At 57.5% G+C, this 68,213-nt stretch overlaps 4 protein-coding genes and 1 non-coding gene across 7 annotated transcripts in view; 2 read left to right on the top strand and 3 right to left on the bottom strand.

The window, feature by feature from the left end:
- Positions 1 to 1,788, bottom strand: part of RTN4R (reticulon 4 receptor) — a 23,559-nt gene extending 21,771 nt beyond the window's left edge. The window contains exon 1 of the mRNA XM_008142590.3: positions 1,759 to 1,788. Coding sequence (XP_008140812.2) covers positions 1,759 to 1,780 — 22 coding nt within the window. The 5' untranslated portion in view covers positions 1,781 to 1,788. The remainder of the gene's footprint in view (positions 1 to 1,758) is intronic.
- A 24,894-nt stretch (positions 1,789 to 26,682) lies between these two features.
- PRODH (proline dehydrogenase 1) lies at positions 26,683 to 46,098 on the top strand. 2 transcript variants are annotated; one of them, XM_054712831.1, is made up of 15 exons: positions 26,683 to 27,071; positions 31,991 to 32,199; positions 36,031 to 36,065; positions 36,460 to 36,609; positions 37,666 to 37,730; positions 37,933 to 38,049; positions 38,475 to 38,554; positions 39,146 to 39,208; positions 39,399 to 39,480; positions 41,209 to 41,301; positions 41,392 to 41,538; positions 42,285 to 42,460; positions 43,789 to 43,887; positions 45,519 to 45,607; positions 45,682 to 46,098. In XM_054712831.1, exons 1-15 carry the CDS (start codon positions 26,796 to 26,798, stop codon positions 45,867 to 45,869), a joined length of 1,869 nt encoding a protein of 622 aa, XP_054568806.1. In that variant the 5' UTR covers positions 26,683 to 26,795; the 3' UTR covers positions 45,870 to 46,098. The 2 variants fall into 2 exon arrangements, with proteins under 2 accessions (XP_054568806.1, XP_008140811.2); XM_008142589.3 differs by lacking the exon at positions 39,146 to 39,208 and having other exon boundaries at positions 26,685 to 27,071.
- An 837-nt stretch (positions 46,099 to 46,935) lies between these two features.
- LOC103286958 (DiGeorge syndrome critical region gene 6 like) lies at positions 46,936 to 53,619 on the bottom strand. Of its 2 annotated transcripts, none has more exons than XM_008142588.3 (5): positions 53,444 to 53,617; positions 53,210 to 53,370; positions 48,548 to 48,648; positions 47,588 to 47,728; positions 46,936 to 47,185 (listed from the first exon to the last, which is right to left on the bottom strand). In XM_008142588.3, the coding sequence occupies exons 1-5, from the start codon at positions 53,551 to 53,553 to the stop codon at positions 47,102 to 47,104; spliced, it is 597 nt and encodes a 198-aa protein (XP_008140810.1). In that variant the 5' UTR covers positions 53,554 to 53,617; the 3' UTR covers positions 46,936 to 47,101. The 2 variants fall into 2 exon arrangements, with proteins under 2 accessions (XP_008140810.1, XP_054568459.1); XM_054712484.1 differs by having other exon boundaries at positions 47,099 to 47,185; positions 53,205 to 53,370; positions 53,444 to 53,619.
- Positions 50,301 to 50,402, top strand: LOC114231961 (U6 spliceosomal RNA). Its single transcript, XR_003617996.2, has one exon. It is a non-coding gene; the product is annotated as a U6 spliceosomal RNA (small nuclear RNA).
- Positions 53,620 to 62,269: 8,650 nt separating the features above from the next.
- On the bottom strand, positions 62,270 to 63,202 carry LOC103286956 (olfactory receptor 8B4). The gene has a single exon (XM_008142587.3). It carries the CDS (start codon positions 63,197 to 63,199, stop codon positions 62,270 to 62,272), a length of 930 nt encoding a protein of 309 aa, XP_008140809.2. The 5' UTR covers positions 63,200 to 63,202.
- Between the last annotated feature and the right edge of the window lie 5,011 nt (positions 63,203 to 68,213).

The raw sequence follows: 68,213 nt of genomic DNA on the forward strand, positions 1-68,213 counted from the left end.
TGTGCCTCTGCCTCTCGGGGCCCCGGCCTGGAGTCCTCCTTACCACAGCGAGAGGGAGTCACCAACACCCTTCTCTCAGAGCCCCACACCATACCCGAGGTAGGTGACACATCATGGAACCCCTCACCCTGGAGAGACTAAGGCACTGGGGGCAAAGGCTTCCTAAGGTCACCCTGGGTCAGCCATGGGGAGGGCACACTGTACCTGCACCCCGCTGAGCTGAGCAGCAGTCACTGCTGAGCATGCCGGGGCGTCTGGCCAATTTGTCCCTGTGTTGACCTCCAGATTTGAAATGGGCCTTCCCTGCCCAGGTGGGTCCCAGCCCCCATCGGCCACCACTGCCCTGCCATGGGGGAAAAGGAGGAGAGTCCGGGAGCCCTTTCACCTCACACCCTGGGCTGGGGCACTGAACTAGCCCCCAGCACCCATTCCCAAGGCCTCTGCTGCAGACTTGGGCAGAACCCGGCCACAGCCCACCCAGGCACACAGGGGCGCCTACACCCGGAAGGAAAAAAGGCACATGCTGAGGTGTCCACAGGCACATACGGTCATGCGTGCAGACACACATGTTCACACGCATACCAAGTTACACATACGCAATCAGGCCTGAGGGGCTGTGGAGGGGAGACACCCAGGACATGGGGGCTGGCGGACAGAGTGGGACCAGGATCCTGTAGACGGTTTCTCGCCTCCTCTATCTGTGAGCTCCAGCTGCCCAGAGCCTCCCCCTTAACACGTGCATGTAGGCACAGGAGTGGGTCCTGCTGAGGGGCACCAGCATGTGCTAAGCATGGAGATCACAGCAAGCGTGCTATGTACGTGTGTGTGTGTGGCCATGGGCATGCAGCCGGGGGCGATGATGCGGGTGTGCATCCATAGCATGTGTGCACGTGCACACTGGGGCAGCCTGGCATGTGTGTGCACACGCGGTATGCAAGGGTGCAGCCCTTGTAGACACGCGCACGTGTAAGAAAACGTGTGTGCAGCCTGCGGCATTGTGGACATCAGCAGGGCAGCCCGTGGGGGTGCCAGGGGAGCACTCTTCAGGCAGAGCATGCAGTCGGGTCCCCAGCCCCCACTCTCAGGACTTCATACCAGGTAGGGGGAGGGGTCCCATGAGGGCTTCCAGGGATGAGGCACTGTGAGCCCTTCAGCCCAACCCGCAGGGGCCCTTAGGCTGCGGATATGGGGGCTTGGGTGCCTCCTCTCATTACCGGCCCCCTGGAGGGGCAGCGCTAACCCCGCACCCCATCCCTCTGCTGTTGCCAACGCCCCCATTCATTCCGCTGCGGCCTGACCCCAGAGACAGGAGAGGTCCTGAGTTGAGTCCAGCGGGGCAAGGGTGGAGGAGGTTGATGTCCCCACCCCTGCTAGGCACCACGTTTCTGCACACATGGTCATTAACCCCTTCGTGGCCGGGATGCTCCAAGGCTAGACCGCGCCCTTCCAGTCGGCAGCCTCCACCCCGGGCCCCGGCCCCGGCTTCAGGGGCCACCCCGATCCGCCGCCTCTGCCTCCGCCGTCGCCTCCAACTTTCCCGGGAAGCGGCAACTTTTCCTGCCGCCGCGGGCTCCGCCCTCCCGGGGCCGGGCACCCGCGGCCCCAGTCGGTGCACCACTGCGGTGGCCCTCACCGCCGCCTGTGACCCCGCCGCTTTGCCTGGACCGCCGGGACCGGCCCTGCAGCTCTGGGACCCCCCCCACTCCCCGCACCCAGCGCCCCACCCAGCGGCCGGCTCGGGCGCGGCGCAGCACTCACCTCCGCCAGGCGCCTTCTTCATCGTCGGGGTCGGGCGGGGCGCGTCGGGGACCGAAAGTCGCTGCGGGGCCGGCGCCCGTCTCCCCGCGGCCGGGTCCGCATCCAGGCGCCGCCGCTCCGGCCCGGCCCCGGCCCGGCCGCGGGACGAGGCTGGGCGCGCTCCGCTCCGCCAGTCAGAGGAACTGGCGGGGCCGCGGAGCGGAGGGCGAGGGCGGCGGCGGCGGCGGCGCGGATCCGGAGCGGATGAATGTTTTATGGGATCATGTGGTCTGACGCGCGAGGAACCCACCCGGTACCCACGCCGGCCCGGCCGGGGCGGGGCCTCGCGGCGGGCGGGGCGCTCACCTGGGCGCGGGCCGGGGCGGGGCAGGGGCGCGGGCGGCGCGGGGCTGGAGGGCGGACGACGCCAAGACGAGGGGCGCAGGCTGGGCCGCAGGAGGCGCTCCGCACGCCCGGTGCACCGGCGCCGCGCGGCCCCAGACAAAGGCGGCGCATTTCTGAAGAGGCGGCGGCCCCTACAGGCGGCCGCGGGGATGGCGGCCTCGGCCGGAGCGCGCTGGGGGCGCGGGCCCGAGGGCGTGGCGGCCCGGGTTGGCCAGGGTGTGCGGGTCCCCAAAAGTGGCCAGCCACCGAGTAGGGCTTTGCCTGGAGGCCTGAAGATGGGGGTGGGAGGAGAGGCGCCTCTGCCTGGCCCACTCCCTTTCTCGCCTCACTGAATTCTGGAGCCCCAGAGCCCAGCAGCCCTTTGCTGGAGTGGGACTGCTCTACTTTCCGGGTCAAACACAGGCTCCAAGCTCCAGAGACGTTTGAAGCCCCTCACCCAGATGTTCCCGGGCTTGGGACCTGGGTCTCCCAGCTGCCACAGGTCTGTGTGTGGGAATCAGACACTGCGGGCTGTGGGACAGGTGTCCTTTGCCCCTTAATCAGCACCTTGGCCAGCGCCCTCCTCACTGGAAGCCCATTGGATGACTCCCGGATGTTGTCTGTAGGCGTTGGCTGGGGTAGGTAGGTGGGGGCCTGCCCTGAGGCGGGGCTCATGCCAGGCAGAGGGGGAGCTGAGCAGGGCTGGGTGACAGGCCAGTCTGCCTCCAGCAGGACATGGCTCACTGCTCAGGCTGAAGTCGTGGGGAGGGTTCAGTAAGGCACATCTACGGGGTGTGGGCAGGTGCGGGACAGCATGAGGGACAGTGTCCTCCCTGGGTGGGCAGCTAGGGAAGGCATATGACAGCTGCTGAGGAACCGGTGGGGATGGCTGGACAGAGGCTGCAGCCTTTAGTCAAGGGGCACAGCCAGTCCTAGGGATCAAGCCCAGAGAGATCCCGTGGGAAGAGTCTGGTGGGACAGTGCCCCTGTCATGTAGTCCACACCCATCAGTCCCTGGGAGGCCCTGCCTGGGGGCGGAGATGACAGACCATTTGGGCCTCATGGATCTGTGTTCCCCAGGCTTTCTGGACACATGCCCTTGAGGCCCAGGAGCAGGCATGGGCTGGAGACTGCTCTCTAGGCTGATCCTTATCACTCGTTTCCTGCTCTGGGCTTCTGCCTGCATTGCCCCCTCTCAGACCCATTACACACGAGACACAACCTCCTATAAGCTTGCCCACCCCTCCTATGGGGTCTGGCACTGCCTCATTCCCACCCTCTGGTCCCCAGGGCCACTCTCCATGATAGCATGTCAGGCCTCGAAGGGCCCTCCCAGCTGTGTGACCTCAGCTCACCACCTTGGTCTCTCCGAGCTCAGAGCAGCGTGTGGATGAAGCAGACACGAATGCCTCCTGGGAGAGGTCAGCTGGTCAATGTCCCTCATTTGTCCACCTCTCCTGTCCCCTGAGAGGACCATGCAGGGCCCTGCAGGGAGAGTTTGAGATGTTCCCTCAAACTCATAGAATCCAGCTAGGACGGGGGGATCCTTCTGCTGTGGCCAGTCCTGAGCTGGGGCCTAGGGACGCAGCTTGACTTCCTTGGAAGGTCACTGCTTCCATGGGCTCCTTGTTTCCATCCTGGAGAGACTGGCCTGTGATGGCGTTGCTCCAGCAGCCCGCTGGGGTCCCTGGGCCAGCCAGTTTCTCAGCGCCCTCCCAGGGAGGAGTGCCCCAGGATGGTGCAAGGAGAGGCCCAGACGGAAGCTCAAAGGTCATACAGCAAACCCGTGCCTGCTGCCCAGGTGCTGCTCCCATGTAATCTTTCCCAGCACTTTTGAGGGGGCAGATGGGAATGTGGTCCCAGTGCCAGGGAGCTGGGGGGTGCATCAGCTGCCATCTGCTCTTACCACGGAGGGTGGCTGCCTGCCTGAGGCCCGAGAAAACTCTGTAGCAAGCCTGCTAAGTGCATGGACCTATCCTGTCCTGCCGTGTAGATACCACAACCCATTTTACAGACAAGAAAATTGAGGTCAAGGGAGCTTAGGTAGACCCACACATCCTGGCGCCCCTCCCAGGACTTTATTTGCTCGTAGCCACCGCTTCCTCCAGAAGCCCCCCCACCACTCCAACCTCGGCCCAGCATGGGGAAGGGGCCAACAGCCCGACCCCTGGCAGCATCCCCAAGAATTCCACTGGGCCTGCCCATCTCTGTAAGCCTCCAGCCTCCACACCAAGCAGGGGCCTCCTCCCGAATGATGGCGTCCTAGAGTCTGCCGTGTTGGGCAGGCCCCCAGCCTGGCCACGTGCACTTCCCACCTCTGAGGGGCTGCTGGGGGTTGTTGATGGGGCATGTGCATTGCACCGTGGTGGCCCTCACCACACGCACCTTCTGGGCCTGGAGCCCTCGTGTTCGGCCACCAGGAGGAGGAGACCCGGGCTGTGTGGACATGCAGTGTTGGCACCTGGCTCTTAGGGCTGGACCTGCCCCTTCTTCTCGCTTCCAGAGGGAGGGGTGAGAGTCTAGGGCTCCCTAGTGATCACCGGCAGGTGGGCCCAGGTTGCTCTCCTAGAGGGGGCAGCCCGTTTGGTCGCTTCTGTCTGGGCACAAGCCTGGGCCAGGGATGAGTAGGAGGCTTCTGGTCCCTCAGGGCCCCAAGTTTGGTGCAGGGGCAGATCTCAGGAAAGTGGGGTCCCCAGGCTGTGCCCAAGGCTTCAGCCCTTGATTCATTCCCCTCCCCCACCCCTGCAAGAAATGCAGATCCTTCGAGAGCCACCCACCCGGCAGTGACAGCTAAATTGGGAGCCACTCTTTATCCCAGGAGCCCAGCCGGCAGTGAAAACCAGGGACCTGCTTGCACCCAGTGGGCCGGGGAAGGCAGGCCGAGGCATGGCCACAGCTGCAGCTGGAGTGGACACCTGCGGCTGCAGGGAGGGGGCTCTTGCTGAGCTAATTCAGACCTAGTGCCAAGCCTTGCTCTCTCCAGAGCCCCTCAGCCCCCTGAGCCCCTTTCTGAGCCGCCACGATCCACGGGGCACGCAGATTTGCTCCATTTCCTAGATGGAGAGGCCAAGGGCTCATCCCAGATTGCCTGGTGAGGGCAGAGAAGGACTGCGAAGCTCAGAAACCCTACTCCAAGGGCACCATGCAGGAGCCCCTGGCCTTCCTCCCTTTAATGCCTCCGTCTGCTTGTTTAGGCATGTAGTCACTCAACAACACCCCGGGAGGCTGATTTCAGGGACCCTCATACTTCTCTGCTTGACTCCCACTTCCCTTACCTCCACAGGTTACAGGTGGAGAGAATGAGCCCCAGGGAGGATGGCCTTGTCTTGAGTCACTCAGCTAATGAGCCCCAAACAAAGGGTGTGTCTTTGCCACATGGTCACCCAGAAGCCCCACAGGGACTGACTCACCAATGGTGCAGACAATGAGAGCCCTCCTGCTGCCTCAGATTCTTCTGGGTTGGCTCAGCCCAAGCCCCCAGCAAGTGGCTCTACAGCCTGAGAGCCACAGAACAGAGTCAGGTGTGTGTGTGTGGTGTGGGGGGGGGGGGGGGGCTGGCAGAGCCTTCATCCTATTCTGAGCTTATCCTAGACTGATCCTTGCTCTGACCCCTGCCCAGGGTCACAGGTAATGAGCAGGGCAGGGGCCAGACCTGGCCTTGAGGTGAGACAGGAGACTCTGTGGCTGGTCCTGGACATTGGGGCCCTGGGCTGGGACTTCATGGGTGCAGGGCCCGAGTTTTCTCATCCATCCAATGGGCCTATTGCTGGCCTCTTGCATGAAGGTTGAAGGGCACATTTGCGTGCCTGGTGTAAGGACAGGGCTCTGAGGCCTCTGAGCGTGGGATATTTTTAGCCAGGATTTCTGCTGACAGTCCAGCCTGGCTGAGGTTTGCTGCCAGCCTCAGAGGCACTTCTCTTAGCCTGTGAGGAGTCTGGGGTCTGCCCACCCCACCCCAGCCCCCGCTTGGTGCCCTCACTCTACCAGCCCAGCCAGCTGCAGCCCCTCAACTAGGTGGCTGGCTCTTCCCAGGTGAGGCTCGCCTAGGTGGGTCGAGCTTGGGTCCTGGGGGTGAAGGAGAGGGAATACCTGAGCACAGAGCCTTGGGCTGCCTGTGCCAGATTCCAGGCTCTCAGCTGCCACTCTTAACTGGCTGGCCTGAGGGTCAGGTTTCTGGGAGGTTTCGATCGATGCTCAGGCTCCAGGCTCTGGCTTGCGCGTGCACAAGTTCAGCTTGAAGGATGACTGGCTGCTGCCTCCCACCTGCCTGCAAACCTCCTCTGGAATGAGTGGTCAGCAGAGTGGCCATAGCTGCCCATCCTGAACCCAGCTCCTCTCCCGGGCACCTGTGCTCAGTGCTGCCTATCTGCTCTGGCCACTGGGCCTCTCCAGCCCGTTCTACACCGCCAGGCAGACGCCACCCAGGAGTATGTGAGCAGAAAGGCCCATACTTGGGCCTGCAGAACCTCACAGCTAGGCCAGGATCATCTCCCTTCCCATATGCAAATGATGATACCTAGAGGGAAGGTCCTCCACCTTGGCCACTCCCTTGGGACACCTCCCCCCACCCTCTACCCCCACCCCCGCTCCAAGGAAAGCCTGGGGCAGACAGAGCCCAGCACCCTGGACAGCACTGCACCTGTGTATTCCATCCGCAGGGCGTGGCCGGATGGAGCGTGAAGCCCATGGGCAGCCACCAATGAGGTGAACCCTGCGCTGGGTCCCAGGTACATGTTCTGAAGTTCTGACTCTGGATAAATCAGGAGGCCCAGCCCTACCAATTCTGAAGTCCACATGAAAGAATAAGCGAGCAAAAACAAACAAAAAACAAAACAAGGAAAATTTTAAAACGAAGCATACTGAAGGAGGTCGGCTGTGTGGCATCCTAAAATATATTCTAAAACCACAATAATTAATGCAGCCCCTGGAAAGTCAGATGATGGGAAAGAAAGTCCAGAAAGAGACTCCTAGGTAAATATGAGAAGGAAAAACTGGATTATTCAATAAATATTTTAAAATATACAACAAATACAGTCTTAGGACAACTAAACAGACATTTGGGGAAAACTTTTAAAAAAATATTTGTATTGATTTCAGAGAGGAAGGGAGAGGGAGAGAGAGATAGACACATCAATGATGAAAGAGAATCATTGATTGGCTGCCTCCTGCACGCCCTCCTACTGGGCATCGAGCCTGCAATCCGGGCATGTGCCCTGACTGGGAATTGAACCATGACCTCCTGGTTCATAGGTTGGTGCTCAACCACTGAGCCACGCTGGCTGGGCTGGGGGAAACTGTTGGACCACTCCCTCACTCCTTGACACTAAAATAAGTTCCAAATGAACGAAAGCTTAAAAAGAAAAAAAGAAAAAAAGCATCAAACTACTGGAAGAATAAAAAAATAATCTATAACCTTGAATTATTCTAAGAATTATACAAAACCCAGAAGCTACTAAATAAAAGATGGATATAGTCAACCTCGTAACAATAAAAGACAGATGCATGGGTGGTGAACCAAATAAAAAGATAACAAACTGTGGGAATATCAGCAATTCATCTTGCAAAGGGCTGTTCCTTGTTATATATATGAGTTCTTACAAATTAGTACAACAAAGGCCAACAACCCAGGATAAAGATGGGCCAAGACATGAAATGAACCTACCCAGGCAGGCTCCACTTCACTCAAAATGAGAAAGACGCAAATTTAAATTACAGCGAGAGTTTATCAGGGTGGAGGGTTCGCTCTGGCGGGGTAGGGGACACCCACAGGAGCTGCTGGGGGGTGAGAGGGGGGCCACCAATATGTATGGCTGGGGACGAGGGAGGGGGCACCTGCAGGCACAGCTGGGGATGTCAGGCGGCTGGAGATGGGGTGGGAGGGAAACTTTCCTTGTGCCCCTTTATTCCACATCACCGTCCAGGAGATCCAGTCTAGATTAAAAAAAAGAAAGCATCCTATCTAATAAAAGAGTAATATGCAAATTAACCATCACCCCCTCTACACCCACAAGTCACGCCCGCAAGCCAATCAGGAGCGAGTATGCAAATTAACCCAACCAAGATGGCCACGGAGAGAGCAGGAAGGAGGCTTGGGTTTCCCCAGGAGGTCCCAGATTGGAGAGGGTGCAGGCTGGGCTGAGGGACACCCCCCCCCATGTATGAATTTCACGCACCGGGCCTCTAGTTCTTTTAAAATAAAACAAATGACACAATCCTCTCCTGGCTGCCACCGCCCACAGGACGCTGGCAGAGGTTCTCCTGGGCGTCCCACCTGCGCGGAGCTGCAGCCGTGAGCACCTAGTCCCCTTCATCTTCACTGGAGCTGGGCTGGCAGGGCCAGCTTTCATTACCCTCTTGTCCTGCTTCTCAGGAGCAGGGCCACAGTGTACGGGGCGCAGGAGGCACTCCTGGGCTCCCAGCCCTCGGTGCAGGCCCTGACCAAGGGCTCCGCTACCCTTCTCATCAGGGCAAGCGCTTCACCCACATTGCTCTTCACACCCCAGCTGTCCCGATGTGTCACAGGCGGCCAGCAAATCCTGGACCTCCCACGGACTGGCCCGTGTCCCTGGGATGTCCCCTCCCCTCCCAACCCCAGTTTCCCTGATGGTGAAATGGAGTGAGGCCCACTTTACAAGAGGAAGAAGGAACAGAAATGGGAGAGCAGGAAGGGGGACGGGTGGGGGGACAGAAAGGGGGCATGGGGGAGCAGGAAGAAGGGACGCGGGGGGAGCAACGTCCAAGGGGTCCCAGAGTGGCTCCTTGAGTTTGCAGGGCCTGCCTTGGGACATCCGTCTGGGAGATTCAGAGACATCAACTGCTCGGAAAAGAGGAGGGGGTGATCCAGGAGGGCTGCCTGAAGGAGTCTAGTTGCTGGTCCCTGCGGTCCAGGCAGAGGTGGTCAAGGCCAGGTGCCCACTCTGCAGGACCCCACCTGCCTCCCCCTCACCTGGCCACCCCGAGGAGGGGTGCTGGACAGGCCTGAGCTCTGCGCAGCCCCAGTGCTGAGCTTCAGGAAGCACAGTGAGCAGGAGCCGTTCTCACCAAGCGGAGCACTTGGGTCTCCCCTGCCCCAGAGCGATGGGGAATACGGGATGGGGGCGGGGCTTAGCTCTGTTAATGGGCTGCTGCGTACCAGGCCCCAGGACTGACCAGGCCAGAGACTCCCACAGCCAGTCCCAGCCTCCTCCCTTCCAGACACGCCCTGGGCTGGGGCAGGCCCACTGGAGGCTCATGCAATGGAGAAGAGGCATGGAGCCTCGCAGTCCGTTTGGGGCGCTTTAACGCAATCCCACAGGCTGGTGGCTTATAAACAGCGCAGCTGCGTTGCTCACAGTTCTGGAGGCTGGAAGTCAGACCAGGTGCCAGCAGGGACTGGTCACAGATACCTTGTACCCACCCCCTGCAGAAGGGACGAGATTGCTGTCTGGAGCTTCATATATAAGGGCACTCACCCTGCTCACGAAGGCTTAAGCACCTCCCACAAGCCCCACCTCCTAATACCATCACTTAGGGGGTTAGGATATGAATTCTGGGGGGACACATTCAGACCATAGTGGAGCCTGATGGGCAGGGGTTCTATGCAAGGAAGGCCCCGGCCTTGGCCTCACACTGGGGAGCAGGCGGTTAACATACACTCTTTCTCCTTGCACAGCCCGAAGGACTCACCCGGGGCCCTCCTGGGAACCCGGAGCCCTGACCCAGCCCCAAGGCACACAGGTCCAAGATGCTAGAGGGCGTGGCCTAGAGGTGGGTGTGGTCCCCTCTCTGCTAGAATTGGGCCCAGCTGAGTCATTGGACACCTTGAACTTGCGTTTAAGAGCGTCTCGTTGGGGTGCCACGGTGCTGCCTGGTCATGGAGGAACCTCGCTATTGAAAAGGATGCCAGGCCATGCCCAGCATCCTTCCAAAAGGCGGAGCCTGCTCCTGGGAGGGTGACACCTAGAGAAGCCCCTTGGCTCCTGCTGGACCCTGCCGCATGGCTGTGGCCTGCACAGTCTCCGTGTCCAAGCCCCATGCCTACTCCCGGGACCAGGACCATGATGCCATCTGTGCAGCCGGTGAGGGTAAGGGCTTCCCTGGGTCAAGCTGCTCAGGGGGATGGGGGTCCAGGCCAGGGAAAGTGGGTACAGAGCCCGGGCTTCTCGGTGCAACCTGCTCTGCTGCTTCTCCCCGATTGGCCCAGCCTGCTTGGGGGTCAGTGGGAGGGTCTGTGATTGGCTGCCCTCACCAGAGATCCTGGACCGGAGCAAGAAAGGCAGGGTCTCTCCCAAAGGAATGGGGTGACCTGTTCCTGGGCCCTGCATGGAACCCAGTCCCCCTCCCCCCAGATGTCTGTGGACATTTGTTAGAGGGTGGACAGCTACCTTCATTATGCAGGAGAGGAAACTGAGGCTTGAAGTGGTACCAGACCTGCCCAAGAGCCACAATAAGTGGGTGATGGGTCCCAAACGGCCATCGCTCCCCCAGCCACGCCAGGGTGGGTGAGAGGGAAGTGGCTGCAACCAGAAAATCCTGCCACCGGTTTTTCTAGTTGCATGAGTCAGAGGAGATGATTAAAGGGTGGATTACAGAGAGATAAAAAGTGTGAGTGGAGCACAGGACGTAGAAAAAGCACAGGAGCCTCAAAGACCCCGCTGCACGCTCAGTGGGGCGACTCAGACACAGACTCCACGCGGCGAACACGGAGGCACGGAGGGGACGGGCTGGGTCCTGGGTCCGGAGCCCTGTGTAGCCCACTGTGCCGGCTGGTCCTGGGCTGTCAGTGCTGGGGGCATGGAGCAGGGGACAGCATCCCCCCAGGCCTGTGTCCCGGAGCCTCAGGGACCCTGTGGGTGCCCAGGCAAAAACAGCCCCCCTGGACGGATGGTGAATTTGGCTGGAGGGCAGGGAGGGCACGTCCAGAGTCACTCGCTGCCTCGTGGCACACCGCACCCTTCAAATGCCAAGCACCAGGCTGGGCTGCAGAAAGAGCCAGGGGAGCGAGCTCTCCCTAGGGACCAGGGTGCCTGCGTTTCCTCATTATATCCAACTTTGAAGACGGTTCCTGTAAAGGCACGCCTGTTGCCAGGTAGGCCCAGAGTCCGACCACACCAGGGTGAGAGGTAGTGGGTGCCCTGCCCTGGCAGGGCCGGGTGTCTAGCTGGACAGGGAGGAGGTGGCCCTGGCCGGGCTGGGGCAACCATCCTCGCTACCCCCACCCTGGCCCGCCAGGAGAGGAGGGAAGCCTTGAAGTGCCAGGCCTTTGAATCGCTGTCTCCATGACAACGCGTGGGCACAAAGGGCCGGGTGGTGAGCAGGCTGTGGCTATGCAAGGCTGAAAGGAGGAAGGGAATCTTTTATTTATGGGGAAGGAGTGTTGGGGATCTGGGCTGCACCCACGCCCATGACCAGATGGAGGTCTTCAGGCTGTGACTGCACCCCTGAGCCAGCACACCTGCGACACCTGAGAGGGTGGAGCGTGAGCAAATGGAGGCCAGGGCTGGGGCGAGCGTCCAGCATGTATCCGGTCTGAGACATGTCCCCAGGGGTCCCCCCGGGAGTGAGGGAGCCTCCCTCCACTGCATTCCAGTCTCTATAGGGCTTACTTTCTAGGACAGGTGCATGCCAGGTGCTAGGGCAGGTGCAGGCAGCGAGGAAATGCGACCAAACCAGGTGCTGCAGAAACAGCACTCAGGTGGGGGTTGCTTGAGTGGGTACTAAAGAAGGTGTCGGACTTGGGCAGAAAGAACCACCCGTGCAAAGGCCCTGGGGCAGCACAGAGCTGAGAGTGTCTGAGGACAGGCAGGGGAGCCAGGAGTGAGAGGTAGGGGCAGACCTGCCACCTCTCCTTTCCCCCACACCTGGCCACAGGCTCCGGGCCTCGGACGTGGGGTGCGGCCGCCACCCAATCCTAGCTTCCAGCCGCCAGCCCCACCTTCCCCTGAGCCCCCAAAGGCAGAAAATTGCACCCAGGGTGCCACAAGGAAGAATTCTGACCGAAGAGACCGGGGAGCAGTGTAGAAACCACCGTGGTGAAGCAGACATTTTATTTCACTTATTAAAATATTTGAGAGATTGAAGAGAGAGACGGAGGTGATGTCATAGCCCTGTGGCTGCTGGCCGCAGACTCACCCCCCCGATAGCCCCTTGTTCTGCCCATCCCCTCCCTCCCCCCCCCCCCGCAGCACGCCCCGCCTCCTTTCCTTGTCAATGTCTAGATTGGGGCAATATTTTGTGAGATTGGGAGGACTGCACTGGAAATTCAGAACCAACACGGGCCATGATCCGCTCACACAGTTTCTAGTTTGAGCTGAGGGAGGGGTGCCTGAGGACGCGCACCCCCACAGTTCTCAGGCTTTAGTGAGAAAACAACTCACAGGGGTGGAGAGGGGCTTGTGGGAAACCCCCTATCCCTTCCAACTGGGGTCTGGCTGAGTGGGCCTGGGAGGCTGTAAGCCCTTTGAGGAGCCTGGAGCCAGAGACCCCCGTGGCCTGCCTGAGCTTTTGTCCCCTCCACGGCGGGGAACCCCAGCTCCTGGCCCCCGGGGCGCCGGCCTCAAGGCAATTTAGGTCATTGGGCTGTTTCCTCCCCTTGCATTGCAGGCAACACCCCCCTGACTCCCACCTCTGCCCCAGCCAGACGGCCTCCCTCCCGTGGCGTCGGTAAGTCAAGTTTGGTTCCCACATGCTCCGCTTCGGGGTCTGAGCCCAAGGTGGGGGCGGGAGGGCTCCAGGGGACCAGGCAGGACTGAGGGGGTGGGGAGGGAAGAGACTGGCAGACAGGCCAGAGGGAAGGGCTCCGGCAGTGCAGAGCAGGAGAAAGGTGGCCGAAGTGGGGTGCGCAGCCGGCTTCACCCACCCCATAGGTACTGGGTCTGGAACGGTCCCAGACCCCTTCGGTCCAAAGAGGGAACCCTCCAGCCCAGAGAGCCAGATGATGTTCCCCAAACCACCCCCCCCCCCTCCCAGGCCACATTGTCAGTAGCAACAAATGGGGCATTCCAGCTGCAGCCACTGCACAGCACTGCGGGGCTCCCGGCCGACTAGCCCAGTTCCTCCTGCTGCTCAGAGAGACAGGCCCGTGGCTGCCACGTGCTTCCGCTGGTGTCTGTTGGCCCTTCTCCCCCCCCTCCCGCCCCCCCACGAGGGCTTTCTCTTGCCAGCCGGGTCTCATGCTCTCATTTCATCCCACATCAGCTCCATTGTAGAGATGAGAAAACGGAGTCAACGGCAGGAAAATTAGGTCTGGGGTCAAATAGCTGGAGGGGAGGTGCTGTGGGGTGGGGGTGGGGGTGGGGGTGAGGGGGCGGAGACAGAGCTTAGGGCAGGCCGGGCTGACTGTGGAGCCTTCATGGGACCCCTGATGAGGCCGGGACCTGCCTGCCCACAGATATGGTCGGGGAGGGGGGCGGAGGGCACCCTCAAGGCCTGGGCTGGAGAGAGGACCGTGGCCTCTCTAGTGACAGCAGAGGGTCCGAGTTACAGCCAAGACACTGGACACAGTCACCAGAGAAAGAAGGTGGATGGTGAAGGAAGCGGCCAAGGACCAGGAAGTGTGGGGCCGGCAGAGGGGTTGGGGAGCAGGAGGGCGTAAGGGTCTTGATGACAAATTCGGAACACACTCCTGGGGCTGAGGGAGCTGAAGAGCTGAGCCTGGCTGACGGGAAAGAGCCAGGGAAGGTCCTGGAACGAGCAGCCCCGAACATAAAGGACACAGAGGGACTGACCATTGGCTGAGGGGACGAGGCTCTGTGCCCCTCGGGATGCTGGGCACGAGGGAGCCTCACAGGGGCCTCGTGGGTGATGACCTCTGTCGGGACCCCCTGGGGGACGCTGGCCCCTGAGGGCGCTTGGCCAAGCCCTGGAGGCTGAGTCTCTCTGTGGAAGTTGCTCCCTCACCTGTGGAGGGGGGAGGGGGGGGGGGCTCACCCAGAAGGGCCACGCATCATGTGTCCACAAATGCCACGGATGGCCACGCCAGCCTGCCTGCCAAGCGGGGGTCTCCACGCTGCTGGGAGGTACATTCTTGGGGACATGTGATGTAGCAGTGCCTTCATCATGAGGGCCACACAGAATGTTCTGGAGCCTCATCCCATCCTCGGGGGCCTGGGAATGAGAAAGGGAGACCCTGTGCTGGGCTCTGGGATGAACCAGGACAGTGTTCAGGAGGGCGACTCATGTGTGTGTGTAGCGGGGGGTAGGGGAGCAGTGGAGGGAAGGAGATATGGGGGACAGTGCAGGGAGGGTGCTGAGAATTCTGTGCTGGGGGCAGGCAGCGGGAGACAGGTTTGAAGGGAGGTGGCCTCCTGGCCAGCAGCTGGACTGTGGGGGGAGCGGGACTGTGAGAGGGTGGGACTGTGGGGGGAGCGGGAGTGTGGGGGGAGTGGGATTGTGGGGGAGTGGGAAGGGTGAGGCCTGACCTCCCCCTGCAGCCGTGGGTCAGGGTCCTGGGTCCTGGAGGTGGGACAAGGCCGCAGGGGCCAGGGGACTCATCCGGGGCAGCTCTATGGCCCTTTGCTGCCCTCTGCTGACCAGCTTTGTCACTACAGCCCCAGCCCTTCTGGACCTTGTCTTCCTCCACCTCCTGGACCTTCCAAGCCCAGGCCAGGAGGTGCCAGGAGCAAGCATGGGGTTGAATTGCTGAGATGTGAGGGGGCTGGGAGCCTTGCCAACCCCTGTGCCCAGGTTTATCCCAACCAGAAGCTCCGGGTGGCCACTCTCTGGTGGCCCCGGTGGCTGGGCTGCCACCCAAGGTCTCAGCACAGCATGCACTGACCTGGCATGTGTCTCCTGAGGGGTCTACTGTAGAGTGGCCTTGCGTGTGGGTTGAGGGCAATGAATCTGTGCACTGACACACGCAATATGTGTATACATGTGTGTGTCACGCCTACAGAGAAAAGAGAGAGATACACCCACATTTCAGCGCTGGCTTCCCACGCTGGGTGCTGAGATTTCAGATGACACTGCTCTGCCCATCGCCCTTCCTTGTATTTCTCCCTGTGTTGTCTACAAACTGCACATACTGGCTTCATAATCAAAAAGGAAAGGGGCCCTGGCTGGTTTGCTCAGTGGTTAGAGCGTCAGCCCACAGACCAAAGGGTCACGGGTTCAATTCCCAGTCAAAGGCATGTACCTCAGTTGCAGGTTTAATCCTCAGCCCTGGTCTGGTGTGAGTGAGAGGCAACCAATCCGTGTGTCTCTCTCACGTCAATGTTTCTCTCTCCCCCTCCCTTGTTTCCACTCTCTCTAAAAATCAATGGAAAAAAATATACTCACTCCTCAGGGGAGGATTAAAAAAAAAAAAGGAAAAGAGCTTTTTCAAAACATCAGGTGGTGTCCAAAGCATGCAAAGGCCTCTGAGCCTGAGCCTGTGGCCTGGGTGGTCCAGAGCAAGGTTCCTGGAAACTGGGAGGGGGCCGAGGAGGAAGCAGAGGTGACAACAGGGCTCGGGGACCCCACAGGGCTCTGCTTTAGAACCTGGTGCTTGCATGTTATATTTCCCCATAGCCTCCCCATAGCCTCCCATAGCCTCCCCATAGCCTCCCATAGCCTCCCATAGCCTCCCATAGCCTCCCTATAGCCTCCTCATTGCCTCCCCATAGCCTCCCATAGTCTCTCATAGCCTCCCATAGCCTCCCCATAGCCTCCCATAGCCTTCCCATAGCCTCCCCATAGCCTCCCATAGCCTCCCCATAGCCTCCTCATTGCCTCCCCATAGCCTCCCATAGCCTCCCTATAGCCTCCCATAGCCTCCCCATAGTCTCCCATAGCCTCCCCATAGCCTCCTCATTGCCTCCCCATAGCCTCCCATAGCCTCCCTATAGCCTCCCATAGCCTCCCATAGTCTCCCCATAGCCTCCCATAGCCTCCCCATAGCCTCCCCATAGCCTCCCATAGCCTCCCCATAGCCACCCATAGCCTCCCCATAGCCTCCCATAGCCTCCCCATAGCCTCCCATAGCCTCCCATAGCCTCCCCATAGCCTCCCATAGTCTCCCATAACCTCCCATAGCCTCCCCATATCCTCCCCATAGCCTCCCATAGCCTCCCCATAGCCTCCCATAGCCTCCTCATATCCTCCCCATAGCCTCCCCATAGCCTCCCATAGCCTCCCCATAGCCTCCCATAGCCTCCCATAGCCTCCCCATAGCCTCCCATAGTCTCCCATAACCTCCCATAGCCTCCCCATATCCTACCCATAGCCTCCCCATAGCCTCCCCATAGCCTCCCATAGCCTCCCCATAGCCTCCCATAGCCTCCCATAGCCTCCCCATAGCCTCCCATAGTCTCCCATAACCTCCCATAGCCTCCCCATATCCTCCCCATAGCCTCCCATAGCCTCCCCATAGCCTCCCATAGCCTCCTCATATCCTCCCCATAGCCTCCCCATAGCCTCCCATAGCCTCCCCATAGCCTCCCATAGCCTCCCTATAGCCTCCCATAGCCTCCCATAGTCTCCCCATAGCCTCCCATAGCCTCCCCATAGCCTCCCCATAGCCTCCCATAGCCTCCCCATAGCCACCCATAGCCTCCCCATAGCCTCCCATAGCCTCCCCATAGCCTCCCATAGCCTCCCATAGCCTCCCCATAGCCTCCCATAGTCTCCCATAACCTCCCATAGCCTCCCCATATCCTCCCCATAGCCTCCCATAGCCTCCCCATAGCCTCCCATAGCCTCCTCATATCCTCCCCATAGCCTCCCCATAGCCTCCCACAGCCTCCCCATAGCCTCCCATAGCCTCCCATAGCCTCCCCATAGCCTCCCATAGCCTCCCATAGCCTCCCCATAGCCTCCCATAGTCTCCCATAACCTCCCATAGCCTCCCCGTATCCTACCCATAGCCTCCCCATAGCCTCCCCATAGCCTCCCATAGCCTCCCCATAGCCTCCCATAGCCTCCCATAGCCTCCCCATAGCCTCCCATAGTCTCCCATAACCTCCCATAGCCTCCCCATATCCTCCCCATAGCCTCCCATAGCCTCCCCCTAGCCTCCCATAGCCTCCTCATATCCTCCCCATAGCCTCCCCATAGCCTCCCATAGCCTCCCCATAGCCTCCCATAGCCTCCCCATAGCCTCCTCATATCCTCCCATAACCTCCCATAGCCTCCCCATATCCTCCCCATAGCCTCCCCATAGCCTCCCCATAGCCTCCCCATAGCCTCCCATATCCTCCCCATAGCCTCCCATAGCCCCCCATAGCCTCCCCATAGCCTCCCACAACCTCCCACAGCCTCCCACAGCCTCCCCATAGCCTCCCATAGCCTCCCATAGCCTCCCCATATCCTCCTCATTGCCTCCCCATAGCCTCCCCATATCCTCCTCATTGCCTCCCCATAGCCTCCCCATAGCCTCCCATAGCCTCCCCATAGCCTCCCCATAGCCTCCCCATAGCCTCCCATAGCCTCCCCATAGCCTCCCATAGCCTCCCATAGCCTCCCCATAGCCTCCCACAACCTCCCACAGCCTCCCACAGCCTCCCCATAGCCTCCCATAGCCTCCCATAGCCTCCCATAGCCTCCCCATATCCTCCTCATTGCCTCCCCATAGCCTCCCCATATCTTCCTCATTGCCTCCCCATAGCCTCCCCATAGCCTCCCATAGCCTCCCCATAGCCTCCCCATATCCTCCTCATTGCCTCCCCATAGCCTCCCCATAGCCTCCCATAGCCTCCCCATAGCCTCCCCATAGCCTCCCCATAGCCTCCCATAGCCTCCCCATAGCCTCCCATAGCCTCCCATAGCCTCCCCATAGCCTCCCACAACCTCCCACAGCCTCCCACAGCCTCCCCATAGCCTCCCATAGCCTCCCATAGCCTCCCCATATCCTCCTCATTGCCTCCCCATAGCCTCCCCATATCCTCCTCATTGCCTCCCCATAGCCTCCCCATAGCCTCCCATAGCCTCCCCATAGCCTCCCCATAGCCTCCCCATAGCCTCCCATAGCCTCCCCATAGCCTCCCATAGCCTCCCATAGCCTCCCATAGCCTCCCCATATCCTCCTCATTGCCTCCCCATAGCCTCCCCATATCCTCCTCATTGCCTCCCCATAGCCTCCCCATAGCCTCCCATAGCCTCCCCATAGCCTCCCATAGCCTCCCATAGTCTCCCATAGCCTCCCCATAGCCTCCTCATTGCCTCCCCATAGCCTCCCCATATCCTCCTCATTGCCTCCCCATAGCCTCCCCATAGCCTCCCATAGCCTCCCCATAGCCTCTGGGCAGCCCCAGGCTCCCTCCTGCTGACATCCTCATGGCCTAGAGGTGGGGCCATCCCATTGCGCCCCATGCTGGCCCTGCTCTGCTCTCTGGCACCCACCTCAGTCTCTCCAGACTCTCCCCTAGTCCCTGGGGAACTCGCTGGGGTTCACCTGGAGTGGGCACCCTGACTCTACAGGCTCAGCCCCCAGAGAAGGCATGGGATCCCCAACATCCTGCTTCCCCTTGAGCCCCGCCAGCTGGCAGCTGGAAACAGCTCTCTCCCCACCCCCCGACACACTTAAACCTTAATCAGAGGAGGGCCCCTCAGTGCTGCTGCCTGTGCTAACAGGTCTGTCACAGCCTGAAGTCCTTCCTTAGCCACCCGAGTGGCAGCCCCTCAAGGCCTGCAGGCCCGTGTGGCTGTGCAGGAATGGCCATGGGACTGGGTCATTTGTGCCTTGGTGCGTGGTGGCCTCTCCAGGAGGGTGGCAAAATGCCCAGGAGCCCTAGGCAGTTTGGCTCAGTGGATAGAGCGTCAGCCCATGGGTCCTGGGTTCGGTTCTGGTCAAGGGCACGTACCTCGGTTGCAGGTTCCATCCCTGGCCCTAGTTGGGGCCTGGGCGGGAGGCAACCAATCAATGTGTCTCTCTCACATGGATGTTTCTCTCTCTCTCTCTCTCCCCCTCCCTTCTACTCTCTCTAAAAATCAATGGGAAAACATCCTCAGGTGAGGATTAACAACAACACAAAGGACAGGAGGACTTCAGCCGTGTGCTTTGCAGGGGGCAGGGAGGCCAAGGTCAGCATCGCGCAGCGCCCGGAGGTACACAGAGTCCCAACATCAAAGCCTGGCCGCCCGGTGCTGAGGGAAAATCGATGTTGGGGTGAGGGATGAATGCAGACGAGCTGGGGTGGGGACAGGACGATGTTGGGGGGGTGCCAGGCCCGCACACCCTGAGCACCTTCCACCTGCGTCAGATTGTGCTGCAGGGCGGCCAGGCGAGCAGCTCCATCCATCTGGCCCTGGACGTCCCCAGTGGGGCAGCTGGGCTTCTTGCCCGACTTCGGCAGAACTGCTGACTGTGCACTGGGCGGTGCCCACAGAGGAGCCAAAGGCCTTGGACAGCCAGCCAGAGGCTCCATCGCTGATAAGTCCCCAGAGCCTGGGCTGAAGGGTGTCTATGGGGGGGCTTGCTGGGGGCCCACATCTCTACCTGGCCCCGATGATCACACGTGACAAAGTAAGCCACAGGGTTATTTCGTTATTTAGGCAAAACATGATGGAGACAAAGAGCCATTGGTACAAAAATGTCACTATGAAAACAAGAGTTATTCAACCCCTGACCCCCTTCCCATAGCCTTTCGGGGCAGGCAGCTTCCCTGCAGGCGCTGCCTTCCTGTGTGTCCGGGACACGTGTCCCTGTGGCTAACACCTCAGTAGACACTCCATCCTCTCAATGTGTGGGTGCCCCACGGTGCTCCCAGCCCATCGACCCCTGTGGCGACATTAAAGATGTCCCGAAGAGACCTCAGCCCAAGACCCTGCCATGGAGAGACCCAGCCTGGCCCGACTGGTGTGGCTCAGTGGTTGAGTGTCGACAAATGAACCAAGAGGTCACGGATTCGATTCCCTGTCAGGGCACATGCCCAGGTTGTGGGCTCAATCCCCAGAAGGGGGCGTGTAGGAAGCAACCGATGGATGTTTCTATCTCTCTGTCCCTCTCCCTTCCCCTCTCTCTTAAAAATCAATAAAGAACATGTTAGCTTTTCATTTTTTATTTTAAAGAATGTTTTAGGGAAATATACATTTTCAACAATAAAGTTGTTTTGTGTTTTTTTTTTTAAAGAATGTTTAAGAGAGAGAGACGGAGAGAGAGAGAGAGAGAGAGAGAGAGAGAGACAGAGAGAGAGAGAGAGAGAGACCCAGCTTGCCAGGCCTGCCCTGCCCCAGTCACCAAGCAACTCCCAGGAGACTTGGGGCTGAAATGCCTGCCAGGAAGCCCAAGGAGATGGCCTTGCACGAAGCCTAAAGCCCTGCCCCTCCCCTGAGCTGCTGGGGCAGGAGGGACTGGAGCCTTGAGAGGTTATGTGTGCAGCCCCTTCTGTCCCTGTCTCCCACCCAAGGGGACCCAACTTGGTGACCCCAGTGGAAGTTCTGACGTATATGTAGGGGCAGGGCAGGAAGGGGGAGGCAGCCCGCACCTCCCCCATGCCCCAAACCCCAGGAGAGGCTGTGGCACTCCCAATGTGGGAGCTGGGACTGATGGGAGCTCACAGGGTGTGGGGGCTGGGGGGTGGAGGGGGCAGGCCCATCTGAGAAGTCAGAGGTGGGGCTGGGAGCTGCCCCGGACACTGCTGGCTGGAGTGGCAGGCTCGGGGTACAGCCAGCTGGTACAGCTGGGGTGCCAGCCTCCCCATCTCCAGCCAAGTCTCATGTGACCCCTGAGGCCCCAGCTCTCCCCCACCAAGCCTGGTCCTCCTTGTTCTCGCTCAGGTGTTACCTCCTCCGGGAAGGCCCGGGTCCCTGAGCAGGTGGCCAGAGGGCACAGTCATCCCTGCCCACAGGGCCTCCCACCTGGGGCAGAGTGCGGGGGATAGAGCGCTGTGCAGGCCTCACCTGTGCGAGGCCCTAGCAGGGCGGGGCCACTTCTCATTCCCACAAAGGCCCGGCCACAGAGTCCTGACTCAAGCCAGCCCCTCAGGAGCGTTGAGCCAGAAGCCACGGCTTTGCCCTTTCTTTTTACGGCTACTATTTAAGCACTTAGACAATATTTATTTATCACCCAAGTCACCCATGATTGTTGGGATAAAGAGCCCAATGTAGCACATACAAAAGTTTGTAAAGTAACAAGTGACTGTATCTGTCCCACCACACTCCTCCCGGGGCACCTGCTGGGCCCGGGCACGCGCAGAGGCCGCCAGAGCAGCCTATCAGAGGCCTCGTTCTGTGTCCCACCTGAGGCCAGGTGAGCTCTCTGGAGGAGCCGTGGGAAGTCCCCGCCCAAGTCGGGGTGTCATCATCACTCTGCTGGAGCAGAGAGGGTGGCCCCGTATCACCAAGAGTCCTGGCTCCTGGTCAACCCCACAGGAGCCAGGTGGCACGTCTCTAACATCATGCTCAGGCCTAAGGGTGGCAGCCCCCCCAGGTTCATAGGGTGTCGGGGGGCCCAGGGAACCTCAAGGAGATCAAAGCTGTAGCTTCCTAGGATGGCCCTGCCTCTGAGGCTTGGCCTAGGACATGTCAGCCCTCCACAAGGTCCGGGTCCCCAGGACCAATGCCAGCAGGACGTGCCCCGTAACCTGCTCATTTTCAAGCAAGGGTCCTGGTCTCCCAATGCCCTAGGCCAGTGGTCGGCAAACTCATCTGTCAACAGAGCCAAATATCAACAGGACAACGATTGAAATTTCCTTTGAGAGCCAAATTTTTTAAACTTAAACTTCTTCTAACGCCACTTCTTCAAAATAGACTCACCCAGGCCGTGGTGTTTTGTGGAAGAGCCACACTCAAGGGGCCAAAGAGCCGCATGTGGCTCGCGAGCCGCAGTTTGCCGACCACTGCCCTAGGCTTGAACCTGGCTTGTCAGGTTCTTAGTGGATGCAGGGCTTGTGCTAAGCACCCTCAGGTCAAACTGGGCCACAACCCATGCAGAGGGTGGGGATGTGGGGTGTGTGTGTGGGGGGGTCTTGTTATTATTCTCATTTCCCTGGGGAAGAAATCCCACACTCTCTTTAGTTCCAAGCTCCCACCTGTGGCCTGGCTCTGCAGTGTGGGAGTTCCAGGTGTGTGGCTGTCCCGGGACATAACTGTGTTACTGGAAAGGGGACCTGGTCCTGGGTGGGTCTGCCCAGGGCCGGCCGGGAGTGAGTGGGTTCCCGACCTTGTGCAGGAAACACTTCACAACGTGGGTCCAGGTGCCTATGAGGGAACGTTTATGAAAGCTGGGGATGTAAAACAAGAAAGGGCTGCGCATCGAAAAGGCCACAGGAGCCCTGACCGGTTTGGCTCAGTGGATGGAGCATCGGCCTGCGGACTGAAGGGTCCCAGGTTCGATTCCAGGTCAAGGGCATGTACCTTGGTTTCGGGCACATCCCCAGTTAGGGGGTGTGCAGGAGGCAGCTGATCGATGTTTCTAACTCTCTCTCCCTCTCCCGTCCTCTCTGTAAAAAAATCAATAAAATATATATTTAAAAAAAAAAAAAAGATGCCAAAACCGGTTTGGCTCAGTGGATAGAGCGTCAGCCTTCGGACTGAAAGGTCCCAGGTTCGATTCCGGTCAAGGGCACGTACCTTGGTTGTGGGCACATCCCCCAGTGGGGGGCGTGCAGGAGGCAGCTGATCGATGTTTCTCTCTCATCGATGTTTCTAACTCTCTGTCCCTCTCCCTTCCTCTCTGTAAAAAATCAATAAAATATATTTAAAAAATAAAAAATAAATAAAATCAATCAATACATTTAAAAAAAAAAAAAGAAAGAAAAGGCAACAGGAGAGCCGAGGCTGGGCTGCCCTAGCTCGCTGGGAAGTCAGGGGCTAGCCTTGGAGGAGCTGCTGCTGCCCATTGCTCCCCCGGTTGCACACCTTCTGGGGTCCTTTAGGGTTTAGGAGATGCATGCGTGTGGGAAGGAGAGGGGAAGGGGAAGGTGGGGCTGCTCCCTAGAGGAAGAGCAGGAGCTGGGCCCCTTGTCCTGTGGCTTTCTCTCCTCCCCCCAGGCAGGAATCTCAGGGGAGCTCTCAGGGGAGGGTTTCAGTAGAATAGTCATCGGTTCTCTAGCTGTGCTCCCCCAGGGCTGCTGTCTCCACGGACTGGTCAGTGTCAGGGCAGGGAATCATTAGTCATTACAGCTGGTCTTGGTGTGGCCCACCTGGTTTTGCTGCTTTTCTGGGCCTGGAGCTGAAATACAACCGAGGCCTAGATGTCATTTCTAGGGCGGTGACCTTCTGCACCTGCTGTACATTGCCCTGCAGTTTGTTCAGCTGTCTCAGCTCCCCTATTTCACTTGCCCTGACTTCCTGGCCCCTCTCCACAGGAGTTGGGGTCGACGCTGCTGTTGTCATGCTATTCTGGTCGTCGTGCAGCACGTGCCTGCTCGGTCCTGCTGAAGGCTCGGGAGCCCTGAGCCAGCCGCCTGCGTCACAAGAAGTTGCCAGTACATTGGCCCCAAAGATGCACGTTTATCCCGCCTCAACCTCACCATCGTTCTTTCTCTTCTGTCGCCGGGGGCCTCAGGTCCTCTGGCTTGGCTCCCTTTCAAGGCTTGTGTCCTTATTGGGCTCCCTGGTCTGTGGGCTCCCAAGATTCCTCCTGCCAGGGCTCACCTGGTGCCGGCACTGACCTAACCGTTGGAAAAGGCGGAAGAAGCAACCTGGGGACAGCAACTCTGCTCCAGACCCCGCTGTGGGCCCCAGGGCCTGGTGCTCCTCCTCTCTGGGCCTCAGTTCACTGCCTAAAAGGGGGCAGTAATCATAGCTCCTAGCTGGGGGAGATAGTGATTGCCACACTGGTCAGCATTTAGGGTGCACCCGATTTTACAGGGAAAGAATGGGGGGATCTAAATGCCTTCCTTCCACGTGCGTTGTAAGTGACCATCCCAAGTGGCCGGCGTGGCGAAGCGTGACCGCGTTCACGTAAGCATAACAGTGTGTTCTGGGATCTAGCAGACAATCCCGGCGTCAGGAAACGCAATCATGTTTCACCGGCTCTGAGAAAAATGAACACAATTCCACGGCTGAAGAGAGCTCGAGCAGAATCTGCGAACATGGCGTGGATCAGGGATAACATGCCGACGGGGGAGTTTACGCGCCAGGAGAGCAAACACCAGCCTGTGTTTGGTGCAGCCCGATAACAGGAAGACAAACCCCAAATTAAACAAATATGAATGAGTTTCTCTGCGTGTCGTCGGAGCAAATATATCAGTGAAAAATGGGGTAGAGCAAGCGGCAAGTGGTAATAAATCCAAATGAACTCTGATGCCGAAGTAAAAACAAATAGTTCACTGAGTACCAGTACAAGATGGGACACGGGAGGAATACAGAGAGAGGACTGTCTGGAAGAAGCACACACGACATAGTCACATGACGGTGGCAGAAAGGGGTCGGTAAGTGTCCTGAGGGGCCCAGGCTGGCCTCCCATTAAGGTCTGTGTCTTGCATGCTTCCTCTCAGGAGCTCCTGGCCCTGCTGACTGGTCCAACATCGGGGGGAGGGGAGGGCGGGGGATTACAGCCACATGACCAAGTCCTTTGAGGCCCTCTCAGGTCAGCCTGTCTCCTGAGCTGGAGGACTGGACCCAGCTCTTTGCCCTATGCCCCCAACTTACCCCCACTTGGCTGACCTCCTGGAGAACCCCCACACAATCTCCCACCAGGACCTCTGGCCCTGGGTACTGTCCCTCCTTCAAAACGTGCCAGGAGCTATTCGCAGCCGAACTGGCTTCTTGATGTTGACGGAGCATCTGTGCAACTTAGTTTTTTTTCTCATATTTGTTGGCATCTTTCAGGCCAGCCTTATCTCCACGGCACATTGACAGGTAGGTCACCCTCCCAAGGGACCTTGGGCACCCAGACACTCATACCCCTCTGGCCTCAACCTGGAGGTGAGTGGATGGGCTCAGGGAAAACCGTGAGCCCTGCTCCTGTGTCCTCTCTCTGCAGCCCCAAACCATTCCGCTCGCCATCGCCCCCATGTCCAGGCCACAGGCTTCCTTGAAGCAAATGCTGTAACTGTGATCCTTGGCTTTTTATTTATTTATTTTTATCACAACAGCTTTATTGAGAGAGAATTCACATACCACACAACTCACCCATTTCCAGGGTACAACTGTATGTTTTTTAAAATAGTCACAACGTTAAGCAAACATCACCACTCTCCAGTTCCAAAACATTTTCATACCCAAACTCCACACGCATTAGCAGTCACTCCCATTCCTCCAAGAAACCACTAATCTACTTTCTGTTTCTATTCTGGACACTTCCCAGAAATAATATCCTGTAACACGTGGTCTTTTGTGTCTGGCTCCTTTCACTTAGCATATTGTTTTCTAGGTTCGTCTGTGTGGTAGCTCGATGCATCAGTATTCTAGTCCTTTTTATTGAAGAATAATATTCCACTGTGAGTGTACTAGACAGTTTGTTCCTCCATCCATCCATCGGTGGGCGCTTTTGGCTATTGTGAATAGAGCTGCCATGAGAAAGGATCACTTGCCACTATCCTCATAGTTGCTTGCCCCTGGGTTGAGGAATGGGGGATGGTGGCTGATCTGTTAAAGGTGGATAGTGACTGAAATGAACTCAGATTTATCAGCCTCTTCATCAAGCTGTTGCCTGGAGGCTGCAAGCGGTCAACAGGGCTGAACAGATCAGGGTGTCCAATTCACTAATATGCACGGAGCACCTGGTGAACCAGGTAGGCCAGGTGGGCAAGGCGGGTGAGGTGGGGAGTGAGGCTGCCACCCACAGTCAGACCCAGCTGTGGGGTACAAACATGTCTTCAGGAGCTACAGGAGGGGCCCAGGAGCGAGTGATGGGGAGGGGGTGCTATAGTGGGCAGTCAGGCAGGTCCCTCCCAGAAGGTGTTATCTCCCCCGGCAGGCTCCTGGATGTGATGTTGGAAGGAAGGGCATCCTAGGCCCAGAGTGGGAAGTCCATAGGAGTAAAGGGAGGCCTGAGGGAGGTGGCAAAGCAGGTGGCTTTGCTGCCAGCTCCAAGGGTGGCACTGAGGGCCTGCAGAGGAGGATGGGGAGGGGACTGAAACCAGGGGGACCACATGGGTTCCAAAGGAGCCTGTAGGTTCCGGGCCGTCCATTGGGTGGGCGGTGGGACTGGGAAGACAGGAGGGAAGCAGAGTTGGGAAAGTTCCTAAGGGGCTCTGGGAAGAGGACCCATGGCTCCCCAAACGCCCCTTTACAGCGCAGGAGAAGTGGGCCGCCTTCTCCCTGCAGGCCCGGCCTCAGCTGTGAGTCCATGCGGCTCAGCGATCAGGGAGGAGCCCAGGTGCGCAGGTGAGCCACGGCGCTGACTGGCGGCTCAGGCTCCGCCTGACCCTGGGCGACTTGGGAAACCCTATAAGAATTCGCACACCTGGTAGCGGGCCAGAGGCGCGGAGTCTACAGCGGGGAAGGCGGAGTTGGGGGTGGGTGGCCAGGGAGACAGGGTCCCGTTTGGGGGGTGGTGGCCACGGACTGAAAAAACGGGTTTCAGGCGTAAGTGGGGCCGCCCCGTGCGCAGGACCTGCCACGGGACACACACCGTCCCGGAACGCTCGTGGGGCTGGGCGTTCCCAGGAGCCGGCGCGCCCGCTGGGCGGGGCGGGGCGGGGCGGGGCGGGGCGGGGCTTCCGGAGGGAGCGCGCGACCGAGCGCAGGGCGGGGCTTCCCTGGAGGGGGCGCAGGTCCTGGGGCCCCGCGGGGCCTCGGGATAAGCGGGCGCGGCTGGGCGCGGGGCGGGGCCAGCGGGGCGCCGCGGCGGCGGGTACTTAAGCAACTCCCGCGCACGCCGGGGCCTGGCCATGGCTCTGAGGCGCATCCTCGCCGCGGCGTGGTCCCGCGCTCTCCGCCTCGCCCCGCTGTCCACGGCGGCGCCGAAGACCCGCGAGCAGCCCGCCGCAGGCCGGGGGGCCGTGCGCGGACGCGGGGCGGCCGAGGCCGGGCGGCCGCCGGTGCCCACCGTGGACTTCGACAACGCGCAGGAGGCGTACCGCAGCCGGCGCAGCTGGGAGCTGGCGCGCAGCCTGTTGGTGCTGCGCCTGTGCGCCTCGCCCGCGCTGCTGGCGCACCACGAGCAGGTGCGAGCGGGCCGGTGGGCGTGCGAGCGGGCCGGTGGGCGGGCGGGCGGGCGGGCGGGCGGTTACGCAGGCCCCCGGGTTCCTCTGCGCTCGTCCTGGGATTCGTTATGACGTTTCAGCGTGTAAAGAAGGGGCTCATTGGGCATCACCTGTAGCGAGGGAAGTCGGGGAGGGAGGTGTTTCCTGCATTCCTTTGGTCCCGGAATTTTGCTCCATCCGAGTCCTACCAACTGAAAACAAAGAACAGTTCAATGTTGAGCTCAGTTCCGCTTGCAGTCATACAAAGTTGTGATCTGAAATTTAAAACGGAGTGTCCTCCGTGCTGCCCAAAGCCAAGTCTGGTGGAATTGAAGGGTTCCTAGTCTGGGTCCCCAGAGTTCTCCGGGATCCAGGGACTTCCCAGACACAGCCGCTGGGAACAGGTGGTGTTGGGAGAGGACATGGGAAGCCGCTCAAACACCAAACTTTTAAACTTTGCACATGGCAACTTGGAAAAGTGTGAGGGCTTTGGGCAGGGGAGAAGCGGGACACGGCCTTAGCCACTGGCGCTCTGGGCAGAGATGCAGTTTTTTTCAAAGGGATCCTGGGAACAGTGTGCAAGGCTCCAGTCGGTACCAAGGGTCTGGAAGGTTCTTCTTGCGGTTGGCCGTGGTTTCTCAGGTGAAACTGCTGAAGGCATTGTGCTGCCTCCCTCCGCCCCTGGGGGAGGCTGGACCAAGGAGCATTGAGCCACATCCCAGGCTTAGGTGAAGGCCGGGCCACGGCAGGTGGGAGGTGAGGGCTCAGGTCCAGCAAGTCAGAGTCCGGTGGCTCTGAAGGGACTGTGAGGCCACTGGAGGTGTTGGCCTGGATCCTTCCAGAAGCTGCACGGTCAGATGTGGAGTCTAGGACTGATGGGAGGAGGGAGGCAGCGGGGAAGTCCTGAGGTTAAAGCGGTGGCCCTGGCCAACTGAGGGAGGAGGGCGAGAAGGGGCTGAGGGAAGTGATGACGCGTTGGGGAGCACCCACATCTGAGGGGAAGCCAGAAAGGAGCAGCGAGCACAGGGGGTGCAGCATTCAGGAGGGAGGAGGCAGCTGGGGGCGGGAAGACTTAGGGAGGCATGGAGTGGTTGTCTGTGGGGTCCCCCGGGGCCTGCCAGGCGGAACTGGGATGAGAGGTGCAGAAGCTGTGCCCCTGGTGTGGGTGGAAGGGAGAGAGGGAGGGAGCTTGGAACCAGCGAGGCCAAATTTTGTCTGGGCACAGCACTGGATTTTCTTCCCCGGGTTCAAAACCAGCAGTGAGGCCAGCGTAGCTGGCGGCCCTTGGTTAGGGGAGGGGGTGGGCGCTTTCTGTGATGCCTGCAAGGGGCAAGTGCTGGGATGCAGGGACCGAGCTGTGGGTGCCTGGAAGAGGCTGGAGGCCCCTCCTAGGCTCCCTCAAGTCCAGCCTGTGCCCTGGGGATGCCCTCAAGGAGCCCACTGTCGGTGGGAGGTGCTCTGCATGCCCCCCCCCCCACCCCAATGGGGCCTGTTCTACCGTTGTCATTGCTGGTGGTCCCATTAGTGCGGGTGGTCTCGGTGCCTGGGACTGGAGGAAATGAGGCCGAGGCCAGACAGGCTGCACGGAGTTGTGGCCCTTCCCTGTCCTCTGCCCTGCGGTAAAAATGCTTCCTGTTGAGAATTACTCCTGCTCAGTGGTGCTGGTCTCTGCAATGCCTGCTGGGGCGCTGCGGGGTCATGAAATCTGCTCCCAGGGAGAGGGGCAGCCTGCGGGGCCCGGTTTGAGCTGTTGCATTGGCTCCGGACTCAGTGGGGGCCACACCGAGATGGTTTAGGAAATCCAGCTCTTCCGTGACAGAGGCTTCCGTGCTTGGGTGTGAGCCGGTGCAGAAGCTGGTGGAAGGGGACACTGTGGGTTATGACAGTGGCCCTGCCAGAGGCAGGGAGAGAGGGCCCACCAAAGCCGTGCGCAGCACGCATCCATGTTTTTACATGAGAACCGGAGTGTGTGTGTGACCGGTGCGAGAGTCTAAATCCACGAAGGACGCCCCCTCCTGGAGAGAAGGTGGGGCTGCCCTCCTGTCAGGCCGCGCTGCCCAGATGGTTGCAAAGCGGCCACTTGTTCTGGAGTTGGATTTGAAACCGTCAGCCCTGCCCTGTGCGCGTCCACAGCTCTGCCCTGGGACAGGTCGGCCTCCCCTTTGCCAGGGTGAGAGGGTGAGGGACAGGCCCCGTGACCTGGGTGGGTGGCCGTGCCCTCTGAGCCCCGCCTGCCCTTGGAGCAGAGAAGGTCAGCGCAGAGCGCAGTGCAGGGTGTGTGGGAGGGCACCAGCGCAGAGTCCCCGATCCCAGCCTTCCTGTCTTTGTCACTAACGCGTCAGCTCTGCTCTGGCTCCTTCCATTAGTGGTGGTGGTGCTTGTTTTTGGACTGTGCTGGCCGAGTTCAATAGTGATGACAGAGGCAGTTTGGCCCGCAAAGCCTCAATAAATTATTTACCATGTGGCCCTGGATGGGGACGTTGGCAGGCCTGGGAGGAGACAGCCCCACACGTGGTGCCGGATCTGGTGCGCACCCTGTCACGGGTTCCTTCCAGAGCCGGGGGATGGTCACTCCGCCCTGCCCGCCGCTGGGATGGTCTTTGATATGTTTATGACAAGTTTTTGCCTGGCCCGTGTGGCTCCGTGGTTGAGCATCCACCCATGAACCAAGAGGTCACTGGTTTGATTGCCGGTCAGGGCCCATGCCCGGGTTGCAGGCTTGATCCCTAGCAGGGGGGTGTGCAGGAGGCAGCCGATCCATGATGTTTCTCTCTCATCGATGTTTCTATCTATCCTTCTCTCTTCCTCTCTCTCTAAAAATCAATAATAATGATGGCAATGATAATAATAATAAAAGACCTGCTTTTCCCCCTGCGAGGCTGCTTTGGCCCTGGCTCCGTGTTAGGCTGCGGGGAGAGAGGGAGGCCTGCCCTGTCCTCCCTGTTGGCACTTGCATTTTCCATTTCTAGTCCTCTTTATAAAAACAATGAGATGCAATAGAATCGGACACAGGCCGCAGCGAGACAGGTGATGGCTGGAGAACCTCGTCCTTGGGATGCCCTGCGCCGCTCCCAGGTGGCCTTGAGGCATCTCCCCGGAGCGCCATCCCACACTCCGGGCCTGCCTGCCTGTGGGCCCATGTGGGCTGCTTGAGGCTGGTTCGGGATGAAGATGTTTGACTTGCTCATGCTTTTGCTTAGAGTGGAGGTTGTTCCTTGAAACCCTGATCCCAACAGATCTTCCCCACCATAAAGGGGGTTCTGTTATTCGAGAACCCCCAGGCTTTTCCTGTCTGTAGCTGGGATAGGGGCAGAAGACCCAGGCATCCCCAGCAGCCGTCCCCCGGAGGTCCCTCCCACGCTGGCTGTCCCCTTTGCAGCAGCTGTGTCACCCCCTCACCTTGGCCAGCCCCCCTCTCTGCATGTACGTTAGCAAACACTTCCCTCCCTGTTCTAAGTCATCCCCTGGAGCGACCTTGCTCCTCCCTTCTTCGGAGTCTCTCCCCAGTGGCATATGAGTTCCCCTGTTCTGTGCAGCCCAGAATTGTACTGGCAGGAAGCAGCTGCTCAGGACATTTGAGTGAATGATGGCAGAGATTTGGGATGCGATTGGAGGGGAAAGCTGGGTAGTTTTGGGGCAGCCGCCTTCCTCAGGGGGCACATCAGTCTGAGCTGCCGTGGCCCCGTCGGTCCCAGGCTGGGCTCTCGTCTCACAGAACTCTGCAGATGGTCACCTGGCTTATTGCCACCTGCCCCCCACCCCAGATTCATTCTGCACGTGTTGGTTTGTTCTACAACTATTGAAGACCTGGCCCCTTGCCAGGCACTGTATTAGGAACTTGGACTAAGCCGTGAACAAACATTGAAAAATCTAGGCACTCGCCTCCTAGAAAGCCGTACCCAATCCTCCTCTTCCCCAGCGTAGCCTCTGAGGTGTGGCTATAGGGAATGTTGTGAACATGCCCATTGCCCCTCCCGGAGACCTGCTGTTGACTTCTTTATCCACCCAGCTGTGGCCAGGCACCTGCTGAGAGCCGCTCGGATCATCTGTGAGCATGCAGGGCAAGGGGGAGTGGCCACAGGGGTGGCTCTCGGGACCCACCCTGCAGGAGGAATGGTGATGGACAGTTGCTGCAGGCACACTAACCAGCTGCTTTGGGTGGTCTCCACTCTAAAATTGAGGCCCTGGGGCCCTAGCCAGTTTTGTTCAGTGGTTAGAGCATTGGCCCGCGGAATGAAGGGTCATGGGTTCAAATCTGGTCAAGGGCACATACTTTGGTTGCAGGCTGGATCCCCGGCCTTGGTCAGGGTGTGTGTGGGATGCAATTAATTGATGTGTCTCTCTCACATCGATGTCTCTCTCTCTGTCTTCCCCCTACCTTCCACGCTCTCTAAAAATCAATGGAAAGAAATATCCTTGAGTGAAGATTAACAAAAATCCTATATAATAAAAGCCTAATATGCTAAGTGCCTGGTCGACCCGTCGGCCGTTCAACCAATCAAAGCATAATATGTTAATGATATGCTAAGGCCGCTCAACAGCTTGCTATGACGTGCACTGACCACCAGGGGGCAGATGCTCTGACTAGTAGGTTAGCTTGCTGCTCCAGCCCGGATACTCCCTGGAGCCCTCCCACTATCCCTCCTAGGCTGGCCAACCTCCGGCATCTCTCCCCGGCCCTGATGGTGCACCGGTGGGGTCCCTTGGCCTGGCCTGCACCCTCTCGCAATCCAGGACCCCTCGGGGGATGTTGGAGAGCTGGTTTTGACCAGATACCACAGCGGGGGCGCTGCTCAGCCAGAAGCCTTATGCTTGGAGTGAAGGGGTCAGGGAAGCAGGGTGTCCTGCTGGGGACAGGGGAGGCTGCTGGCCCGAGACCGCTTCTTCCCTTTGCCTTTCAGCTGCTCCATTTCACCAGGAGGCTCCTAGGACAACGGCTGTTCGACAAGCTGATGAAGATGACGTTTTACGGGCAGTTTGTGGCCGGCGAGGACCAGGAGTCCATCCAGCCCCTCATCCGGCATAACAGGGCCTTTGGTGTGGGCTCCATCCTGGACTACGGAGTGGAGGAGGACCTGAGCCAAGAGGAGGCGGAGCGCCAGGAGATGGAGTAAGGCCTGCCTGGCATCTGGTGGGAACCCCAAAGCGCCCCAGGGCAGCCGGGGGCTGGGCCGAGGTCCAGGCTGGGCGGAGGCCGGGGCGAGGAGGGCTTGGTCAGCCCGATTCCCGGAAGCCCTCCTGCTTCCCGGGACCTCCGTCTGGGGTTCTTGCATTTTTGCCTCGTGAGGATCACGGCCCTGGGCTGTCGTGGGAGGCTGTGTGTGCACGAGGCCGGGGGAACATCGAGAATAGGCGTCAGCACGCTGTGACCACAGCCGATCCCACCCACCGCCCGGCTTTGTACCGTCTGCAAGCTGAGGATGGCTTTTGCGCTTTTAAGTGGTTGAAACAAATCAAAGCAAGAATAGTATTTTGTGACGTGTGAAAATTGCACGAAATTCACATCGCTGTCGCCCTCCGAGGGCAGAGCTGAGCAGCCGTGGCACACACACTGAGCGGCTCGCATGGCGGCGGAGAACTGGGCTGCCCCGTTTGTTACACACGATGTGCCTGCCCTGGTGTGGAGGCTTCCTGCTCTGCCCAGGCCTCTCCTCTGGGAGGACCCCACCCTTGCCTGGCCCCTGAGGTGGTTTTCCGATAGGCAGGTGGGCTCTGCCTGGTGGGTTCGCAGCCTGCCCGGGCATCAGTGGGGAAGGGATTGTGCAGCCAGGAAGGGTGGACCAGCTGCCCGGGTTCCTCCCGAGGCCACCAACTTGCTGCAGGGTTTGTTCCCTGGGCAGTGAGCGTGGAAACATGGGCACGTCCCTGAGCCACCCTGCTGAGTCAGAATTAGGTCACCCTCGGCTTCCTGGAGTAGTGTCCTTAGGGGAAGTACAGGCAAGACCTGCCCTTCCCCTTTGCAAAACGCCCGGTGTCCCTGCACCCATCCGGGCCGGGCCCTCATGTGCATCTGGAGTCCCAAGTGCTGACAGCAGTTGTGCCCGACTGACCCGAGGCTTGGGCCGGGCCTGCTGAATAACCGGCCCGTGCCAGGCTGTGGTGTTTGCCCTGGCGGGCGGGGCGGGGGGAGGGGTGGGCAGGGGAGAGGAGGGAAAGGAGTCACATGAGGCTCCTGCCCTGGGAACAGAATGTCCAAGCCTCACAGCCAATTGGCCCGGGGAGCCCAGCCCCTGCCCAGTGATTCGCTGTCTTGAAGGCGGGGTTCTCCCCGCTGAGCACCCGCTCTGTTTCCAGTGGGGGCTGGGGCTGCCTGTTGACTAACGAATGGGCTCTGTGTCCCGCTGGGTCAGGGTGAGGGCTGGATGGTTTCACCGTGAGATTTTTCTCTCTCTGGTATGAAAAGACTCCTTTCCCCGGTGGCCTGCCGGGCTTCCTCCCGGCCCTGCCATTGGCTGAGGGGCTGTGCCCTTGGACTGCCCCGCTGTGAGCCGCCTTGTCCTGCAGAGCACCGCTTGGTGGGCTCTGGGACGTGAGGGGTGGTCCCTCCCCATCCTGACAGGGTGACTGCCAGCCACGCCAGTGGCATGTGCCAAGGACTTGTGCCCGGCTCTGCTGCCAGAGGCCCCCGTGCCCGCGGAGGGGCCTGGGCTGAGGTGGGCACCGTCAGGGTGCCTGCCTGGCTGACGGGATGGTCCCAGCTAGGAGGGGCTCTGAACCTGCCCGTGGACCGTGGCGTGAGGCGGAGGCCACCGCCCCAAAGGAAGGCTGCAGGCGGGGATTGCCGGGCCTGCCTTGGGCATAACTGTTCAAGGCACAGGAAGTGCGGAGGCATCTGCAGGGCAGGAAGCAGGAGGTGGGAGACAGAAGCCATCTGGGGAGGGTGTGGGGTGGTGTTTGCCAGAGCACTTGTTGGAAGGCAGAGGCCAGGGCCCCGACTCTAGGAGAGGACCCCCAGAGGGTCTCCCCAGCAGGCAGAAGCCATGGAGGAGGGGAAAGGGGCCAGGGCGTCCACCTGGCGGTCGGCTGTGATAAGGACACCCGGGGACAGTGTGACGTCAGGCGTGTCTGCCCTGTTTGTGCACACCCAGGGCTGGCTGGAGGCTTTCTGCGCTTTGGTCCCCAGAGTGGTGGCAGCTCCCGGGATAAGTGTGCACAGCGTGTCTCGGGGGTGGAAATAACCATGACCTCCGAGGCTTTCCTGCCGCTGAGCATGCTGGGAGTGAGAAAGGGGGAGTCCTCCGAGGTAACGGTTCCCATCGATGGAAGGCCGTCTGCCCAGTAGACAGGTTACCGTGGTTAGCGCTCACCTTCTCTGAGCCGTGGGCTGTGGTTACAGAGCAGGCCTGCGCCCGCCAGCTGCTGCCCTCGCTGACCAGGCCCCTGCCTCGGGGCACGCCGTGGGCTCCCATGTCGTACCTCCCTTGAATGGACGGCTTCTGCCTGGTTGTACCTGGGCCACGCCTGGGAGGGCCTGGGGCTGGTCCTGGCGGTGCCCTTGCCCAGGGGCCTCAGGTTGGGGGTCTGGGTGGGAGCTCCTTGTTCCCGCAGGGATGTCGTATGTGGGGCCGACTTGGTCACATAGCTCACCCTCTTCCTTCTGTTACATGAAGCACTTGCTTCCGGTGGGCATGGGGTGGCCGGAGCAGTGGCTGCAGGGGTAGCTCCCATTCTTGTCCCCAGGCTGTGGCCTCGTGGGTCCTGCCCTCGGCATCTGTCCCAGGGTCCCAGATTCAGGCCCTGGGGACTTGCTCGGGGGCAGTGAGGTAAATGCCACAGCCTCTTAGCACATGTGAGGCCATCGCCGCAGGTGCAGGCCCCTGTCCGCAGCTTCCCCGTGGCCCAGAGTGCCCCCCCGGGGGGAGTCCCTGCCCCTTCCCTGTGGGTGTGAGCAGAGCTGCGGGTCTGAGGACGCGGGAGGTCATGGAGGACTGCGGGGCTGCGGCTGAGCCCTCTCTGTGGTAACTGAGGCTTTAGATACAAATCGGGTGATGAAGCTGCGGGCGTGCCAGCCCCGGGCCCTTCAGCTGAAGACTTAGCCTCCTGCTGACGACCCCACGCCACTGTGAGGAGGAGGATGGTGGTTGCTGTGATGCTGGTGGGGGGTTGGGGGGGAGGCAGGGCTGGAGAGGGCCCGTGAGAGCACAGCCAGGGGATGGTGGTTGCCGTGATGCTGGTGGGGGGTGGGGGTGGCCAGGGCTGAGGGCTGGCCTCACTGTCCTGCCCTCCCAAGGGCTGGGGGTGCTATTCAGGTATGATGGGAGGGTTTTCATTTTCAAAGAGACATTTTGGTTGCTGCTTGGAAAATAAGTCTAAGGGGCAAGAGTGAAGCGGGGTGCTGGGGTGCTGGGGTGGCTGAAGATGGGGCCGGCTGTGTGTGGGAGCGGGAGGCCAGTCTTGGGCCCCAGGGGTTGGAGGTGCCTGGAGGAGGAGGGGTCGGGGGTAAAGCCAGGCCCTCATTCATCAGTTTTGGGAATTTTGTACGCTGGTGGCTGCCCATCTCCGTTTCTCATCAGCCCTGGCTGGCCCTATAGGTCTGTCTTTTCCTCGGAAGGAATGGCTGCAGAGCGAGGCCTCCTTCAGGGACTCACTCGGTGCTCTGGGCTGTCCCGAGAGCTCCCACCTGTCAGGGGCTTTTACTTCAAGTCCAGGCTTGGGGGGGGGGGGGGGCTCCGCCCCTGGGGAACCTCGGCTTCTCCAGGTGCAGGCCTTGTGGGCCAGGTTGGGGCCAGGCTGCCCCCCTCCCAGCTCAGAGCGGGTCACTGGAGGCCTGGGCGGGTGGGGCGGCTGAGTCACTCTTGCCTGCCCTGGCTCACCCGCCCTCACCCAGCTTTCAGGTCAGGTTCAGGGCTCAGCCTCGTTTTCGCTCACCCTGAGGGGTTCGTCCTTGTCAGTTGTGCCTGGGGTGGCATGACCTTGACCCTTGCCCTCTTCCTTCCCTAAGGTCCTGCACTTCAGCGGCGGAGAAGAAGGACGGAGGTAAGAGGGGGCTGCTCACCAGCAAATGCTCTCTCCGCCACCCCCCTGCTCCCCCACCCACCACGCTGGCACCCGGACTGGGGGCATAGCCAGCCCAGGGGGCAAAGGGCGGTGCTGAGTTCTGACCCACGTCCGTGGGCGCCCAGGCCATGGCTCTGAGTATGCTGACGCATCCTCCCGGCCCTCCGTTGGTCTGGGTCCTGCCTCCCCAGCCAGGCCTGCCACGTGACTAGGGCTCTTCCAGGGAGGAGCAGTGGGTACAGGGTCAGGTGACTTCGGAACTGGCAAAGAGCCTCGAGCACCGTGCAGGCAGGGGGTCAGGGCATCTTGTGCGCTGGGCTGGGAGCGAGGTTGGGGCGGGTGCAGGGCCAGTGAGTGCTCAGGCCGTTTGCAGGCACCAGTAAGAGGGAGAAGCAGTACCAGGCCCACCAGGCCTTCGGGGACCGCAGGGACGGCGTCGTCAGCGCCCGCACCTACTTCTACGCCAACGAAGCCAAGTGTGACGGCCACATGGAGACGTTCCTGCGCTGCATTGAGGCTTCAGGTGGGGCCGCGCTCTCGGCCGGCTGTCCCCGTGCCAGGCCCAGCCCGGCAGCCCGTGGCACGTGGACATGTGTGGGCGTGGGAGGCCGGGCTGGAGAGCGCTCGGTGCTTCCTCTCTGTCTGGGCGGCCCTGACGGTGGTGAGGATAAACCTGGGGTGACAACGGGGAGCCACAGGCCAGGCTTAAGTCACGCTGGGGTCATGCCTACGTCCAGCAGCTCCAGGAAGAACCCATTCACCCCCAGGAAGATGCCTCCCTCCCCTTTCCTGGGCACCAGGTGCCCGCGTGGACCTCTGGGAAGGCTCTCGGTGGCCAGCGGCCCCCAGGTGTGGCCGGGGCAAGACGCTGGGCACACACGGCGCTTGGGTTTGCGAGGGCCGCACTGTTCAGGGCGTGCGTGCCCATCTCCTCCGTGGAGAACTCCTCCTCCTGCCGAGGGGGGCGCTGAGGCCTCCGGGTCCTGTAGTTGTTAGACACGCGCCAGGTCACAGCGCCACCCCCTGTGCACCCTCAGCAGCCTCCTGTGACGGGACGGTGGGCCCCGCACCTTCCGACAGGCAAGGATCAGAACAGTCTTCTCAGAGTGGTGCTGGGGACACCCTGGCCAGTCAGGCGGACACTTGGCCGTCCAGTGCCCAGTGCCAGGGGCACCTGTTTGCCTCCCTGCCCCCTCTGCCTGGGAGCAGATAGACAGGAGGCTCCCACGGAAGCAAAGACGCTCTCTGGAAGCCATAAGCCAGATACAGATGTAGTGACTGAGCCCCTTCCACGCTCCAGCTTGCTTTCTGCTCCGTGTTTGTGTTAGGGAGCCCCCGTGGGCAGCCTGGGGGCTGATGGCAGGGGGGAGGAGGGAGCAGGGTGACCATCAGGACGATGTAGGAATGGGCAGGCCTCCCCACCGCCTTCCTGACCCACGTGGCAAACGCAAATGAGTCACTGTCCCCACGGGGCGGGGCGCTGGAGGAGCTGTGTGCCCTCTGCCTCTGGGTGAGCACAGCTCCCGGTCCCCTCCCTCCCCTCTGCGGAGCCTGAGGGCTCTCCCTGCGGCTTCCCCAGGTGGAGCCAGCGAGGACGGCTTCTCGGCCATCAAGCTCACTGCGCTGGGGAGACCCCAGTTTCTGGTAAGTGCTGGAACCTTCCACGTGCAGAGAGAGTTCGCAGGAACTGCGGGCTCCCATGAGCACTCAGTGGAAAGCTCATGTGCTTGGGGCTGGGAGCCAAGGACGCAGGTGGGATGGGAGGGGGCCCTGGGGCTGGGTGGGGGTCCCGGGGGCCGGGAGCTGGGCATGCACCCGCGGCGGCAGCTCAGGCCCGTGTTTGCAGCTGCAGTTCTCAGATGTGCTGACCAAGTGGAGACGGTTCTTTCACCAAATGGCTGCGGAGCAAGGGAAGGCCGGGCTGGATGCCATGGACACCAAGCTGGAGGTGGCGGCGCTGCAGGTGGGCAGCCCCTCCCTGGTGGTGTGAGTAGGTGGATGGACACGGTGGGGCGGGGGAGGTGCCCTGCCCAGGAGGAACTGGCCAGGCGGTGTCTAAGGGGGGTTCCCAGAGCTCCTCCAAGGCCCGCAGCCCACCCTGAAGCGGCGAGGGTTTGGCGGGGAAGGAATCTGACCAGAGGCTGGGGTCACAGGGGACAGGAGCGGGGAGGGGCTGGCCCTGCAGGTAGCGGAGCTCTGGGGAGCTGCAGGGACAGGAAAGGGGCATCCGGAACCCGCGGGGATGGGCCCACCTATGGAGCAGAAACACAGCCGGAGGGAACAGTGTAACCAAGTCAGAATAGATCACAAAGCAACAGGCGGGAGACACTGAATGGTGGTGAGCGGGGCCGGGGGGCGGGCCAGGGACGGACACCTCACTTCTTCCAGGAAAGCGTGGCGAAGATGGGCATCGCGTCCCGCAAGGAGATCGAGGACTGGTTCAGAGCAGAGACCCTGGGCGTGTCCGGGTAAGAGCAGCGCCTGCCTGAGGTGGTGGCGGCATCTACCCGGTCAGGCGTGGTTCCAGCTGAGTCCCAGCAGCCTCTCCCAGTCCTGGTCACCCCCCTCAAGTCTGTGGGCCTTGGGGTGATGGCGCCAAAGAAACTGCTGCCCTGAGGTGCACAGGATGGGCGTTGACAGGCACATGGGACCCGTGGGGGAGGGCCGGCAGCTCGGGCACAGGCTCCGTGACTGCAGCCGGTCAGGAGCACAGCCCTCCCCGGGCCCGCCCGGCTGACAGGTGCAGGGCCAGGGCAGCTGAGCCCCGCGGGGCCCCGGGCTTCATCCTCAGGGGCTGGGGGCTGGCACTGAGGTCACGGTGGGGTCTTGGTGCAAGCCCCGCGTTTTCAGAGCTGCTGCTGCCCCGATGCAGGACAGGTTCATGTTTTGTTTTTTTGTTTTTTAATCCTCATCTGAGGATATTTTTTCATTGTTTTGAGAGAGAGAGGAAGGAGAGAGAGAGAGAGAGAAACATCAATATGAGAAACAGCGAGCGGTTGCCTCCTGTACGCACCCCGACCGGAGATCAAACCCGCACCCTGGCTGTGTGCCCTGGCCAGGAATCGGGACCTGCGACTCTTCGGGGCACAGAACGACACTCCCACCGCGCCACGCCGGCCAGGGTTGGTTTTCATTTTTGAAACAGAGAAGGACATTTATATTTTATCTGACTTTCGAAACTGAACACTGAGGCGGGTTCTGCGGGGACTGGGTTTGGGGGTGCTCTTTTAGGGAAGGGGCTGGTTTGGCATCTAGGCCCCCAAACAGACCCTAGCTGCCGCCATTACTCTACTGACCGCCCTTCTCCCGCAGCACCCTGGACCTGCTGGACTGGAACAGCCTCATCGACAGCAGGACCAAGCTCTCCAAGCACCTGGTGGTCCCTAACATGCAGGTGACGCCACCCCGCTCCCCAGCGGGCCCTGTCCCAGAGGATGCTGGGCTGGGAGGGGCCATGTTCCTGTCGCCTATCCTGGGCCAAGATGTAGGGGCCCTCTGCTCTCCCCACTTGCCCGCTAACCCTGGCCAGGGCGCTCTGAGCAAGAGTGGGGGGTCCGTGGTGTCTCAGTTGGAGGCTGGGCCCTCAGGGCTGAGGCTGGAGGGGTCCTCCCTGGCCCCACAGGACCCCACGGTCTGGGGCAAGCATGTCAGACTCGCGGCCGGCGGGCCGCATGCCTCGTTTATTTGGCCCATGTTAGCCTTTGAGCTTGACATGCTTGGTCTAGGGCAGTGGTCGGCAAACTCCTTCGTCAACAGAGCCAAATACCAACAGTACAACGACTGAAATTTCTTTCGAGAGCCAAGTTTTTAAACTTAAACTTCTTCTAACGCCACTTCTTCAAAATAGACTCGCCCAGGCCGTGTTATTTTTGTGGAAGAGCCACACTCAAGGGGCCAAAGAGCCGCCTGTGGCTCGCGAGCTGCCGTTTGCCGACCACGGGTCTAGGGGGAAGAAGACCCACTGGTGCCCCACAGAGTGGGACAGAGACCCACGAGGAGAGGGGCATCTGGGGAGCCTTCCCCATGTCACTTGTCCTTGCATGTTGGGTCACCCCGAACCTCACGGGCCTGAAAGGACCACACTCCTGTGATCGCCCTTCCAGGCCCTGGGTGGTTCTCGCCCAGGGTTTCCCTTGCGGTTGCACTTGGAGTGGCAGAGGCTGGGGTCAGTGTGGAGGGTCCCCACTTGCAGGGCCAGCGGCCGGCAAGGGCTTCCTCACCGGGTGGCCGCTGGTGCCCAGTGCACGTGTCCCCGGGGCCAGGCGGAAGCCGACACCTTTTCTAGCCCGGCCTCCGAATCCCGCATCTCACCGCCTGGTTCTGATGATTAACCGTCAGTCATTAGGCGGCCCATGTTCAGGGGAAGGAATGAGACTCCACTTGCCCCCGGGAGGGTGTCAGGCAGGCGGAGGCCATGTTTGAAATCGCTTCTCAAGCTGGGACGGTGAAGAAACTGCAGAGGCAAACACTGCCTTCCACACCCCTCCAGCCTCAGCCCTGAGGGCCCAGCCTCCAGCTGAGACACCGCGGACCCCCCACTCCTGCTCAGAGCGCCCTGGCCAGGGTTAGCGGGCAAGTGGGGAGAGCAGAGGGCCCCAGTGCCACGCAGGCCTGCAGGGTGTGTGCCCACTGCCTCCAAGCGCCTGCCCACTGCCAACCTGCCCGGGCTCCCTGAAGGCCACCATCTTGGCATGGCGGCTCTGTCCCATCAGTCTGTGCTGCACGGCTGTTATTTCTCTGAGCCCGCGCCCTGCTTGGGCTGAGCCTTTCCTGGTGATTGGATAGGTCAAGGGTAGCCTCCTTAGCACTGTGTGGGAACAGAAGGGGGACTTCTGAGGGTCCTGGGGAGGTTGTGGGAGCAGATTTGGTGCAGGCCTGAGCTGTGGCAGCCGGCTCTGCGAGGAGGAGCTGGCTGGCTGTGGCCTCGTCCAAGTCACCAGCCGGCCTCAGGGCAGGGCGCTGATCTTCATGCGCAAACAGGGTGGAGGAGGGGCCTGGATGAGGGGGTCTCGCTGGTTCTGGGGACCAGGCAACAGGTATTGGTGGACTCTGGGCAGGGGAAGCGCTGGCTTCGAGAGGGGTGGTCCAGCGCCAGCTGACACCTGCCTGCGTGCGCCCTCAGACAGGACAGCTGGAGCCTCTGCTGTCGGGGTTCACCGAGGAGGAGGAGCAGCAGATGAGGAGGATGCTGCAGAGGATGGATGTCCTGGCCAAGGTCGAGGGCCTGGGATGTGCCCGGGGGCTGGGGGGCGCCTGTCTCACCTGAGCCCCAGACAAACCCTCTCTCCCACCCCTGACCTCTAAGAAAGCCACCGAGGTGGGGGTGCGGCTGATGGTGGACGCTGAGCAGACGTACTTCCAGCCGGCCATCAGCCGCCTGACGCTGGAAATGCAGCGCAAGTTCAACGTGGAGAAGCCGCTCATCCTCAACACGTACCAGTGCTACCTCAGGGTGCGTCCCCCGGAGCCCCCAGGGCGAGGAGGGTGGTTGGTCGATCCAGATCCCAGACAGGGGGGTCGGAGGGGTGGGAGGAAGATGAAGGAGCTTGTTCAGGGTCCACTTAATGTCTCTGAATCCCAGATGTCAAAGCCTTCATGAATGACCGTTTTCTGTAAGAATTCGATGAAAGCTCTGAGCCTCTGCCCAGAAAAGCCTTGACTAGAATTTTGCTTGTCCCTCGGTGATGCTTCAGGGTGGGATCCCCGAGCACAAACCTGGAATGGGCTGCCTGGGGACCAGGGAGGTGTTCAGAGGCCGCGGGTGGGGCTGAGGGTTATCTAGGCAGGGGCCCACCCCCAAGTCAGCCTGAGGACACTGGCGTAGACGGCGGCTGCTGGCACCTGGTCTGTCTCCTCAAAGGACTGCCCCAGGCCAAACAGAAGAGGCTGCAGGTGGCCCCCGTGACCATTCCTTGTGGACAGAGGTCAAAGGGCCTCTCTCACCCACACGTCTTTCAGATCCCCTGGGCGCCCACAGGGCACCTCCCTCAGCCACCTGCTGCTGCCCTGGTGCCCCTTGCTGACTGTGCCCTGGATGCTCCTAGGCCCAGAGAGGCCCTAGGACAAGCATGTCACACTCAAAGGCTAACACAGGCCAAATAAAAGTGGCATGAGGCCCTCGAGTTTGACATGCCTGCCCCAGGAAGTGCTGGCTGGCGGGGCGGACCTAGTTACTGACTCTTGGCCCTGACCCTGCAGGACGCCTACGACAACGTCACCCTGGACGTGGAGCTGGCTCGCCGCGAGGGCTGGTGTTTCGGAGCCAAGCTGGTGCGGGGTGCGTACATGGCTCAGGAACGGGCCCGCGCTGCCGAGATCGGCTATGAGGACCCCATCAACCCCACGTACGAGGCCACCAACGCCATGTACCACAGGTGCGCCCATCCTTCCTGGGTCCGGAGCCTCAGGGCCACCTGGGGAGGGGAGGGAGAAAGGGGCGAGGGAAACACACTTCCTTGGTGCTGGAGCTGACACATGGGCCCCATCTGAAGGGGGAGCAGCCTGGAGACAGCAGCTTCTGCCCTGAGGCCAGAACTGATTGTTTTCTGCTTTTGATTGACTTTTTCAAAAACATTAGGTCGTTTTAAAAATGTCTTTATTGATTTTTTTAGAGAGAGAGAGAGAAGGGCGAGGGATAGAGAGCACATCCTCCTTTGGGGACTGAGCCTGTAACCCGGGCATGTGCCCTGACCAGGAATTGGACTGGTGACCTCTTGGTTCATGGGTGTCGACGCTCAACCACTGAGCCACACTGGCCAGGCGGCTTTTTTAATATAGAAAAGTCGACTAACAAAACTAAACTGGCCTGGGTCCCCGGCAGCTCCTGTTGGTTGCCCAGTTAGCACTCCCCGCCCTACACTCACTCACCTTGTTGCAGGGACCACCCTGGTCTCTGGTGCTGCGTAAGATAAACAGGTGATAGTTGATGCAGGACAGACAGGCCGGCTGCATGCTGTTTCTCTACGAGGTGGTGCAGATGTGTTGCAAATTCAAAGAGACCCCCGAGCGTTTCCCTCACTGACCTGCCTTTTGGCCCCGGCAGCGCCCGGCGTCCTCCCAGGAGCTGCATGCCCCCCTCTCGGCCAGACCTCACGGTCGGCATGTGCGCTGTCTTCTGCCCTCGCTTTTCCGGTAAAGCTGTAGCTGGATCCCCCCAGGTCGGCGTGCAGACCGTTAACGGCCTACGCAGGGTGCCTGTGCTCATGTGTGTCCCTGCGAGCTTTAGGGTGCTTGGTGTCCTGTGTTAGAAGGGTGACCCAAGGCACAGCCTGTCCGTCTTTTGTGCCCGGGGGCGAGAACAAGCTGTGGCTGGAAGTGGAGTTGCTGGGTCAGAGGTCACGCACCCTGCCCCGTTGTTTTCACTGCCAGAGGGGGCAGCAGTCAGGCACCCCCAGAACAGGGAGCCCCCGTCCCCCCCCCAGGCCTTTAATTTCCTCGAAGACCCTTTCCGGACGTGAAGCCGCACCTGTCCTGGGCGCACAGGGCACTGAGCCTCAGCTAGTTCCCTCCGATGCCTAACCCCCGTGCTGCTTGCTTTTTCTCCCTCCCTCACAGGTGCCGAGAAGGCCGAGTGCTCCTTGTCTTGTCCTGGCACCATGGGCACCTCGAGGAGGGGCGGGCTCCCTGAGCGGCCCTAGGCCCCCGTGGCCTTTGCCCCGTGGGGAGCTCTCCAGGCCCAGGGCTCACGTGACTCTCCCCCCAGGTGCCTCGATTATGTCCTGGAGGAGCTGAAGAACAACGCCAAGGCGGAGGTGATGGTGGCCTCCCACAACGAGGACACGGTGCGCTTCACGCTGCGCAGGTGAGGAGCGCCCGCCCGCCGCTGTCTGAGGGCTCCCGGGTCAGGGGAGAGCTTGGCGAGACCCCGGAAGCACGTACAGCAAACATGTCACACTCAAAGGCTAACATGGGCCAAGTAAATGGGACACGCGGCCCGTGGGCCGTGAGTTTGACATGCTCGATGGACAGAGTGCCCTGCCAGGCACGGTGGGTGTTTGGGGGAACATCTGTGGGCCAGCGGGAGAGGCTGCTTCAGTGCTTCCCAGACCCTGCCCCACCAGGTCTTGCTAGGCATCGGCACTGCTGTGGCAAAAAGGCTATTTGCAGTTAATTTGGTTTTTAAAATTAGTATCTGGCATACTCAAGTTTAAATGCACAAATACAAGGTGGAATGCTGAAACTCCTCAAGAAGCCTCTGATGCCTGGCCTCTTTAGAGACAGTTACGTTAACATTTTAAGCTGCATTTGGAATTTAACAGTCTCTTTTCTCTTCAAACGCCTGCCCTGTGGAGCAAAACTGGTGGGATCCTTACAAGTCAGATGTAGGAAGCAGGTGAAGCAAACTCTTAAATATCCCAGTATTGTTGCCATGCTCTTTCATCCTGTGTCTTAGCCCGCGCAGTGCCACGCCAGGGCCCAGGGGTCCAAGTGCCCGCCTCTCCCCAGTCACTGCCTCCTGGGGCTTAGGCCCTGCACTGAGTCTTGCCGGTCCTCAAGTTTCCCAGGAGTAAAGCAGGGCCCCCCCCCAAGGCTTCTGCTGAGTGGGGCTTCCTCAGGGGCAGTGAAGGTACAGGGGGAGGGCGTGAGGGTGCTGCCTGGTAGGGCTCTGCCTGGAGAGCCGACTCTAAACCCGTTCGGTCACGTCACCACTCCTCCTCTGTTAGGATGGCGCTGCCTTTTCCATCGGAAATGGCAATGAAAACCGCGATTTCTAACGCACAGCGGTGGCAGCCACCTCCTGCTCTGGGGGCCAGGGAGCCTCGAGCTGCTCGGGCTCCCCTTCCCTGGGAAGCGGTGTGGTGTCTGATCAGACCCCAGGGACCTCACATAGCCTGTCAGCTTTGACCAAGTAACAACCCAACACAAAACTCAGTGGCCGAACAACAGTGTGTTCTGTGGCCTGCAGTGTGGACTGGGCTCAGCTGGGGCCTCCTTGGCCCTAAATGGCCTCATCTGTGGCTGGGACAGCAAAGGGGACTGCATCTCCTGGCCGGTGTCCATCGGCCCCCTTCCAGAGACACGGTGGCCACTGGGGGCTGGTGCCTGCTGCCTGGGACAGAGCAGCCAGTGAGGGCTGGGCACGAAGAAAGGGGCAGTGGGAGGGCCGGAAGCTTCCCCGAGCCTCACCATGGGGTGGGCTGCTGGGCAGGCCTGCCTCGCTGGGTCTGAGTACCACTAGGGGAGGTTGGGACAGGCAGGAGGGAAGGGGCCATTGGGCGCGAGCACAGCAGGAGGGAGGCTGGCTTGGGAAGGAGGGAGCTTGGTAGCCACGGGCTGAGGAGGGAGCTGCAGGGCAGAGGCCTAGTCTGGGCAGGACAGAGCTGATAGCCCTGCAAAGAATGGAGGTTTAGAGCATGAGGATGGGGACCTGGGGGGTGGCAGGGGGGCTCAGAGCTGGCCCAGGGGCTCACCGGCTGCCTTGCCTGGTCACAGGATGGAGGAGTTGGGCCTGCACCCTACCGACCGCCAGGTGTACTTTGGACAGCTGCTGGGCATGTGCGACCAGATCAGCTTCCCGCTGGGTGAGCTGGGCCTCCCTGGGGGAGGGGCGGGGGGCGTCAGGGCCGGGACTCACCGCCTCTGCCTGTGCGTGCAGGCCAGGCGGGCTTCGCTGTGTACAAGTACGTGCCCTACGGTCCTGTGATGGAGGTGCTGCCCTACCTGTCCCGCCGCGCCCTGGAGAACAACAGTGTCATGAAGGGCGCCCGACGGGAGCGGCAGCTGCTATGGCAAGAGCTCAAGCGGAGGCTCTGCACAGGCAACCTCTTCTACCGCCCAGCCTAGCGCCCGGGGCCACCTGCCCCCAGACGTGGTTTCCCAGGGCCTCAGGCTGGGGTCTGGCTGGCCCCTAGGCCAGTGCTGCTACAGCCCAGCCGCACACGGACTCACCTCTCCACACCCAAGACTGTAAGAGCTGCTTCCCACCCAGCATGTGGGCACCCAGGTACAGGCTGGCTGATACCTGCCAGAGCCACTGAGGTCAGGAACTGCCCTTTGAGTGGGCCCCACCCCCCTGACCTTAGACCCGAAGGCCCACTTCCCACCAGGGTCTGTCCCACACACCTTGAGCCCCTCAGGTGGGCCAGCCAGGCTGAGGAAGGTGGGCTGGTCAATAAACCACTACTTCTGCCGCCAGGAGCCCTCCACGCCCTTTCCTGTGGGGCCCGAAGGCCTGGGAAATCTCACCTCAGTCTCTGCCTCTCCCATCATGTGTCCCTGGGGGCCAGGCCCACACTTCCATTCAGGGTGCTGGACCCCCAACTCCACCACCCAAGACAACAGCAGGGCCGCCAGCTCAGACCAACGCAGACAGGAGGCCCCAGGGATAGTGCGTGGTGCTTCCCCACCCTGGTTCTTTCTTCCCTCACACCCTTCCTGCTCCCCGTGCCCATGGCTGCCACCCACCGTGTCCCTCAGCTGCCAGCCCCATGGGGCAGAATGGCTGCGCCCTAGTGCCCCCGGCGGGGCCCTCTGTGACACAGGGTGGGGGCACCCCCGGAGGTTCCTCTGTAGGCCGTGGAGCTGCCAGGTGAGGGCCCAGCTGGGCCCTGGTCATGACAGACACCACAGAGCTGTCACACAAGCCACTGGCAGGCCACACTGAGGCACCTTTATTTCTCCGGCTCACACAAGCTTTGGGCCACGGAGCCTCTCCTACTTGGGGGCTGTACCTACCAAGAGAGGGGCCGAGACCAGAAAGAAGCACAAAGCCTGGGGCTTGGCAGAGGTCGAGATGTGCTTGGTGCCAGGTCCTCTAGCCCTACCCTCTGCCCAGCTCTGGTGCAGCCAGTCAGTAGGCTGGCCTGCTCCCCTTTACCACACTGCTCTAGCTTTAGACGTAACACCCCCCCCCCCCCACCCCCCCTGCCGACAAAGGTGGGTGGCAGACACAGCCAGGGTCCACCCTGCCTCTCCTCAGAGGTGACCCTTCCTGCAGGCGCCTCGGCAGGTGGTGGCCAGACGTCAGCTTCCTGCTATTGTGGGGGCAGTGGGTAACTGGCAGGGACCCCACCTGCTCACAGGGCTGCCTTCCCCGCCGGGCAGCCCCTCTGCTGCAGCTTCCGGATGAGCTCCAGCAGGTTCATCTGTAGTGTCAGCTCCTGGGGTACAGAGGGGCCACTGTGAGGCCAGAAGGACACCGCGGCCCCTTTGCCCCAGGAAAGGCCCAGGTAGAAGCCCCGTCCCCAAGGGCCCAGGAGCCGACCTCAGGGCCTAGCGTGTGCCAGGCAGTGAGCTGGCCACAGCTGCCAGAGGCTTGGTGCGCACAGATGTGTGCAGAGGAGGGGCGCTGGGGACGGTGAGCAGAGGCGGTGGGACCAGCACAGAAACCCTTCCTGGAGCCGAACTCCTCCCATTTCCCCTTCCTGCACACACCCCAGGCCTCCCCACCCCTATTCTTGCCCTGCCACCGCCTGGGCAACCAGCCCTAAAACCCCAGATGGAACCTGGCTTCCGGGGATTAGCGTCCCTGGGCTGTGCCAGGGCAGGCCCAGGACACTGACCTGCGGGTTGGTGGTCACGTAGAAGCCGGCGACCCCCGCCTTCTCCAGCGTGCTCTGCTGGTCCGCCACCTTCCGGTCCAGCTCCAGGATGATCTTCTGGTCCATGGCCCGCTGCTCCTCACGGATCCGGTGCTCCATCGCCTGCCACCGTGAGGGCAGCTCAGGGATCCAGCCTCCACCCACCAATACCTCGCACACAGGGTCCTGGCCCGCCACTGCCATCCTTCTAGAAGCTCGGGCTCCGGGACCACTGAGGGCACCCTGACTGCGCCCAGGTCACTCCCTTCCTGGCCACACCGGACCCTCCAGAGGGCTCGGCTGCCCTCCCGTCAGGTGTCCTCCCGCTGCTGTGCCAGGCCTCACCCAGTGCTGACTGCTCAGGGCCCCCGTGAACGGGCAGACGCCGTTCCACCTCCGCTTCTGTCAAGTCGGCCACTGTCTCTGGGCCCCTGTGTACATTACTTCCCCACGGGGCTGCCTGAGACTCCAGCTCGGCGCCTCCTCCCTGCACCCCCGGCCTTGAGACTGCCTGGGAACCCCACACCTGTCTCTGCGTGCACCCCCATCATCCATGGCTGCTTGGCCACATGCAGGTTTTCTGGGTGTCCCTGAGTAACCAGGGAGCAGGATGGGCCCCTGCTGACTCCCCGCCACCCCACCATTGCCCTTGCACCTCCAAGGCCATGAGCACAACGGCCCCTACTCAGCTCCTGCCCTGCACTGGCCCACCCCACCAGAGCTGCGGTCTTGGGGAGCAGGTGGAGGGGACCGCACACTCTACCTGGTCCTGGCACTCCAACACCCCATGGTGAAAAGCCACATGTGAGAACTCTCCACGCCTTCAGCAGCCCACCCCAGGCTGGGGCCCGGGACAGCCAGCAGCTCCCGAGTCCCCCTGGGCCTCCCCACCACGCCCTGTCAGCACAGCCCAGGCGGCGCCCACCCTGCCTGCACCCGTACCTCCTGCTCACGCTGCTGAGCTGCCTGGAGCACGGGCAAGTTGTGGGGCCGGCAGGCCTGCTGGGCTTCCTGGTGCTTCTGCCGCAGTGTCTGCCTGAGCACTGGGAGGGGACAAGGCCAGAGAGTCCATCAGGAGGCGGCAGGGGCGAGATGGAGGGGCCGGGGAACACCTCCCACCTCAGGGCCTGCCCTACCGCAGCACCAAGCTGAGGCCCAGGGCAGCCAGGCCAAAGGCGTAGACGTGAGGCCCCAACTGATCACTCGTCCCGCCCGAAGCCCTGTACAAGAAGCTGGGTGGCGGGGGGGGGGAGGTCCAGGGGACGCCGAGCAGCCCGGTCCACTCAGTCCTACCCTCCCCCAGGGCAGGGCCTTGCTCCAGCAGGGAGGCTCCAGGGGACTCGGGAAGGTGTCGTGCACTAGAGGGTGAGGCAGGGCAGGCTGGCGTGGGGTGGGTTCGGGGCTGGAGCCTGGACTCAAGACCATGTGGGTGGGAGACTTTGGTCTGGAGGCTTCTGGGCTCAGATGGCCACCGGCCAGCAGTCCTGGGTGTGACCCACTGATGTCCAGGAGACCACCCAGGCCAAGGCCTGGAGAAGGAGGATGAGGAGAGGGGTCCCTGTGCCTGAGCAAGGTGTGGCCTCTGCCCAAATGTTCTGAAGGACACATACATAGCAAAGCTTCTAGAGAGCATCAAAAACTCCTCACTAAAGGGAACCACGCCTTGAGCTCGTTTCAGCAGCACAAATACTAAAATTGGAACGATAACAGAGAAGATCAGCATGGAGTCGAACAGGACTGGACAGAGGAGAAAGGTATGGGATGCAAAGAAGCCAATCACAAAACAGAGTATATGACACCACACAGCCCACATCTTAGACCAGCAGGTGTCAAGTGGCTGTCGCTTCCCATGAAGGCGGGGGGGGGGGGGGGTCCCCTGGTCATAAGGAAACACAAGCCCAACCCGGTCCCAGGCAGAACCTCACATTACAGCTCTTTCAGGAGGGCCCCCGAGGTTCTCCTGCCAGCAGTTTGGTACCTGCTGTGCCCACAGCCTTCTGTTTCCTGGCATCCGGTACACACCTCGACTCTGGCATCTCTCACATTAAAGGAGTCTGAAACCAAGAGCCACCCTCAAGGCAGAGGCTCAAGAAAAAACGATCCCTAGTTGATGTGTACGCCACATGGAGGCAGGGGGTGAGGAAATACATACACACGGGGAAATGTCTCCTTCACGCTGTTTATTAAACGTTGCTGCCAACCCCAGGTCAACTCCCAGATTCCACTGGGTCAGTGGTCGGCAAACTCATTAGTCAACAGAGCCAAATATCAACAGTACGACGATTGAAATTTCTTTTGAGAGTCAAATTTTTTTAAACTTAAACTTCTTCTAACGCCACTTCTTCAAAATAGACTCGCCCAGGCCGTGGTATTTTGTGGAAGAGCCACACTCAAGGGGCCAAAGAGCCGCATGTGGCTCGAGAGCCGCAGTTTGCCGACCACGGCACTGGGTGAGCAGCCAGAGATCAGAGGAGAGCGGCGCCTGCTGCAGGGGAGCAGGGGCAGGGCCTCAGTAATGACCAAGCAAAGCGACCACAGCCAGTCACCACCTGCTCAGAGGAAGGGAGAAGCAGAAAGCCACAGGGCGCTGGCCCACTGCCAGCAGCACCAGAACCTGCCCAGAAGTTCTGAAGGACGAGCAGCAAAGGGTCTAGAGGGTAGCAAACACTTCCCACCAGGTGGAACCCAGCCGCGGGCTCACTCCCGCAGCACAGACTGAACTGGAACGACACAGAGAAGATGAGCACGGCCCTTGATCAAGGATGACATGCAAGTTCATGAAACATTCTATGCTTTTAGTAAATGAGTAAATAGGATGAAGTACAATTTATTAAAAAAACAAAACAACCTGCGGGGGGGGGGGGGTGGCGGGCTGGAAGAGGCTAATGGGGGAAAAGGAGGACAGATGTAATACTTTCAACAACAAAGATCAAAAGAAAACAAACAAAACCATTCCATGAAGAAATGGCAGGTTCCTTTTTTAAAATATTATTATTCTGAGTGCTTTATCTGCTCCCCAAATCACTAACCTCGGTGGAGATAAAGATTACCAAAACAACAGCACGTGCTACTAACTGACAGCAAGCCTGAGCCACCACTGCTGAAGCACCTGGCAGAGACTCCATCGGAGGCAGGAGTGAAAGCTTTACACGGCCAAAGGCAGTGGTCGGCAAACTCTTTAGTCAACAGAGCCAAATAGCAACAGCACAACGAATGAAATTTCTTCTGAGAGCCAAATTTTTTAAACTTAAACTTCTTCTAACGCCGCTTCTTCAAAACAGACTTGCCCAGGCCGTGGTATTTTGTGGAAGAGATGCATGTGGCTTGAGAGCCGCAGTTTGCTGACCACGGGCCAAAGGTGTCCGTCCTCATGGGAGGTGGTTACAAAGGTGTCCGTCCTCATGGGAGGTTGGTTAGTGTGGAGAAGCTGCAGGTGGTCTGACTAGAAGAGGGGCTGAGGCAGGGGAAGAGGAGCCTGAACACCTGCCTCTACCAGAAAGCAAGGAAGTGCTCAAAGAATGATGGGACTTGTCGAAAAAGACTCAGGAGCCAGGCTGGCGTTCTCCCACTGGCCAAATGTGGCACGATTCAAGCATGAAAAAGAATGATGAGCTATGTATTTTGGGTTTGTGAGCATATGCATCTTATACTTCAACTAGTGGCCCGGTGCATGGATTCATGCACATTAAAATTAATTAGAAGAAATATTTTATTATCGCTATTCACCCTTTCTCTATAATAGAAGTGTCAATCAAATTCACGATCGACAAGGACAGATGGAAACACACACGTGCGACTGGCGAGAGTCAACTTAGCCTTTTATAGAACAAACTTGCTTAGTTAGACCTGCTTTCTGATTTAGCTAAACTTCTTCCAGCCCAGTGAAGCACCCCAACTTCTCTTTCAGGTGATTGTCAGCAACACAGCAGTAAATATCAACACGAAGCAGATTATTATTGTAGCTCACACAGGGAGAACAAAGGGTAAAATAGTGTTTGACTATATTCTGTGCAGTGAGAAAACCTGAAGTCATTTTCAAGGTCCACCATTTCTTCTTTTCAGTCAGGTCAAGTTTCTAAATCTCCGTTTTACGGCTAATGAAAAGAAAACAGGATTCCACCGAGTCTCCCTATCTACCTACTCCAGGACTTCTGTGAGGATCAAATGAGATGAGGCACGGGAAATGCTTCACAGACAGTTGCTTACAGTGTGAAGTGTTTGCACCTGGCTATAAAGCAAGTCGAGTTCCTGGGCTGAAGAAACTGCAAGGAGGCTAGTCGCTAGGGAGAGGAAGCCAGGTGTTGCTACTTGATGTCATTACCCGGACGGAGGGAAGGACACTTAGCATATTAGCCTTCTATATAGATTATATAGGTAGATTAAAATGTTTACAAAGATAACCACCCGAACAGGGATGAAGTAATACTGATCCTACTCAAACTCTTCTGGAAAACTGAAGAGAACACTTCCCAACTCACCCTATGAAGCCAGTATCACCCTGACACCCAAACCAGACATCACAAGAAAACTCCAGAGTGATGTCCATCGTGAACACAAAGACAAAAATCTTTGGGATTTTAGCACATCCAATCCAACGTAGACCAAAAGGACAATACAACATGATCAAGTAGGATCTACTCCAGGAATACAGTTTATCCCAGGAATTAAAACAACAACAACAATGTAACTCACCATAGTAACCAAGAAGCTACCGATCATCTCAACAGATGCATAAAAAGGATTTGACAAAACCATCACAGAAACACACGAATTCTTGGGCAGATGTTATGTCGCCTGTCTCCACAGGGAAGGGACCTGTGTCACCAGAGGAATTTCTGCCACATGTAACCTGCATACCATCAGGCTCTACCCGCCGCCCACTTTACAGGAAACACGGAGCGGGGAGAAATGGGTTAAGTGACAGCCGGAAGAAGCCGTCTGACAGGCCCAGAGTGGGGGGCATTCTGCAGGTAGGATGCCTTGGGGTTCTCAAAAGGTCAATGCCACAATAAATGCCGAGGACTTCCAGAAGCCGAGACCAAAGAAACCAATTGCAATGCATGAACGGACGCCGAATCCTTATAAAGCGCCAATTTGAGACAAGCTAGGTCATGTGACCCTGGACTGAAGGTCAGAAGGCACCCGAGTGATGGATTTCTCAGGAGGCTAGCCTCTATGGCTACATAGGAGAGTCACTGTTCTAGAGCACGGGTTCTCAATCCTGGGCTCAAGCTGACCCCCAAGAATGTCTGAGACATTTTGGGTTGTCATGGCGGAGGGAGGGAGCCCCTGCCATCCGGTGGAGAGCAGCCAACATTCTGCTATGCACAGGGCAAGGTCTCACCGTTAATACTTGTCCAGCCACAAACCTGGATTGACCCATTTGCCACCAAAACAAAAACAAAACAAAAATTAACCAAAAAAAAAAAAACCAACAAAAAACGCTAGCAAAGACTCCGCCCTTGACCTGCTCAATATTAGAAACTTCTACCGAGCAACACCCAGGGAAGGGCTCGGCCCGCAGAGACCCGGAGCTCCCAGGGCAGCTGACCTCCCTTCCTGGAGGAGGAGCGCGCCTCGGCCCGCCGCCCGCACGCACCTCACCTCGGTGCTCGTTCTGCAGCCGCAGGCGTTGGTTGTAGAGGCTCTTCTCGGTGAGGTGCTGGATCTCCAGCAGCCCCTGCACGATCTCGAACACGGTGCCGTCGAGGAGCGCCAGGGCCAGGTCGCTGAGCGTGGTGTAGGACAGGCGCTGCTGGAAAGAGCTGCGGGCAGAGGGGCGTGGTGAGCGCGGGCAGGACCGGGACCCGCCGCGGCCGCCCGCCCCGCGGCCCGCACCTGGGCAGCTCCTTGACCAGGCTCTGCAGCGCCGACAGCAGCTGGTAGTGCCGCTCCTGCTGCCGAGCCCCGTCCACCGCCTCCTCCAAGGCGCCCGCGTAGCGCTCCATGGCCCCCGCACCCCGCCAGCCGCGGACCGGAGGGACGCTCCCCGCCGTAAGCCAGTCCCGAGCGCCGTGCGTCCCGCCCCCTTTTACGACAGTTCAGGGCACCGCGCGGCCAGCTTTGCGCGTCAGCCGGAACGAGGTTCGCCCCGCCCCTCCGCGGAGGCTCCTGGGCGCGTCTCGCGTCGTCCCGGCCCTTTTCCCTGCCGCCCCGCCCACGCAACCTGGGGGGCTCAACTCCGCAGCATTGAAATCCCGGGTTTCCAAGATGCCCGCCCAGCCCGCAGGGTGTCGGCACTGACCCAAGCTCCGTCCCCAGCCTCTCCCTCTGGCTGCCTCTCCACGCTCACCGCCTAAAGGGGCTGCGTGGTGCGAGGGCTTGTCCTGCGCATGCGTCTGCTGGGGCGGCCGGGGGGTCCTGCTGCCTCAATCTGGCGGCCTGGCATCAGGCTGGCATCCCCGCCCCTTGTCCGCCTCCACCCACAGGGTCAGCATGGAGAAGGAGCCCTAGTTCAATGCCACATTCCAACCTTGAAAATAAATTATTAGGAATCCCCAATTACACTTTTTATAAACTATAAAAATCTACCCCAAAAATTCAGACTGCTGAATATTCTGCTGTGCTCTCGCGGGCAGGAGGCGGGAGATTCCTGTCTTGGAGAACTAGCATTGTCATGGGAATGGGAAAGGGAGTGGACTGAGGTGGGTCTGCCCGGTCTGGAATGGGTGGGTTCTTTTAAAATATATATGTATATATATTTTATTTATTTCAGAGAGTAAGGGAGAGGGATAGAAACATCAATGATGAGAGAGAATTGATGGCCTGCCTCCTGCACGCCCCCTACTGGGGACTGAGCCAGAAACCTGGGCATGTGCCCTGACAGGTAATCCAACAGTGACCCCCTCAACCACTGAACCACTCCCGCAGGGCAGGAATGTGTGGGTTCTTGACTTCAGGCAGGAAAGAGTTCAATATACAGCAAGTCCAGGTGATTTTGAGAGTGTGTCCCAAAAGTTTGGGACAGTGACACAAAAGAAGGGCTTAAGATAGAAGCAGCAAGATCACTGACAGCAGGGAGCCTAGGCTGGGCTGCTTTGAGCTCACTAAAAAGTTAGGCAAGAGGAGGGCCCTCGGGGCTTAGGAGAAAGAAAGTGAAAGTACACAAGCCTGAGGAAAGGGGGGCTTGGCTGGGGTGTGCAGTGCAGGCACCCTTGTTCCTGAGCTTCTTACCTGCTTTCTGCAGGCGGGAATTTTAGGGGAGGGCTCGCTTAATACACATCAGCTGTCCAGGTGTTTCCTTTAAAATTCTGACACATCAACACGAGCCTATAAAGGGGTTTGAGGTCTTTCTCTGGTCAGTTCACCTCTGTCTTGGATTTGTCTGGCTCTAACTTTTTGTTGTTGTTGTTACTTATTACCCCGACTTCATTCATTTTGGGGTCCGGCTGGCACTAATGGCACTACCTGGGTCTCTGTTATCTATCTCCCTATCGAAGGTAACTTAAGCTCCCCGCTCTCTGGTTGGGAGGGGGAGGAGAAATGAGCGTCACCTGCTCTTCAGTGTCTTTGGCTAGGGAGGACCGGGTCTTGTTAGCTCTGTTCATTGCTTGGTGGTTCGTTTATTGTGTCTCTGTTTTCCTCATTCCACTTGTCGGGGAATTTCCTAGCTTTTTGCTAACCTGCCTCAGCATCAGGCCTTCTTCAATCTCAGTGGGAGGGAGTCCGGCAACTGCCAACATTGGGAAGGGGCTGCTGTGCAGAAGAATGCCAGAAAGAGGGAGAACATGGGGGGGGGGGGGGAGGAGACCAGAAAGAAGGCTCGTGTGCCCAACTTGAGAGGATGAAATGGATGACATGTACAGACACACCTGGGGGCAGACAGGTGCCCCACAACCCGCGGGAATGCCTTCGGGAAGGAGGGGAACCCGGGCCTGGCTCGGGGCTCCTCCTCAGTACTCCCAGGACGGCCTGTGCCAATCCCCGGCTGTGAGTGGGGACTTGGAAAAATCTCCTAGAGGTGCCTCCGACCAATAGACCCCTGAAGGGGCCTTCGTAGGGTCGACCCTCACGCGCGGCGCAGGGCCGCACCTGCACGATTCCGCCCTGGCAGACAGCCTCCCGGGCTCTGCCGCGGGCCCCGGGCGGGTCGGATCCCGCTCCCACTGCGAGCCAAGCCAGCGGAGGGCGCTACACAAAGTGGCCGCCAGGTGGCGCGCGGCACCGCGGCGCGGACGGCACCCGGGCGTGTGTGGGTCCCGGGCCGGCGGGGGCGCCCCGCCGAGCCCTGGAGGAGGGTCCTCGTCGCGGTTCAGCCTCCGAACGAGAGGCGGGAAGGAAGAGGAGGCCGGGCGACAGCTCCGGGGAAGGGACTTGGAAATATTTGGGGAAGTTCCGACCACCAGGTACCCGCACTCTGTTGGGGCGCTCTGCACGGATTTACCCGTCCGGCCGGAGCTGGTCCCCTCCGGAGCGGGACTCGGAAAGATTGGGGGGTCCAGTCCTCCGGAGACGCCCTCCCGGACCATCCCGTGGGCAGAGCGGCTCTTTGTCTCTGGAGTGGTGACTGGAAAAACTCGGAGGCGCCTCCGACAAACCGGGCCGCGTCCGGGACGGCGTCCGGGCGCGGGAATCCTCTCCCGTTACCCCGTGGCGGCCCCCGTCGGTTCCGCGGGGGGACAGGCACCGGCGGGTGCTGGTCCACCCGCCCCAGCAGCCTACAACCTAGTCCGGGAGAGCGGCAATGGGAACCCCCTCATGTCCCTGCACGTTTAAGCTCGGCGAATAGATGACGCGCCGTCGCCCCGGCACCGTCGGCCTCCCGAAGGTCCACGTTGGACACCGCGGCCACGTCCCATCCATTGCAGACTTCGCTGGAGCTCCCGAGGAAAGACACTACATAAAAGAGGCCGCCAGGTGGCGCCCGAGAACCAGCACGAAAGTCGGCAGGATGGACCTGATCGCGGGCAGGCGAGGTGCGCACGGAGGCCGCCCAGACACCGGACTGAGGCCGCCCACCACGATCGCGTCTCTTGTCCCCGGGCAGGGGCCATGGGGCGTTCGCCCCGAAGCTCCCGGGCGGCAGGACACGACCCCGGCAGCAGGAGGGAAACTTGAAAATGTTTCTAGGCTGCTGCGGGGAAGGGGACAGACTCCCCGCCCCACGCGACTCCCAGGCTAGCGCGGACCTTTTCTGGACTCGGGAGACGCGGGCAGACCAGGAGCCGGTGCCGGCTTCCCACAGCTGTTCCCTGCTCCAGGGTGGATTTCGTCAATTTTTCCGGGACTCGGCTGTAAAACTGAAATCTTGAAAGTACCCGTAGAAACATGGATGAATCATTTTTATTTATCATTTCAGGAGAAGGTCTTTCTAAAGCATAAGACAAAGCCCAAGCCATAACGGAAATGACTGATAAACGTGACCAAATGGTAAACAAAATCGGCCTGTGCGGATACCAAAGGCAAAGTCAAATGGCAACCAATGAGGAACATTTATGCCAATGCACGTGTAATATGATTATCAATTTCAGCGTTACTTGGTATAATACTAGAAAACGGGAAAAATGATAGTCATGAAGAGGCACCGGTTTAAATAAATTCCAGCACATCAATACAAGGCAACACCATGAATTGGTTCATAGGTAAGGCCAGGTCAATACAAGAATGGAGACACCCAAGAGAAACTTCAAATACTGAATCAAGCAGTTCACTTAAGTGGCCACCAGGTGGTGCTGGTGACTCAGCAACATTGTTTAGCCCCCAACCCCCAGCAAAGTGAATTTTGCTTAAGATTATTACATTTTGCAACTTTCTTAGGCCCTTAGCCATGGATTTTATATAGCTCCTTGTATAAATTTTCAACTCATTTTTAAAGCATAAACTTTTTATAAAGGTGTTCTTTACAGCAAAATCGGAATAAAACAGTTTGAATATATTCAATTTGTAAAATTTATTGGAAAAAAGCACTTACTGGGTACTTATCATGTTGTGTCAGGAAGAAAGCATGGATAAGACATGGCAATCACAATATAAATGATTTACATAAACAAGTGATTTCAGTATAAAAAATCACTAGAATGTTAGCACAAGTATTTTTTGTTTTGTTTATAACACCTGGAATATAGTAGGAGTACAATAAATGTCGTTATTGAGTAAATGAAAGATTTGATGAATTAATGATTAAACATGCTTATAGAAAATGTTATGAACATAGTTTTTGTATGTTCTCTAGTTTTATTTATTTTTAAAATAAGTTTTTCTTTTCTTTTTTTTTAATGTTTTTATTGTGTGTTTTTTTAAAGGGAGAAGGAGTGAAACATCGGTCCATTGGCATGTGCCCTGACCGGGAATCGAAACGTGACCTCCTGGTTCATAGGTTGATGCTCAACCACTGAGCCACGCCGGGCGGGCAGTTTTTATTTTTCTACAGTTGATATACAACATTATATTCGTTTTTGTGTATACAACAGAGTAATTAGACATTTGTATGTCTTTCGAAGTGATCACCCAGATAAATCTAGTACCCATCTGGACACCATACATAGTTTTTGCAACATTATTTTTTTTTAATATATATTTTATTGATTTTTTTCACAGAGAGGGATAGAGAGTTAGAAACATCAATGATAGAGAAACATCGATCAGCTGCCTCCTACACAACTCCCACTGGGGATGTGCCCGCAACCAAGGTACATGCCCTGACCGGAATCGAACCTGGGACCTTTCAGTCCGCAGACCAACGCTCTATCCACTGAGCCACACCGGTTTCGGCAGTTTTTGCAACATTATTGACAGTAGTCCCTATGCTGTACTATACATCCCCATGTTATGACCATTTTGTAGTTACCAATTTGTACTTCCTAATTTCTTTCCCCTTTTCACCCATTCCCCAAATCTCCTCCCATCTAGCAACCATCAAAATGTTCTCTGTATCTTTGAGTTTGTTTCTGTTTTGTTCATTTGTTTCTTTTGTTTGTTAGATTATACATATAAGTAAAAGCATATGGTACTTGTCTTTCTCTGATTTCACTGAGCACAAGACCTTCTAGGCCCGTCCATGTAGATGCAAGATCCCATTATTTTTTATGGCTGAACCATACTCCATTGTATATATGCATCACTTCTCTATCTAATCGTGGACACTTAGGTTGCTTCCATGTATTGGGTATCCTACATAATAAAAACGTAGTATGCAAATTGTCCCCTCAACTGGGAGTTGTCTGGGAGTTCGAGCAGGGGGTGAGGTTGGCTCGGGGGAAGAGAGGGAGTACCCGGCTGGCAGCTGGTAGCTGCTAGGGGCCCTACCAGTGTACAAATTTCATGCACTGGGCCTCTAGTTATAAATAATGCTGCAATCAACATATGCACATGTCTTTTCGAATTAGTGTTTTGGGTTTCTTCTGTTAAGTACCCAGAAGTGAAAATGCTGGGTCCTTCTTCATTTCCTCATTATAGCCTTTGTTTTAAAGTCTATTTTGTCTGACATAAGTATTGCTACCCCATCTTTTTTTCCTGTTTGCATTTTGAAGAGATACCTTTTTCCATCCCTTTGCTTTCAGTCTGTGTGTCTTTTGATCTGAAGCGAGTCTCTTGTAGGCACCATATGTAAGGGTCTTGTTTTCTTGTCCTTTAGCCACCCTATGCCTTTTCTTAGGGGTACATGGCTTATTGCTTACACTGCAGATTCAAATTAATACAATAAGGGCCCCCACTTTTTTTAAGTGAGGCACACGAAAAGCCTCCTGAGCTGTATCATTTCAGACCTTTGGTGACAAAGGGGCTGCTTTCCAATAGATCCAACCCAGCGTTCCATTCAGTCGGATTTATGCTCCACCTCTACTCACCCCACTGCCAATATGGGACGAACATAAGGAAAGTTTTCTTGGACTTTACTGCATTTAATGATTGTTCCTTTCTACTCATACACTTATTGTTCTGATTTATTTCTTGTCCATACTCATTTGTACCAATAGCAATCGTTTTTCATTTTCTTTTATTTTTAACTAGAGGCTTGGTACACAAAATTTATGCATGGGGCGGGGGGTGTCCCCTCAGCCCAGCCTGCACCCTCTCCAATCCAGGACCCCTCGGGGGATGTCTGACTGCCGTTTTGGCCTGATCCTGGGGACATCCCTCTCATAATCCTGGACCATTGGCTCCTAATCGCTCACCTGCCTGCCTGGCTGGTCGCCCCTCACTGCCTCTGCGTGGCAACCTGATCGCCCCTAACTGCCCTCCCCTCTGCCGGCCTGGTCGCCTCTCACAGGCCCCCGCTAGCCTGGTCGCCCCACACAGCCTGCTGTTCAGTCGTTTGGTCGTCCCTCACTAACCCCGCTACCGGCCTGGTCATAGGCAGCCATCTTTGTGAGGGCATGACAGTCAATTTGCATATTACCTCTTTATTATATAGGATATATTTTTATTGATTTCAGAGAGGAAGGAAGAGGGGGAGAGATAGAAACATCAATGATGAGAAAGAATCATTGATTGGCTGCCTCCTGTATGTCCCCCACTGGGGATCAAGCCCAACAACCCGGGCATGTGCCATGACTGGGAACTGATGCTCAACCACTGGGTCATGCCCGGCTAAGTGGTAGTTGTTTTGTGTGTTTTTTAAAATATTGGTACCAAACTATATTTGCTCATATCCTCCCTCATTCTTGACTTACTCCTAATCTCCCAGATCCCCACATGCCTAGACACAGATGGACCTCTGGAGGGTAGCGTCCAGCTGACTGAAACGAGAGAGGGCTGGCTCGCAGTGGTTCAGTGTGGCATTAGCACAATTCCAATGCGTTAATATACGCAAGGTGCTGCAAACAGTGCCCGAGGGTATAACATATGCTCGGTAAATGTTAAGCCTCATTATCATAGTCCAGGCATAATCCACCTCCACACGTCTCCTTCCTTTAGCATATTGGGGGGGGGGGGGGAATTAAGGTTTGTCTCCTGTCTCCTCCATGGTCACGTCCATGCTGCAGGTGCTCCGGGCTGCTCTCAGCTCCCTCCCAGCACGTCTTGCTTCTGACCGAGACTTGGAACACGCAAACTACCTCTCTTCTCAGTGCGATGTCACTGCTCCCTCAGGAATGTCAGCAGAGCAGCGAATGTGAGGAAACCCTTACCTCTCTTTGCTGCCTGGTTTCTCCAACCAAGACACGCTTTGAAACTAGGCTACGCTGTGGAAGAGTTGGAGAAAGAGAAGCAAAGCAAAACATGTGGACATGGCACTTTATATGACTCTCCGCACGGCCAAGAGAAAAGTGCGGAATCCGTCTGACAGAGGGTCTCCTCAAGGACACCCCACGTTCTAGCCTCTGCTCAGGGTGCCCCAGGCTTCTGGCTTCATCATGAGTCTTCGCTCCCACCTCTCCACATGGGTTGGTCTGGCCCGAGGTTCACCTTCCTGCCTATTGCTCAGGGCAGTTTATGGGGATGTGTTCCTCAAAACCCAAGCTATTCAATCAGTAGCAGCACCTTCAAACCAGTAGTTCAGAGTGGTTTTCTCGAATTCTGGACCCTTCCAAGTCTTCCCGCAAGTCGAGAGTGTAATATGACTTTTCTTTCTTCCTGATTCATTAATAGTTAACTTTAACTCATTCTCTCTCTCTCTCTCTCTCTCTCTCTCTCTCTCTCTCTCTCTCTCTCTTAGAGATGATAAAGTCTAAAGTTACTTTAAAGGATAGAAGAATTTTCCCAAACCCCCTCCCTAATGCACACATATCTCCAGGGCAGAATAGAGGTAGCAGTTAACATAACCATGTACACTGGAGCGCCTCCTTCGTTCTTCTTTTGCTTTCAGCCTTAGCATCCAGAGCCCAAGGAACTGACCCAGTTACAAGACCGCCTACCCCTTACTATTCCAAGGCCTAAGAGTTCTGAAACTTGGAAATGAAATATTTTAGTTTTGATTTATCTTTACATTTCAGACTATGTGCAGAACTCTTGGGTGAAGCCTGCTCTTGCATGTACATTTATGTATATGAAAGAGACAATTTATGATCTTCCTAGCCAAGCAATCTTTCTGGGGACTGGAAGACTATCTTACCTGTGGCTCAAGGTATCTACATTTGGTCTTTGCTAAGGCTGCTCCTATAGAAAAAAAACAAATTCACTCTCTTGGACCCTCATACCACCATTTGCTCCATCTCCCAGCCAGACATGTCACTTGCAAGAACCCATTTAGCCTACCAAGGAAAGGATGGAATGTGTGAGGGCCTCATCTTATTAGTCTCTTGGGCCTACTATAGAGTCAAGTAAATTATAACCACTTAATCAATGCTAAATTTCATACAATGGACCAGTTTAAGTAGTACAAAATAGTATAATCCCCAAGAAGAGTATAAGCAAGACGCTTTCAATTTTTTAAAGTGGGGAGAAGACCCTACTAGAGAAACAAGATGAAAATCTCCCCACGCCCTAACCGATTTGGCTCAGTGGATAGAGCGTTGGCCTGCGGGCTGAAAGGTCCCAGGTTCAATTCCGGGCAAGGGCACGTACCTTGGTTGGGGGCACATCCCCAGTAGGAGGTGTGCAGGAGGCAGCTGATCAATGTTTCTAACTCTCTACCCCTCTCCCTTCCTCTCTGTAAAAAAAAAAAAAATCAATGAAATATATATTTTTTAAAAAAAAAAAAGAAAGAAAAAAGAAAAAGAAAATCTCCCCACTTGTAGATAAAAAGATACTATGATGCTCCTCAGTAATTAATGGGTACAAACAGAACCATCAGAAAAGCACTCTTTTCAGGGTTTTGCCCAGGGCAAGTTTAACATCCTTATTCCTCAAACTGTAGATCAAAGGGTTAAGCAAGGGAACCACGTTGGTGTAGAAGACGGAGGCGTATTTGCTCTGGCCCACAGATCCCGGAAAAGAGGTTGCTAAGTAGGTGAACGCCCCCGACCCAAAAAACAGAGCCACGGCGGTGAGGTGGGAGCCACAGGTGCTGAAGGCTTTGGCCCTCCCCTCAGCAGAAGGAATGCGGAGGATATTGGAGAGAATCAAAGCGTAAGAGACGACGATGCTGACGCTGGAGGTTGCAATGACCATTCCGACAACAACAAAAAACACCAGCGCGTTGACACGGGTGCTGGTGCAGGAGAGCTGCAGGAGGGGGAGAACCTCACACAGATAGTGGTCGATGACGTTGGAATCACAGAAGGTCAGTCTCAGCATGTTTCCAGTGTGGGCCACGGCCCCAGCAAACCCGACCACGTATGAACCAACCATCAGCCCAGCACAGACCTGGGGGGACATGGTGACCGTGTACAGCAGAGGACTGCAGATAGCCACATAGCGATCATAGGCCATGGATACCAGCACATAGCACTCAGAATTGACCAGGAAACAGAAGAAAAACAGTTGAGCCATGCATCCGGCGTAAGAGATGGTGTTTTCTGACACAAAACCGTGCAGCATTTTGGGAGTGAAGACACAAGAGTAACAGAGATCTATCCAAGACAAGTTGAAGAGGAAAAAGTACATCGGGGTGTGAAGGCTAGAATGCAGGCCAATTAAGGTGAGCAAGCCCAAGTTGCCCACCACGGTAAACACATAGAGCCCTAAGAACAGGAGGAAGAGGGGGAAATGGACCTCTGATTGTTCTGAGAATGCCCCAAAGATAAACGCAGTCACCGAGGAGCTGTTTCTCAGAATCATTCTCTTCTGGGGAGCTGTCTGTGGAAACAAGGGGTAAAATACAATAGATTGATGGTAGGCACAAGCATGGGTGCTGGAAGAGATGAGACCGTGTGTGGACGCCCTCCCTTTTGCCTTTCTTCTTGTGACTGTGGAACCAGCTCAGAATGGTTCTGTTCCGTGTGATGAGGTGCTCGGTTGCTTTTTAGAGACAACAGACCAAAACCACGAGTCATGCAGGTGAAGCACGCACAGATGAGAGAACTTTGGCCCCAGCTGCACCTGGAACCAAAATCTTGCACGTCCCCCTCCCCTGCCCTACCCCCATGGAACCAAAGGACCAGGACATAACCAGAACCTGAACACCGAACCCTTTCAGAAGCCAAGGGTCTGTTGTCCAGGAAGATCTGGTGTTGACATCCCTTTACCAAAAATGGCCAAGTTCCAAGGTCCCACTTGTCCCACCAGCACTTCCGCACACCTGTTCCCCTTAGCCCTTTAAAAACCCTTAACCTAGTCCAGCAATTAAGATGGATTTGAGGCACCCTTAGGTCCCCCATCTTCTTGGTTGGCACCTTTTTTGATCAATAAACCTTTACTTACTTCAAACCCTGATGTTTTGAGTTTTGGCCTTTTGAAGCATCGTGCCCTTGGACTTTGGTTTGGTCACGCTCTCTCACTTACGCCCCCAACTTGGCTATTCACAGCGTGCCTGTGACTATATCTCAGCTCCCCTGGGTTGATCATGAATCTGGGCTAGAGTTTCTTAGCATGGGAAGCAAGAATTCTGTTCCCACCCTAGCTGGTTTGGCTCAGTGGATAGAGCATCAGCTTGTAGGCTGAAGGGTCCCTGGGTTCAATTCCAGTCCAAGGACACATGCCCGGATTGCGGTTTTGATCCCCAGTAGGGGACGTGCAGTAGGCAGCTGATCAATGATGCTCTCTAATCATTGATGTTTCCATCTCTCTCTCTCCCTCTCCCTTCTTTTCTAAAATCAATAAAAAATATTTAAAAAATAATAATTCTGTTCCCTCTTGAGAGATGAGGAAATTGAATACCTGACTTGGTTGCCCAAGGATCCTCAGAAAGACACCCCAAGAGCCAGGGGTACAACCCAAAGCCCACTGCTGTAGGATGTACTGAGAGCTCTGATGTCTCCCACTCTCTGCCTCCCTCTCCCAGCCAGACATGGAGTCCTCTGTCCCCAGCTCACCTTCCTCCTAGAAGCCCCTTCACTCCATCCAAGTCCGTGTTGAGAGCAGGGGAAGGATCAGTACATCCTAGACCTGTTGGTTGTGGGTTTACAAGAAGCTCATCTGAGAAGATGGGATTCAGACATTCCCCTTCCTTCTTCCTGGCTCCCTCAGTGCTGGGCCCTGGGCATCTCTTTCTCCATGAGCCCGGAGGAGAAGATGGTGTCCATGCATAAAGCAGACAGCTCCAGGTATTGACTCTTCTGATGCCCCTGGTGCTGAGGATCGGAGCTTCTAGAGACCCCAGTCTCCAGGAGCTCTAGGAATAGACCACGTTGTCTGTGTGGATTTTCTCAGCTGGTCCATGTCAACTTCAGGAGAAAAAAAAAAATAGAACCCTTCGTTTCACCAGAACCCCAGCCAGCATATTAGGAAGAGCTTTATGCTGCTGCATGGCCTCGGGAACCTCATTAGGCACCATCTCCCCTGGGAATTTTTCAGGTGGTCCCTGCAGGGAAGGAATGGCACTCTGTGTTTATGGCTGGGATTAGGATGCTTACACAGCATCTTGGGACTCAGGTATTGTGTTCACACTTCCCTTTTACTTCAGGGACTTCCTGTGGAAGGTTGGGGGGCCTCACTTTTCCTCTCCTTCATTCACTCTAATACTTAATCTTGGCTTTAAGGAAGAGTGGTCCCAGACTTATGTTAGCCACTATTCCCAAGTTTTTGAAGGGAGTTTTGAGGATAATAACAAAACAAAAAAAAGTTAGATCTTGCTCAGGACCTACTCAAGAAGGCAAATAATCCTTTCCACTAATATTTACAGGGTAAAATAAGATTGTTGTTAGAGTAATAAATTTGACAGTAAAATAGTAGTCAAGTTTTCAGACAAATTTAAATTGGCTAGTTGAAACAAGCGAATATGCTAGAAAAATTAATTGTACTGGACAAAAAGGTGTTCCTAAAGTGTTAACTAAAATTTTTATTGGTAGTTCATCTCATGATAAAATTGCACACCATGTAATGAACCTAAAACAGTAATATTATAGTGCAAAAAATTAAAATTTAAAAGCCATCAAGACTACATTATAAAATTTTCAAAAGCCTCCTAATATTTAAATCAAGAAAGGGGGGGATAGTAGAAGAATATCATGTAAGGAAAAATATCCTGTAAGTAAATTACAACTAGAAAATTAATACTTTAGAAAATTAATTATAAGGCTAAAAGCAAGACACCCATGAAAAACACACAAGGTGTCAAAACAAGCCAGAGGAAAATCATTTGGGCAAAAAATGAAATAGGATCCCAAGTCAAATTTATAGAAAATATTCCTTTATTAACTTTTGGTCGAGAATATGATTGTATATTTTCAGAAAACAACTCCGAGACCATGTGGATTCCAGCAACAGAGAGGAATCGACAGGACTACTCCAGCCATGAAGACAGAAGAGAAGCAGTCCAGAGATGGAAGACGTCGACGTCGCCTTGCCATACTAGCAGTTAGCAGCTGTGCGTCACTGCAGGTTGCCCAGGACCAAACCAGAGAGAGTCGGACCTGCATTACCACCATTTGTCCACCATCCAGAACTGAAATGTCATTGCTGACATGTACACATAAGGAACTGTTTGACATTGAAATTGGGTCTCAAAAGAACTGTTGGCCCAGAAAGAAACTTACTACAGACTGATTCATTTGCCTCTCAGCATAACCATTATTGCTTTTCTCATTTTCGGTTCTTATAAGTGTATTTCTAATAGCACATGATCTCACTCAACTAGGGGAAATGATGAACAACATAGACTGATGAACAAGAACAGACCCAGAAACAAGGAGGCATCGATCGGACTGTCAGGCCTCAGAGGGAGGGTAGGGGAGGGTGAGGGTAAAGGGGAGAGATCAACCAAAGGACTTGTGTGCATGCATATGAGCCTAACCAGTGGTTAAGGACAACAAGGGGGTGGGGGCATGCGTGGGGAGGGGTGTAGGATGGGAATGGGGGGATGAGGACAAATATGTGATACCTTAATCAATAAAGAAATTAAAAAAAAAAAGTTAGATCGGAGTTGCAGGTGCTCCAGAGAGAGCACCTCAGACGACGTGTTCCTAGCACCATGAGCTGCTCAGAACAGGGGAGACCCCACCACCACAAAGACCACCCGCTCTCAGCTCTCCTGAGGGCCGCACAGGCCTTTGCTCTATAGGAGAAGATCAAAATGTTCCATGAATACGTAAGAGAGCACACACACTCACCTGCATGAATTCACTTTATAAACAGTGAATAAGCAGGCTCACGGTGTGACAGGAGTTGTACCTCAAGTTTTCAATCCTGGCATTCTCCAGGGACAAAGCTGCTCTCCCTACGATCCGCTACGTGACTATTCTAAGAAACGTTCAAAGATGTGAGCAACTGCACTTATAAGTTTCCACGGAGGCTACCTAAAGTAACCCCAGTTTGCCTGGAAAAGTGCGGATTTCCACCCATTCTCACTCTAATTATTAGTACACGCCCTATCACTCTTGGGTGTCTGCATTTGGATAACAAATGATATAGTCACTTCACTGAAATAAGCATGAGTAGCTATTCAGATCCTCTGGCCTCTGCTGTCTCCTAGACCCACTGGCCCCCATCCTAGTTCTGACCAAGGGAATGTCTCTCAGTCTTTTGCCCTCCTTGCCCTCTTAGTTCTCATTAAAAGAACCTACTCTTCCTGGACAATCAATACTATCTCTCCAGTCAATTTAGACTTAAAAAATGCAAAGGGCATTAACTGCAACCTGTTTCTGGTTTATACTTAGCCCCAAACCCTAAAGCAAAGAATTACGAACACTAGATACCTGCCTAAAATACGTGGAAGACGAATAAAGGAAGAGCAATTACATCGGTACAAGGAATAAATATTGGTACAATTTTACATTGTAACCATTGGTATGTTGTTGTATATCATTGTACACAGCACAATAAATTGATTATTAGTAAGTAGTAGTACTTAACAAACCTGGGCATATGTATATATTTTGACTTGCAATTTTACTTTGCAGTATATACCCAATAAAAATGAGTACACACGTTTACCTAAAGACATGCCAAGAAAGTTCATAGCACCATCTATACTAATAATAGCCTAGGTAGTCGTCACACCCTCATGCATCATGCCCTAACATTGTCACAAGATGGCCATCAAAAGATGGCTGTTACAAGATGGCCACACACACAGTGGAGGCGGGGCCTGGCGGAGGAGGCAGGTCGAGGCAGGGGAGGGCAGTTGGGGGCAATCAGGCTGGCAGGGGAGGGCAGTTGGGGGCAATCAGGATGGCAGGCAAAGCGGTTAGGGGCAATCAGGAAGGTAGGCAGGCAGGCAGGCAAGCAGTTAGGAGCCAGCAGTCCCAGATTGTGAGAGGGATGTACCAGATTGGAGAGGGTGCAGGCCGGGCTGAGGGACAGCGCCCCCCCCCCCACCCGTGCATGAATTTCGTGCACCGGGCCTCTAGTTATATATAATTGCTCCCATGTGAAAATAGCCCACATATCAATTGACTGTAGACTGGGTAATAAATTGTAGGATATTCATAAAGTAGCATTCCATATAGCTATGAAAGTTAATAACATACACAAATGTCACAAACCTAGTATGGAGCAAAAGAAGCCAAACACAAAAACCATACCTAACGATTTCATTTACATGAAGTTCAAAAGCAAGGACACTAATCTTTGGTGTCAGAAGTCAGATAGCAGTTATTTGTGGCTGGGAAGTCATGGGCTGGGAAGTCATGGGCTGGGAAGTCATGGGCTGGGAAGTCATGGGCTGGGAAGTCATGGGCTGGTGGCTGCAAAGGAA

This window comes from Eptesicus fuscus, chromosome 23 (assembly GCF_027574615.1).
Source record: "Eptesicus fuscus isolate TK198812 chromosome 23, DD_ASM_mEF_20220401, whole genome shotgun sequence".
Taxonomy (NCBI): Eukaryota; Metazoa; Chordata; class Mammalia; order Chiroptera; family Vespertilionidae; genus Eptesicus; species Eptesicus fuscus.

Bases quoted from the DNA above. Each gene is read 5' to 3' on its own strand.
- LOC103286956 (XM_008142587.3), bottom strand. From the start codon at position 63,199: ATGATTCTGAGAAACAGCTCCTCGGTGACTGCGTTTATCTTTGGGGCA.
- LOC103286958 (XM_008142588.3), bottom strand. From the start codon at position 53,553: ATGGAGCGCTACGCGGGCGCCTTGGAGGAGGCGGTGGACGGGGCTCGG. The intron at 53,371-53,443 runs GTGCGGGCCGCG...CTCTGCCCGCAG, and splicing joins CTGGTCAAGGAGCTGCCCAG to CTCTTTCCAGCAGCGCCTGT. The intron at 47,729-48,547 runs GTACGGGTGCAG...TCACGGTGGCAG, and splicing joins CTCAGCAGCGTGAGCAGGAG to GCGATGGAGCACCGGATCCG.
- PRODH (XM_054712831.1), top strand. From the start codon at position 26,796: ATGGCTCTGAGGCGCATCCTCGCCGCGGCGTGGTCCCGCGCTCTCCGC. The intron at 38,050-38,474 runs GTGGGCAGCCCC...CACTTCTTCCAG, and splicing joins TGGAGGTGGCGGCGCTGCAG to GAAAGCGTGGCGAAGATGGG. The intron at 41,302-41,391 runs GTCGAGGGCCTG...CTGACCTCTAAG, and splicing joins GGATGGATGTCCTGGCCAAG to AAAGCCACCGAGGTGGGGGT.